The 72,089-nt window shown below is 39.8% G+C and overlaps 2 protein-coding genes and 2 pseudogenes across 2 annotated transcripts; 3 read left to right on the plus strand and 1 right to left on the minus strand.

Annotated features, from left to right (window-relative positions):
• The first annotated feature begins 5,239 nt into the window (after positions 1-5,239).
• LOC102126513 (olfactory receptor 2AP1) lies at positions 5,240-6,222 on the plus strand. Its single transcript, XM_005571115.4, has one exon. The coding sequence runs from the start codon at positions 5,293-5,295 to the stop codon at positions 6,220-6,222; it is 930 nt and encodes a 309-aa protein (XP_005571172.3). The 5' UTR covers positions 5,240-5,292.
• A 5,243-nt stretch (positions 6,223-11,465) lies between these two features.
• On the minus strand, positions 11,466-13,338 carry LOC102126765 (ATM interactor pseudogene; annotated as a pseudogene).
• A 15,839-nt stretch (positions 13,339-29,177) lies between these two features.
• LOC102127113 (olfactory receptor 6C4-like) lies at positions 29,178-30,129 on the plus strand (annotated as a pseudogene).
• A 14,160-nt stretch (positions 30,130-44,289) lies between these two features.
• Positions 44,290-45,540, plus strand: LOC123567527 (uncharacterized). The gene is given in 2 exon segments (XM_074007065.1): positions 44,290-44,498; positions 44,501-45,540. Coding segments are annotated over 2 exon segments (1,074 nt in total). The 5' UTR covers positions 44,290-44,374; the 3' UTR covers positions 45,451-45,540.
• Positions 45,541-72,089: the final 26,549 nt, after the last annotated feature.

Genomic DNA, 72,089 nt, shown 5'->3' on the forward strand with positions numbered 1-72,089 from the left:
GGGATTGTAGCCCCCACACAGAGTTCCCAGTGAGGCACTGCATCTGTGAGAAGGCTGCCACCATCCTCCAGATCCCAGAATGGTAGAGCCACCAACAACTTGCACCATGCACCTGAAAAACCCATAAGCACCCAACACCAACCCATGAAAACAGACACAGAGGTTGACCCCTACAAAGCCACAGGGGTGGAACTGTCCAAGGCCTTGGCAGCACACCCCTTGCATCAGTGTTTCCTGGATGTGTGACATGGAGTCAAAGGAAATTATTTTGGAGCTTTAAAATTTAATGACTGCCTTTCTGGGTTTCAGACTTTCATTGGAGCATGTAGCCCCTTTCTTTTGGCTGATTTCTCCCTTTTAGAATAGAAGTATTTACCCAATGCCCATATATCAGTTCATCTTGGAAGTGACTAACTTATTTTTTATTTTATAGGCTTATAAGTGGAAGAGACTAGCCTTGTCTCAGATGAGGTTTTGGCCTGTGGACTTTAGAGTTAATGCTGAAATGAGTTAAAACTTTGGGGGACTGTTGGGAAAACATGATTACATTTCAAAATGTGAGAATACATGAGATTTGGGCAGGGCCAGAGGAAGAATAATATGGTTTGGATATGTGCACCCACTTGAATCTCATGTTGAAATGTAATCCCCAGTGCTGGAGCAGGGTCCTTGTGGGAGATGATTGGATTATGCAGGTGGTTTCTCATGGTTTTACAACATTCCCCCTCAGTGCTGTCATCACAATAATGAGTTCTTGCAAATGTGATTATTTTAAAGTGTGTATCACCTCCCACTCCTCTCTCTCTTGCTCCTGTTCTGGTTATGTAAGACATGCCTGCTTCTTCTTCACCTTCCATCATGATTGTAAGTTCCCTGAGATCTCTCCAGAAGCAGAAGCCAGTGTGCTTCTGGTAGAGCCTATAGACCTGTAAACCAAGTAATTCTCTTTTCTTTATAAATTACCCAGTCTCAGGTATTTCTTTGTAGCAGTGTGAGAACACACTAATGCAGGAATATAAATTATTCTGCCATAAAGACACATGAATGTGTATGTTTGTATTAGTCCATTTTCATGGTGCTGACTGGGCAATTTACAAAAGAAACAGGTTTAATGGACTCACAGTTAATTAAATTTGTGATTTAATTTAATAAATTTAATAAATGTGTGAGGGGAGGCCTCACAATCATGGCAGAAGGTGAAAGTATGTCTCAAATAGCCACAGAAAAGAGAAGAGAATGAGAGCCAAGTGAAAGGGGTTTCCCCTTATAAAATCATTGGATCTTATGAGACTCATTCACTACAAGAATAGTACGGGAGAAACTGCTCCCATGATTCAATTATCTCCCACTGGGTTTCTCCCACAAAATGAGAGAATTATGAGAGCAACAATTCAAGATGAGATTTTGGTGGGGACACACCCAAACCACATCATTCTGTCCCTGGCCCCTCCCAAATCTCATGTCCTCACATTTCAAAACCAATCATGCCTTCCCAACAGTCCCCTAAAGTCTCATTTCAGCATTAACTCAAAAGTTCAACAATCCAAAGTCTCATCCAAGATAAGGCAAGTCCCTTCTGCCTATAAGCTGGTAAAATCAAAAGTAAGTTAGTTGCTTCCTAGATACAATGAGGATACAGGCACTGGTGAAAAACACTCATTCCAAATGGGAAAAATTGGCCAAAACAATGGAGCTACAGGCCCCATGTAAGTTTGAAATCCAGAGGGGCAGTCAAATCTTAAATCTCCAAAATGATCTCCTTTGACTCCATGTCTCACAGCAAGGTCATGCTGATGCAAAAGGTGGGTTCCCATGGTCTTGGGAAGCTCTGCCCCTGTGGCTTTGCAGGGTACAGCCTCCTTCCCAGCTGCTTTCGCAGTCTGGCATTGAATGTCTGTGATTTTTCCAGGTGAACAGTGCAAGTTGTTGGTGGATCTGCCATTCTGGGGTCTGGAGGACTGTGGCCCTCTTTTCATACCTATCAGATCTCATGAGACTTATTTACTACCATGAGAACAGTATGGGGTAAACCACCCCCTGATTCAATTATCTCCCATTGGGTTCCTCCCACAAAATGAGGGAACTATGGGAGCTACAATTCAAGATGAGATTTGGTAGAGACATAGCAAAACCATATCTATGTTCATTGCAGAACTAGTCACAATAGCAAAGACATAGAATCAACCTAAAAGTCCATCAACAGGAGACTGGATAAAGAAAATGTGGTACCTATTCACCATTGAATACTATGCAGCCATAAAAAAAGAGCAAGATCATGTCCTCTGCAGGAACATGAATGGAGCTGGAAGCCATTATACTTAACAAATTAATGTAGGAACAGAAAACCAAATACTGCATGTTCTCACTTATAAGTGTGAGCTAAATGAGAACAAATGGACACAAAGAGGAAAACAACAGACACTGTGGCCTATTTGAGGGAGGAGAGTAAGAGGAAGAAGATCAGAAAAAAATAACTATTGGGTACTATGCTTAGTAGCTGGGTGACAAAATAATATGTACACCAAACCTTCATGACACAAGTCTACCTATACAACAAACTTGCACATGTACCCCTGAACCTAATATAAAAGTTAAAAAAAGAAAGTGTGGCTTTTTAGGACCTCCAAATGGTTCCACCCAACCTGTTTGTCCATAGCCAAGTCCAGCTATGACCACCCACCTGAGAAAGAAAAATATAATGACTCCATACTCTTCTTCTCTGTGGCTAATGCTCTCTAGATGCCTCCCCCACCACCACCAATACATCTCCTAACTAGTCTCCCTGGACCCTCTTCTCTCAACTGTCTATTTAAAGTTTGTTCCCAAAGTTATTCACAAAGGACATTCATTAGCCTGTTCCAGATGAAGATCCCCCAGGGAACTTGTGTTTCTTTACTCAATTGATCCCCAGTGCATGCTCTCAATAGAGCATGTATAACCTGTGTCACTCTGGGTAAAGTTTAATCTGGGGTAGGACAAGGAGTTCATATTATGCCTTCTGAGATTATCAGCTTATTTATCCTACAACAGAAAAATTCAAGAGTACTCTGCTTCTCAAAGTCTTTGTTTTAGTGTCCTAGTTATTGGCTATGCTTTAAAAAGAGGATGTCCAAAAACTCTGATTCAGCTCCTGTTTAATTAGTTGAAGAACAGAGATAAGCAAATCCCCACTGAGATGATAAAAAACAGAAGCAGCAGACTACTTCTTACCAAGAGAAGTTTGGAAATTTGTGTACTTCTATGAAATGTAGTATAGAACTTGCTGGCAGAAAAGGTAAAAAAATATATATATGCAATAAATCTTATACTATTTTGTAATTATGTTGCCTTCTAATTTTAATTTACCACCAAGAACATTTAGGATTAAAATCTCGCAACAGTCATTTGGACAGTCAAGTCAGGAAGTATGTTAACTGTTCATAGCTTCATTTATTTTACTTCTCAGGAGTTGTAAAGCCTGAAACTGATACAGATGTGAATATTCAACCACTCCCTGAAGACTCCAGGTTAGTAACCAGGAGGGAAGGGCATCTGCAGCTGATGCTCTCTGGCTACCATCCTCAGCACCACCAACCCATCTCCAAGCTAACCTCTCTGGACCCTCTTCTCTCAGTTGCATATTTAAAGTTTGTTCCCTAAGTTATTTACATAACTTTTCTTGATCCCTGATTTCAACTGTTGACTGCAACCCAATAAGAGGTTATAAAATCAATTTAGTGGGCTGCAACCAGCATTTTAAAAATTAAATAGAAAATATCAGATTTTATCACATGGGCCAGGTACAGTGCCTCACATCTGTAATCTCAGCACTTTGGGAGGCCAAAGTGAGAGGATCATTTGAGCCCAGGAGTTCAAAACCAGCCTGGGCAACATAGTGAGACCCCATCTTCACAAAACATTAAAAAATAATAATAATTAGCTGGGGATGGTAGTGCATGCCTGTGGTCCCAGCTACTCAGGAAGCTGGGGTAGGAGGATCACTTGAGCCCAGGAGGTCAAGGCTGAAGTGAGTCATGATCATGCTACTTGCTCCAGCCTGGGTGACAGAGTAAGACTATGTCTCCAAAAAAAAAAAAAGATTATACCATATGTAGTAAGAAACGCTGTATAAAACTTTTAAGTGATATCTATATGTGTTTATTAAAATATACATAATTTAGAATGAATTTTAATCAAAAATGCTTTAAAGCTGCTGCCTTATAAACATTTATAAAAACATAACTAGAAAGAAATCTTGAATAAATCAATAAGCGCACTCCCAGATAATGTGACTCTTTACCTGCATGAGCTCACAAATAAGTAGAAACTTATTTGAAATGCCCATGAAGTACTCAAATATGGAATCTCCCAGAAAATCCTGTATCATAGTTTTATACATTTTCCCCATAAAATTCACATGCCCACATACACAAAATGTTTTACACATAATTTAATGGATTTACATACATAGTAAATCTAATCTAGGGATTAGTAGATCCCTGGTTTAAAAATTCTTGCTTTAAATATTCTTAAGATCCTAAAATTTCCTTGGAATGTAATAGAATCTCCCTACCCTTACAGGAAAGCAAAATTCTAGATCTAAAGATTCTGAATGTGTTTGAGGAAGTATTCTAATCTAATATTTACTGACCCCTAGAAAGTATGTAGAATGTTTCAAAGGATAGAATAGCATAACCCTAATACACAGATATTTGAATCTAACAGACAGACATAGGCTAAGAATTTGGAAGGCTCACTGGAAAGAAGTGGGAAGATGATACTTTTTTTGCATCAAGGGAACTAAGGAAACTGAACTTGAAGAAAAATGAGAAACTGCTATATTTATATGAAAAAAAGGTAGGGAAGAGTAAGAAAAACAATAATTCTGAGAAGAGTTAGGCACACAAAGGAAGTGGGGCAATGAATGGGGTCAATAAGAAATAAAGTTAATGTGGGGGGAAAGAAATAAATATTCTGGAAGGAGGTAGCAGCTGGAGGCATTATTTTATTAACTTATTTCACAATTCTTTGAACATCATCTATGAGGCAGACACTTGCCTCATGTGAGCACTAGGGAGAGTACAATGTGGGAAAATCAATGACAAGAACTTTCCTCCACAGGGCAAATGGGACTGGGAAGGATCCAACATCATTCAAATGGGCCACTGGTCTGGACCACGTCATCAGAGGAGTTCATGGTCCATTTCATTTTGTTCTTGTCAAACTTCATCTGTTCATTTCAGAGCACCTCTTCCTTTCTCACCTTTGGTTACTAGTCTCTTTTTCACTTTGAGACTCAAAATTTTTTCAACAATGAAAAATAAAACCGTGTTAACTGAGTTCATCCTTCTGGGTCTAACAGATATCCCTGAACTCCAGGTGGCAGTTTTCACCTTTCTTTTCCTTACGTATTTACTCAGCATCCTTGGAAATCTGATTATCCTCATCCTCACCTTACTGGACTCCCACCTTCAGACTCCCATGTATTTCTTTCTCCGGAACTTCTCCTTCTTGGAAATTTCCTTCACAAACATCTTCATTCCCAGGGTCCTGATTAGCATCACAACAGGGGACAAGAGTATCAGCTTTGCTGGCTGCTTCACTCAGTATTTCTTTGCCATATTCCTTGGGGCCACAGAGTTTTACCTTCTGGCTGCCATGTCCTATGACCGCTATGTGGCCATCTGCAAACCTCTGCATTACACCACCATCATGAGCAGCAGAGTCTGCACCCAGCTGATTTTCTGCTCTTGGCTGGGTGGGCTAATGGCTATTATACCACCAATCACCCTGATGAGTCAGCAGGACTTTTGTGCATCCAACAGGCTGAATCATTATTTCTGTGACTATGAGCCTCTTCTGGAACTCTCATGTTCAGACACAAGCCTCATAGAGAAGGTTGTCGTTCTTGTGGCATCTGTGACCCTGGTGGTCACTCTGGTGCTAGTGATTCTCTCCTATACATTCATTATCAAGACTATTCTGAAGCTCCCCTCTGCTCAGCAAAGGACAAAAGCCTTTTCCACTTGTTCTTCCCACATGATTGTCATCTCCCTCTCTTATGGAAGCTGCATGTTTATGTACATTAATCCCTCTGCAAAAGAAGGGGATGCATTCAACAAGGGAGTAGCCCTACTCATTACTTCAGTTGCTCCTTTGTTGAACCCCTTTATTTACACCCTAAGGAACCAACAGGTAAAACAAGCCTTCAAGGATATTGTCAAAAAGCTTGTGAATCTTTAACGAATTTAAGAATTATCTGTGGGACTAGGTATGAAAAAAAGAGAAAAGAAAAAAAGAATTTAAGAATTTAAGATTTCATTGATGAGTCGCTACTATGTACTAAGCTCTCTGATGGTTATTAAGTACTCAATAAAGAGTTAAACTTCAGTTCAGTGGGAAGGACTTGGAAATAAATTACAACCTGTTAAGTGTTAATAGTGAAATGAATATGGTTTTATTCTATTTAGTTACTTAATTGAATAACTCAACCTAAGTTAGAGAGAAAATAAATGTTTTCGGAGGGGGTAAAGAAAGAAATTTTGGTAGAAGAAATATTGTGAAATAGGAGCACAAAATTTCAATCCAAGGAGACTGAGTAAATGTTACCACTATTAGTTTCAGTCAAAACAAAACAAAAAGCTATGGAGATGATAAATTTAGTTTTGAATTAAGTTAAATTCTCTTTTAAAATAAGTTAAATGCCCATCTGAATTTGGAACCAGATCTATGAATTTCACAATCCTTAACATGTACATGGTAGTTAATGATGTGGGAATAAATGAGGTCATATATAAAAGCATGTATAGAAGAGATTTAAATATTAAATGCTAAGGATTGTCCCAAAATTTAAAGAGCAGAAGCAGCAGAGGGGTTAATAAGAAAAGCAATTGACCTATCGAATTTATGGGAAGAGATGTCTCAAGAAACATCTCAAGATGTCAATGTGAAATGCTGCAGAGAGCGATTAATAGGAAGAATGAAAGTGTGAGAACTGACAATTGGATTTCACATTTTCAGCAAATGTGAAAGTTGGGTAGGAAGTTGGGTTGGGTAGGAAGAAATCAGATTGTTGTGGGTTACTAGTGAATGGGAGCTGACAAGTTAGAGGATGATAAAATGGAATTTTGAGAATAGAGAAATGAAAAGAAGAATGAGCCCCAAGTTATATTTCTCCATGGTGTTCTGTGCTTTTTCACTGGTCATATCATAATAATGCTTATAGATGTAAATCCGCATTCACCTCTAGTCTGTAAGGCACAGGAGTGCAGGGATAATAACTTCTTAATCACAATTTCATCTGCAACGCCAAGCAATGGTAAGTGCTCAATACATAGTTCTTAAATGGACGAATGATGGATGGATGGATGGGTGGATGGATGGATGGATGGATGGATGGATGGATGGATGGATGGAAGGATGGGTGGGTGGGTGGACAAATGAATGAGGGGTCCCAGAACAGATTTTTTTAATGAAGGTTTGTGATCATTTGAGGGCTTATATACTTTGAGAAAGGAACTATCAAGACATGCTACATATGGACTTAGACCTGCCTGGAAATTCCACTCTGTTTTACATATGGGGAACTGAAGCTTCAATAAGTGAAATTACTTCTGCAAGGTCACACAGCTAAGTGCCTGCACTACAATCAGAAGCCAAATCTGTCTGGTGCCAGAGCCCACCTGCTTAACTACTGAGCCATACAGCCATTCTAACTAGTTTTGCCATTTCCTCTCCCCAACACTTCTAAGTATTTTAAGTGACCTTGATTTTTTACCTATCTCATTTTTCCAAGCTCTCAACAAGTTTTGTTAGAAGCCTTTGGGACATGATTCTCTTTAGGAAGTTGCAAGTATACACAAGCTCATATTATTCCACCCTATGGCTCTTGACTTCTCTCAAAATCCTTCTCCTTTCCACATCCATATCTCTCGTGAAGAATGTGGATCTCCTATTTATTTTCTCACTTTCAGAAGGAACATAAAGATCCCAAAGAGCATGGGAATTAACAAAACAGTATTTTGCTTCCATCTTCCCCCCAACACACACAATAAGAAGATTTCAATGAAGATTAAGTAATGAACCAGGAGACTCATATAAGCTGCTAACTGGACTCACTTCCTCCCTATTTATCTTCTTTCTGAGCCACAGGGGAATGGCCTTGGCTTCTAGACTTGAGGGCAGAAATGGTGGTCTACTACATATAACAGTGTCTACTACATAATAGGTACTCGATAAATGTTCAATTAGTAAAAGAACAAATGTACAAATGAAAAATGTCTTTATTACTCAAGGTTCGAGCAATTATCATAAGCTTTTCTACAAGCTACTTGTTTTTTAAAGGCTCTAATTTGACTAGGCATAGTGGCTCATGCCTGTAATCCCAGCATTTTGGAATGTCAATGCAGGTGGATTGCTTGAGTTTAGGTGTTCGAAACCAGCCTGGGCAACATGACGAAAACCTGTCTATACACAAAAATAAAAAAAGTAGCTGGGTGTGATGGCATGCACCTGTAGTCCCAGCTACTTGGGAGGCTGAAGTGGGAGGATCACTTGAGCCAAGGAGGTTGAGGCTGCAATGCACCAGGATCTCACCACTGCACTCCAGCCTGGGTGACAGACTGAGACCCTGTCTCTCTCTCTCTCTCTCTCTCTCTCTCTCTCTCACACACACACACACACACACACACACACACACACACACACGGGGTCAAAATCTTTGAAGACTTTTGAGCACATTTTATTTTGTTGATCTTTTGTATATTTTTAGTCTCAATCTCATTTATTTTTGCTCAGATCTTTATAATTTCTTTCCTTCTACTAATTTCGGCTTTTGTTTGTTCTTGCTTCTCTAGTTCCTTAAGATGCATCATTAGGTTATTTGAAATCTTTCTGGTTTTTTGATGTAGGCATTTATCTCTATAAGCTTGCCTCTTAATACTGCTTTTGCTGTGTCCCATGTTTTGGTATGTTGTATTTCTATTTTTATTTGTTTCAAGGAATTTTTTATTCTTAATTTCTTTCTTCACCCATTGGTTGTTCAGGAACACATTGTTTAATTTCCATGTATTTGCATAGTTTCAAATGTTCTTGTTATGCATTTCTAGTTTTATTCCATTGTGGTCAGGTAAAATACTTGATTTGATTTTAATTTTTAAAGTATTTTTGAGACTTGTGTGTGTCCTGACATATGGTCAGTCCTGGAATATATTCTTAGTGCTGATAAAAAGAATGTGTTTTCTGCAGCTGTTGAGTAAAATGTTCTGCAAATATCTTTTAGGTCCATTTGGTCAATGATGCAGTTTAAATCCAATGTTTCTTTGTTGATTTTCTTTCTAGAGAATCTGTCCAGTGCTGAGAGTGGGATGTTGAAGTCTCCAGGTATTATTGTATCAAAGCTTCTCTCTCCCTTTAGACCTAATAACATTTCCTTTAAATACCTGGGTACTGGCCGGGCGCGGTGGCTCAAGCCTGTAATCCCAGTACTTTGGGAGGCCGAGGTGGGTGGATCACGAAGTCAGGAGATCGAGACCATCCTGGCTAACATGGTGAAACCCCGTCTCTACTAAAAATACAAAAAACTAGCCGGGCGTGGTGGCGGGCGCCTGTAGTCCCAGCTACTCCGAGGCTGAGGCAGGAGAATGGCGTAAACCCGGGAGGCGGAGCTTGCAGTGAGCCGAGATCGCGCCACTGCACTCCAGCCTGGGTGACACAGCGAGACTCCGTCTCAAAAAAAAAAAAAAATACCTGGGTACCCTGGTGTTGGGTGCATATATATTTATATTGCTATATTCTCTTGCTAAATTGATCCCTTTATTATTTATGTAATGTCCTTCTTTGGTTTTTGTTTTGTTTTGTTTTGTTTTTTACGGCTTTTGACTTGAAGTCTGTTTTGCCTGATATAAGCATAGCTACTTCTGTTTACTTTTGATTTCCATTCATATGGAATATCTTTTTCCATCCCTTCACTTTCAGTCTAAAAATGCCTTTACAGGTGAGGTGAGTTTCTTATAGGCAACATATAGTTGAGTCATGTTTCTTTTAACCATAAAGTCAGTAAACATCTTTTTTTTTTTTTTTTTTTTTTTTTTTTTGAGATGGAATCTCACTCTGTTACCCGGACTGGAGTGCAGTGGTACGATCTCCGCTCACTGCAACCTCCACCTCCCAGGTTCAAGTGATTCTCATGCCTCAGCCTCCTGAGTAGCTGAAATTACAGGCATGTGCCACCAGGCCCAGCTAATCTTTGTGTTTTTAGTAGAAATGGTGTTTCGCCATGTTGACTAGGCTGGCCTCAAACTCCTGGCCTCAAGTGATCCAACCATGTCGGCCTCCCAAAGTATTGGGATTACAGACATGAGCCACTGTGCCTAACTAGTCAATATCCTTTAAATGGGCATTTAACTTGTTTACATTTAAGATTATTGTTGATAAGTGATGACTTACTCCTATTATTTTATTTGTTGTTTTCTGGTTGTTTTGTATATCCCTTGCTCCTTACTTCCTATCTTATTGTCTATTTTTGTGATTGGTAGTAATAAGATTTGATTCCTTTGTTTTTCCTTTTTCTATTGGCTCTACCAGTGAGTTTATAGTTTTGCATATTTTCATCATGGTGGTTATCATGTTTTCTCTTCCAGATGTACGACTCCCTTGAACATTTCTTGTAAGTCCAGTATGGTGACTATTAATTCCCTTCATTTTTGCTTGTCTGTCACATATTTTATTTCTCCTTCATTCCTGAAGGATGGATTTGCTGGGCATAATATTGTTGGCTAGCAGGGGTTTTTTTCTTTCAGTATTTTGAATACGTCATTCCATTCTCTCCTGGCCTGTAAGGCTTCTGCTGAGAAATCCACTGTTAGTGTAATGGGGATTCCCTTACATATGACTTAATGCCTTTCCCTGGCTTTTTTTTAGAGTTTTTTCTTTGTCTTTGGCTTCTGACAATTTGACTAAAATGTGTCTTGGAGAGGACATGTTTGGGTTGAATCTATTTGGGGTTTTTTTGAGATTCCTGTATTTGGATGTCCAGCCCTCTCTCAAGAATTGGAAAATTTTTACCTATTATTTTATTAAATATGCTTGCTATACATTTCCCTTATTTTCTCCTTCTAAAATACCCAGAATACAAATATTTGTTTGCTTAATGGTGTCCTGTAAATCCTATAGGCTTTGTTCACTTTTCTCTTTTGTTTTTCAGTCTGCCTGTGCTATTTCAAAAGACCTGTTTTCAACTTTAGAAATTATTTATTCTGCTTGGTCTAGTCTCATTAAAAAGTGAAAATCTTTATTGTCTAGGACCTTTTGCCACATTACTAAATTCAGTGGTGGATGTCTAATAGATATCTCAAACTCAAGCATTCTAACTAGGTGTCTAATCTACACCACCTCCCCATCTCACCTGACAATCTCTCCTTTCCTCCAGCCCCTGGCAAATTTGCTTTACCCACAGCCTTTCCCATCTCAATCCCATGGTTTTAGTCTTAAACAATCCTACTACTTTTGGTTTCTCTGAAGATCTCACCTGACTGGAAACAAGTGCCTATAAATGCATCACTCTGAGCAGTTATAGATGAAGTTAGCTTCAAGCTGGGCAAAAATGTCTGTGTGAACACTAATGGGAAGGGACACTTGAGAATCAAATGACAAATCGATTTGAGAACAAGAAGACACAGAAGAATCAAGGCTAGCCCACTGTGCAGAAGGTACAAAGTTTTGAGAGGCATAAGACATATCTGTCTGTACATTAATTGAAGAAATGCTATTCTTTGGGCATGTGCTCCCTATTTCTTGCAAAGGATTAGAGAGACTTTTACCCAGGTTCACTTGAACAACCATATTAATTGGCTCAACAACAACAGGATTTACAATTTTTTGAAAGAGGTAGGCTCTTCTTAAGAGAGCAAGCCTCTGAATCTAAGGCATGGATCAGGGTTCCTATTGACAAGGTAGTAGGTGCACAGACTCTGTGGCAGAAGCCTCATCAATACCTCACACCACAGGCTCAGCAGGGAGTCAGCTGCAGGCTAAATGACAAGCATAAGAGAAAACTGCATCACAGGTAACCAAAACCACTTTGGGATATGGTAAACGCAACTTCTGAGGCTATCTCAGAGGTGTTGTAAAAGTCTGCTTTCTGGCATTAGAGCTTCAAGATTATTCAAAAAAAAAAGCTACTAGTTTTATTTCTGAAGCTTCTGGTTCTTGAGTGTCTGTCTAGGAGTTGGCTGGTTGCTTAGTGATTCAACGGTCTTATTGGACAATCTCTAGCTTTATAGACAGTTCTACATTTTCCTTTTCTAACTAGGTAGATATCTGTGTTCTGCAGGGATCATGGCCAGTTTAGTAAATGTGAGACTGTAATACCATTCCACTGGCATAGGGACAGACACATGTGCACTCGAAAATCTTGCCACAGTCCTCCAAGTGTCTTTTCAAGTCTCATTACTACATTTATGTTCTCAGCACGCATTTTCATAAAGTGCTGCTTTATGAGAGAAAATTGAGAAAATGGTTTGTGAGAGCCCGCAGGCATCCTTCAACTGGACAGTAAAATTTCAGTACGGGTTTTCAAACCATTTCTTTTTCTTTTTTTTTTTAACTTTTAAGTTCAGAGATACAAGTGCAAGTCTGCAACATAGGTAAACTTGTGTCCTGGGAGTTTGTTGTACAGATTATTTCATCACCCAAGTATTAAGCCTGATACCCATTAGTTATTGTTTCTGATCCTCTCCCTCTCCCTCCTCCCCCTCCACCCTCCAGTAGGCCCCAGTGTATGTTGATCCTTTCTATGTGTCCAGGTGTTCGCCTCATTTAGCTTTTCCACCTGTAAGTGAGACCATGCAGTATTTGGTTTTCTGTTCCTGAGTAAATTTGCTAAATATAATGGCCTCCAGCTCCATCCATGTCCCTGCAAAAGACATGTTTTTTTCTTTTTTATGGCTGCATAGTATTCCATGGTATATATGTACCACATTTTCTTTATCCAGCCTATCACTGATGGGCATTTAGGTTGATTCCATGTCTTTCTTATTGTGAATAGTGCTACAATGAGCATACGCATGCATGTGTTTTTATAAGAGAATGATTTATATTGCTTTGGATATATACCCAGTAATGGGATTGCTGGGTTGAACAGCATTTCTGCCTTTAGGTCTTCCAGAATCACCCAACCATTTATCATTGTTGGATGTACTATTCCATCCTGCAGGCAGTGGCTGTTGACCAGGCGCATGCTGAGCATGGGGCTGCTGGGCAAGATCTTGCACAGCCAAACACTGTGTGCAGGTTGTTGGCCCACACTGCCTGGGACAGCTTGATCACCAACTGCTGGATCAGTTCCCAGGATGAGGGCATCAGGCTGCAGGCTGCTGTCCCTCAGTTGGGGTCCCAGAGGCCCCCACAGTCCTGAGGCAGCCTCGATTTCACTTAAGGCTGCCAGGGTGGCCAGGGGGCCAGCCGCCAGCACTGCTGTCAAGGTTCCCATACAGCCACAGAGCCTGATCATCTACACTACTCTCTGATCCGAACTATAATTCTCTGTGGGTGGATAAGTGAAAGAAATCAACAATACCTGCTATGCTATGTTCCTTTAATTTAGAAAAAGGCAGATATGAAAAACATGATAACCTCAATTCTGAGTGGGGTAAAGGCAAGAGTATAAAAATTTCTTTGTACATTTCTCTCATTTATTTTATTTTATTTAACACACAAGGAGACAACGTTTCTCTATTTTAAATATCTCAATAAAGAATCTTTACTTGGTGACCATTTTTATCAAATGTGTGGCATTTGATGAAATCATATATACTTCCTCCAAAATATTATGATATAGCCTCCTTTGTGACAAAGAAAACTCCACAGAACATAATATTCTTGGAAAATACTGTCTCTAGTTTGACATGCCATAGACACTAGGCATGTTAGGCCTGTGCCATAATTCAAGTATTCTCTGGGTGGAGCTGAACAATGAGGCAGCTATCTAATCCTAATAGCCATAATACTTTATTTCATGGTAAGTTCCCACACCATTGTAATGTTTGTCCTTTCCCAAAAATATAGAAAATCATAAAAACATCACTAGTAACAATTCAGACTGTCATAACACTTAGTTCTTCCTGCAAAATCAGAAAATCATCAAAATTTGAATAAAATTTCTAAGAACTTTAAAATAGGAAGAGTATCAACAACAGTTAAAATTCATGGAAATTCAGTGTCTACACCAGCAATTCCTTGTTTTGTTTTCTTTTCTAAAACTGTCAATAATAATTGCAAATAAATATCCAAAAAGAAGAGATTATATAGATTATAACCGGCTTATTAATGATTTAAATATTTATTGACTTGAACTGTGGGTGAACAATTCTTTGCATGAGAAAATGCAGGGAAATTCTAGAACTTTCACAGTTTTGCATAAAGTTATTTCTTCTTCATAGGAGCTTCCTTCATCTTTTCAGACCTTTTGGATATGGAGTCTCTGATACAGATCTAATTACTCGCAGAATATATACATGCTCACAATGTAACATCATCATAAATTTGATGGACCAAAACTGTGCCCATCTTGGTCATCCAACTCTAGACTGCCTAGTACCTGATTCATACTGCACATTTAGTACCAAAATGCCTCTGACTGGTCTGATCCTATATATGAAAAGGGTCTCATTATTATATAACAGAAGCTTGTACATCAAATGGTGATTCAGCATAAACTGTTACCCCTCCCCACTCTTGACCATATCGCTCACTCTTTATCCCACACACACTCTCCCTCTCAATGCCTTTGGCTTTGGCAATTTCTCACAAAGTAATGCGCTCCTGCAGTTCTTGCCTGATTCAATTAACTTCCTTGTATCAATAGCTGTATTTTTGTTAGTGTTAGCATCTCCCTTTCTTTGACAAATATTTCACCCTGCTCCAGTCTTGGATTTCTGACAGAACTGTCAATCCACTCATCTCTCCTTATTTGATGTCATTGATAAACATACAATCTGGCTCATTCAATTATGATACCACATTACCCTAGCTAAGAAATTGAGTCAGAGTTAAGCATATGAACCAAGATGGGCCTTATGACCTTTTTGATTTAGACTTGAAAGAAAAGAGAGATGGTGCCACGCTTTCTGGATCATAGATTTTAAGGACTATATATTGGAGACTGTCTACTGTCTTCCAAATGAAAAAATCTGTCTCAATAGAATAATTCCAACCTTAAAAGAAGAGAATGGGGACAGAGTAACTATGTTTGAGTCCCTGTATTCTAGATCTAGTAACACCTGAAACCGGTTACTGCTGGACTTATATGTTATGTGAATTATAAATTTTTGTCTTCACTTAAGATAGTTTGACTTGGGTCACTGTCATGTGAAATCAAAAGATTCCTGAGTATTCCCCCCCGATTTTATTTCTGTGATTTTAAACTAAGTTCTACTCTTCACCATAATACACAATTAGTACCCAACAAAAATGAAACTTAGGACACTCCAACTCTATTACTGGCCAAAGTTCTAGATTCTCCTGTGTTATTCTATATTTTTTCCTTACTTCTACTCCATTTCTGCATTTGACTGGATCCTGACATAGTGCCTAATGCTCCAAAATGCTTTATTTTTTCTGGGACACATCCATGATATAAGATTGTCAGTATCACAATCTCAATTCAGGAAACAGTCTTTCATATCTTGATAAGCCACACACTTTGTCATTCAAGAAAAAGAGGTATGAATCTCTACCATTTTATGATTGCAGAATAATGGTTTCTCTGTATTATCAGGGATTTAGAATTTAAAAATTGAAGGATTGGCTAACCTACTCCAGGAGGACTACAGTAGAAGAACACAGATGTACCTCTCATAATGTGACTAGAGTTGAGAATACTTGTATTCCATATAAATATGAGTACTCACCATAAGTCTTCTTCAACAAACAGACATACACATATATCTATTAAAAACTTGGTACACAATCGGACTTTTTCTGTGGATGAGAATCAATCTCATTCCCCACCACTTTAATGCTTGTTTAAAACAAAGAACATTAAAGCAGGACTGTAGAATTAAGCATGAGCCTTTCCTTACCAAGACTCATCCGGCTACTGTCATTTCTGTGTCCAATCTTCTAATAGCAGAAATCAAAGCCAAGCCTATTGCATGGCACCTGCTACTTCCATATGCAATCAACCACTTGCTAATTAGTTAATTGTAAAGGGCCCTTTCTATTATGGTGGGGCAGCAATTGTCTTCACTGAAACAGCCCTTCCTTTTGGTTATGGGTTTCTTCTGCCAGCTCAGCATTATCATTCATGGGCAAACTGAATGACTTATTTACTATCATTTTATCTCACAACATTTCTTATAAACAGGAAAAATATTATCATAATTAAATGTACACATATTTATTATATATCACCTTCTACCTTGATGACCCACAGTTTACCAACCCAGAATCTATAACTAACTGCAAATTCCCAAAAGAGAGAAGATAATTGGCTCCACTTGGCTCATGCCTACACTTACTTCATTCTCCTCTGGCCAAGTTCATTCTCTTCTAGTTTTCTCAACATGTGGTGTGGGCTGGAAGAGAAAATAAACAATGATCTATCTTATGTACTATAAAGTTATATCTTTGTCTTCCTCCTCAATCAAGAATTACCCACGAACACATGTTCCCATAAAGCTGTAGACTAGATTGAATTAATCCCTTCTGTAAATTATACTGTTCTTTTGTTACTCCCTCTTTGTTGCCTTTTCTCTAAACTCCTATTGTCCTGGTGTATATGTTATTGCTCTCCAGTAATCTCCCAGGACCATGTTTCTCTTTCCTAACAAATTCTGTATGCTATAATTCTCTATCACATTGGCATTCCCAAAAATCCATACTTGGCACACTCATCTATTAGGACTCTCTGTCTGAAGCCAAACTGGGATCAGAGGAGAGAGATTGTTCACAACTTAATCACAGATATCATCTAGGATCAACCTCAAATACAAACATTCCTCTCACCAAACATAAGCTGAGAATTAATCCTGTACATAGGGCTCTAGGGCAAAGCCAAACACTGATCCTTCCAAGACCATGTCCCTCTACTCCTCCCAATCTGAAATTCCTTTTGTTAGGGAGAGTCATTTAGTAGCTATTAGGAGTCACTTGACAATTATCATTTCCATGTAAACATTTAGAGACTGCAAGTGTGTAAACTTGGAAAAGTTTGAGCAGGAGTGTCAGGAACAAGTGGAAGAGCAGTTCTCAAGTCTAGAAGAAATAGAGGAAGAACAAGACCTCCTACCTCTCATCAGAGGACAGTTATCAGGGTACATGAGACTGAAAGAGAAAAGGAGTTTCTGGGAGGAAATACTAAACCCTACTCCATCTCTCACATTTCTTGACCACTATATGAGACCATCACAGCAACAGAAGGTAAATGCCCTAACTATCTCCCTCTTTAGGAGTCATATGGTGTTATGAACATTAAGAAAACAAGTTATATTGTCTAGCTTTATACATAAATATAATAATGGTATTTTATTTAACATTATGCCCAGGATACACTAGACTGCTCAAAAAAACATATCATTGCAAAATGGCAGTACTAAGTCCTTACCTAAAAATAATATCTTTGAATGTAAATGAACTAACATCTCCAATTAAAAGACAAAGAGGTCTGAATTAAATATATGCTGCCTACAACAAACTCAATTCATCCCTAAGGACACATATAGACTGAAAGTGAAGAGATGGAAAAAGATATTCCATTCAAATGGAAACCAGAGCAGCACTAGCTATACTTATATCCGATAAAATATACTCTAAGCCAAAAACTGTAAAAAGAGACAAAGGAGGTCATTATACAATAATAAAGGGATCAATTCAGCAAAATAATATAACATAGATGCAAAAATCTTTAACAAAATATTAGCTAACTGAATCCAACAGCATATCAAAAAGATAATCCAGCATGATCAAGTGGACTTCATACCAGGGATGCAGGGAAGGTTTAACATACACAAATCAGTAAGTGCGATATGCCACATAAACAGAATTAAAAACAAAAATCACATGATCATTTAAATAGATGCAGGAAAAACATTCCACAAAATCCAGCATCACTTTATTATTAAAACTCTCAGCAAAACTGGCATACAAGGAAGATACCTCAATGTAACAAAAGCCATCTATGACAAACCCACAGCCAACATAATAGTGAATGGGGAAAAGTTGAAAGCATTCCCTCTGAGAACGGGAACAAGACAAGGATGCCCACTCTCACCATTCCTCTTCAACATAGTACTGTAAGTTCTAGCCAGAGAAATCAGACAAGAGAAAGAAATAAATGGCATCAAAATTGGTAAAGAGGAAGTCAAATTGTCATTGTTTGCTGACGATATGATTGTTTACCTCAGAATCCCTAAAGACTCCTCCAGAAAGCCCCTAGAACTAATAAAAGAATTCAGCAAAGTTTCTGGATACAAGATTAATGTATGCAAATCAGTAGCTCTTCTATACACCACAGGGACCAAGCAGAGAATCAAATCAAGAACTCAACCCCTTTTACAATAGCTGCAAAAAACATAAAATACTTAAGAATATACCTAACCAAGGAGGCAAAAGAACTCTACAAGGAAAACTACAAAACACTGCTGAAAGAAATCATAGATGACACAAACAGAAACACATCCCATGTTTCATGGATGGGTAGAATCAATATTGTGAAAATGACCATAATGCCAAAAGCAATCTATAAATTCATTGCAATCCCTATCAAAATACCACCATCATTCTTCACAGAATTAGAAAAAAAAAATCTAAAATGCATATGGAACCAAAAAAGAGCTCACATAGCCAAATCAAGATTAAGCAAAAAGAACAAATCTGGAGGCATCACACTATCTGATTTCAAACTATACAGTAAGGCCACAGTCACCAAAACAGTGTGGTACTGGTATAAAAATAGGCACATAGACCAGTGGAACAGAGTAGAGAACCCAGAAATAAGCCCAAATACTTAAAACCAACTGATCTTCAACAAAGTAAACAAAAACATATAAAGTGGGGAAATGACATGATTTTCAAAAAATGGTGCTCATATATTTGGCTAGCCACATGTAGGAGAATGAAACTGGATCCTCATCTCTCACCTTATACAAAAATCAACTCAAGATGGATTAAGGACTTAAACTTAAGACCTGAAACTATAAAAATTCTAAAAGATAACATTGGAAAAACCCTTCTAGACTTTGGCTTAGGCAAGGGTTTCCTGACCAAGAACCCAAAAACAAATGCAATAAAAACAAAGATAAACAGTTGGGATCTAATGAAACTAAAGAGATTTTGCACAGCAAAAAGAACAGTCAGCAGAGTAAACAGACAATCCATAGAGTGGGAGAACATCTTTATAGTCTATACATCTGACAAGGACTAATATCCAGAATCGACAACAAACTCAAACAAATCAGTAAGAAAAAAACCAAACAATCCCATCAAAAAGTGGGCTAAGGATACAAATAGACAATTCTCAAAAGAAGATATACAAATGGCCAACAAACACATGAAAAAATGCTCAACATCACTAATGATCAGGGAAATGCAAATCAAAACCACAATGTGATTCCACCTTACTCCTGCAAGCATGGCCATAAACAAAAAATTTAAAAACAGTAGATGTTGGCGTAGATGTGGTGATCAGGGAATACTTCTACACTGCTGGTGGGAATATAAACTAGTACAGCCACTATGGAAAACAGTGTGGAGATTACTTAAAGAACTAAAAGTAGAACTACCATTTGATCCCATAATCCCACTACTGGTTATCTACCCAGAGGAAAAGAAGCCATGATACGAAAAGATACTTTCACATGCATGTTTATAGCAACACAATTCACAATTGCAAAATCATGGAACCAACCGAAATGCCCATCAATCAACAAGTGGATAAAGAAACTGTGGTGTGTGTATATATATATGTATATATGTGTGTGTGTGTGTGTGTGTATGTGTGTATATATATATATGATGGAATACCACTCAGCCATAAAAAGGAATGAATTAATGGCATTTGCAGTGACCTGGATGAGACTGGAGACTATTATTCTAAGTGAGGTAACTCAGGAATGGAAAACCAAACATTGTATGTTCTCACTGATATGTGAGAACTTAGCTATGAGAACACAAAGGCATAAGAATGATACGGTGGACTTTGGGGACTTGGGAGGAGGTTGGGAAGAGGGTTAAAGACTACAAATAGGGTCTGGTGTATGCTGCCCAGGTAATGGGTGCACCAAAATCTCACACATCACCACTAAAGAACTTATTCATGTAACCAAATACATCCTGTACCCCCAATAACCTACTGGGGGAGAAATAAATGAATAAATAAATAAATATAAAATGTGTTCTTCTAAAAAAAGAATTAATAAAGATCAAAGCAGAAATAAATAAAATTGAGACTAAAAAAATACAGAAGATCAACAAAACAAAAAGTTGATTTTTTGAAAAGATGAAATTGACAGACCTTTAGCTGGACAGAAAAATTAAGAGATAACACAAATAAGTAAAATCAGAAATGAAAAAGGAGACCTCACAACAGATACCACAGTAATACAAAGGGTCATTAGAGACTGCAATGAACAACTATATGCCAATGAATTCAAAAATCAAAAGGAAATGGATTTATAAATCCCTCAACACATACAACCTACTGAGATGGAGCCTAGAGGAAACTGAAAACCTGAACAGACATGAACAAGTAACAAGATTGAATCAGTAATAATAATAAAAAGTCTCCCAACAAAGAAAGGTCCAGAACTAGACGCCTTCACAACTGAATTCTACCAAACCTTTAAAGAAAAATTAATATCAATTATTCTCAAACTATTTCAAAATGTTGATGCAGAGAGAACTTTTCCCAACTCATTCCATGAGGCCCTGATTCCAAAATCAGAAACGGACACAGAAAAAAAAAAAAAAAACATGGGCCAATATTCCTGATGAACATATACACAAAAACCCTCAACAAAATACTAGCAAACAAAATCAAACAATATATCAAACACATAATACACCATGACTAAGTGGGATGTATCCCAGGAATGTAATGATGGTCCAACACATGCAAATCAACAAATGTGATTCATCACATAAAATAGAATGAAGGACAAAAAACACATGATCATCTCAATAGATGAAGAAAAGATACCTGATGAAATTCAATATCCCTTCATGATAAAAACTCTCAAAAAATTAAGTATGGAAAGAAAGTACCTCAACACAATAAAGGCCTTATATGACAAACCCATTATACTGAATCTGATGTCTAACATACTGAAATTAACATTATACTGAAAGCTTTTCTTCTAAGAACTGGAACAAGACAAGGAAATACACACTCACCACTCTTATTCCACATAATAATTGAAGTCCTAGTCAAAGCAATTAGGCAGGAGAAAGAAATGAAAGGCATTCAAATTGGAAAGGAGGAAATCAAGTTGTCCCTGTTTATATATAGAAAATCCTAAAGACTCAACCTAAAAACTCTTAGAACTGAAAAGTAAAGTCATAGGATACAAAAGCAGCATGCAAAAATCAGTAGCATTTCATACATGAACAACTAACTAGCTGAAAAAAGAAATCATTAAGGCAATCCTATTTACAATAGCTATTAAAAATAAAATAGCAAGGAATAAATTTAATCAAGGAAGTGAAAGACCTCTAGAAGGAAAACTACAAAACACTGATGAAAGAAACTAAAGAGGATACAAATGGAAAGATATCACATGCTTGTAGGTCAGAAGAATTAATATTGTTAAAATGACCATAATCCTAAAGCAATCTACAGATTCAATGCAATCCCTATTAAAACAATAACATTCTTCACAGAAATAGAAAAAACAATCTTGAAATGTGTATAGAACCACAAAACACTTCGAAAAGGCAAAGCAATCCTGGACAACAAGAACAAAGCTAAAAGAATCACATTGCCAGACTTCAAAATACACTACAAAGCTGTAGTAACAAAAACAGGGGGAGGGATTGCATTGGGAGTTATACCTGATGTAAATGACGAGTTGATGGGTGCTGACGAGTTGATGGTGCAGCACGCCAACATGACACAAGTATACAAGTATGCATATGTAATAAACCTGCACGTTATCCACATGTACCCTAGAACTTAAAGTATAATTTAAAAAAAGCATGATACCAGCATGAAAACAGACACATAGACCAATTGAATAGAATGGATAACCCAGATATTAATACACATATCTATAGCCAATTGATTTTGACAAAGGCACCAAGACACTCTTGGGGAAAGGACAGTCTCTTCAAGAAATGGTGCTGGGGAAACTGGATGTCCATATATAGAAGTATGAAACTAGACTCCCATCTCTCTCCCTACAAAAATCAACTCAAAATGGATGAAAGACCTAAATGTAAGACCCAAAACTATAAAACTTCTAGAAGAAAACAAAGGAGGAAATCTCCATAACATTGGTCTGGGTAATGATTTATTGGATATAACAACAAAAGCATAAGCAACAAATGTAAAAATATAGACAAACTAATTACATCAAATTTAAAAGCTTCTACACAGTGAAGGAAACAATCGACAGAGTGAGGAGACAATCTATAGAATGGAAGAAAATATTTGCAAACTATTTATCTCACAGGTGATTAATATCCAAAATATATAAGGAATTCAACAACTCAGTAGCAAGAAAACAAATAACCTAATTTAAAAACAGGCATAGAACCTAAATAGAAATTTCTCAAAGGAAGACATACAAATGACAACAGGTATATAAAAAAAAGTTCAACATCACTAATCATCAGAAAAATGCAAATCAAAACCACATGAGATAACACCTCACTCCTGTTGAAATGGTTATCATCATCTGGGTATGGTGGCTCATGCCTGAATCCTAGCACTTTGGGAGGCCACGGCAGGAGGATTACTTGAGCTCAGGAGTTTGAGACTAGCCCAGGGAATATAGTGGGACCTCGTCTCTACAAAAAATAAAAATAAAAATAAATAAATTAGCTGGGGCACCGTGGCATGCACCTATAGTCCCAGCTACTCTGGAGGGTGGGGTAGGGAGATCATTTGAGCCCAGGAGGTGGAGGTTACAATGAGCTGAGATTGTGCCGCTGCACTCCATGCTGGGCAACAGAGAGAGACTGTCTCAAAAAAAAAGAGAGGCGGCTATTATCAAAAAGACAAAAGATAACAAGTTTTGGAGAAAGGGGAATCCTTGCACACTGTTGGAAGTTCCCCAAAACTAAAAAATACAATTGTTCCCAAAAGAAAATAAAAATAGGAAAAAAAAAAAAAAAAAGGCCAAGTACTATGGCTCATACCTGTAATCCCAGCGCTCTGGAAGACCAAGTTGGGGCACATCCCTTGAGTTCAGGAGTTCAACAACCCAAGAACAGCCTGGGCAACATGGCAAAACCCCGTCTCTACAAAAAATACAAAAATTACCCAGGTGTGATGGCAAGTCCCTGCAGTCCTAGCTACTTGAGAGGCTGAGGTGGAAGGATTGCTTGAGCCCAGAAGGTTGAGGCTGCAGGAAGCCATGTTTGTGGCATTGCATTCCAGCCTGGGAGACAGAGATTCTGTCTCAAAAAAACAAAATAGAATTACAAAATGATTTAGCAATCCTATTAATGGGCATATATCCAAAGGAAATTATATCAGTATGCCAAAGAGAAGATATCTGCATTCCCATGTTTATTGCGGCACTATTCACAAGAGTCAAGATACAGAACTAACCTAAGGGTCCATCAATGGATGAATTAATGAATAAAGAAAATGTAGTACATATACACAATGGAATAATATTCAGCCATAAAAATTTAATCCTATCATTTGGGACAACACGGATGAACCTGGAGGATATTATGTTAAGTGAAATAAGCCAAGCACAGAAAGACAAATTCTGCATGATCTCACTTACATGTGAAATCTCAAAAACCTGATCTCACAGAACTAGAGAGTAGAATGGTGTTACCAAAGACTGGGACAGTTGTAGGGGGGAGGATTGGGGAGATATTGGTCAAAGGATACAAAATTACGGTTAGATAAAGAGGAATAAGTTCACGAGATATGTTGCATTGTGACTACAATTAATGTAAAATACATTGTATTCTTGAAAAATGCTGAGAATGGATGTTAAGTGTTCTAACCACAAAAATGATAGCTATGTGAACTAATGCATATGTTAATTAGCTAGATTTAACCATTCCAAAATGTTATATTCTTCAAAACATCATGATATACATGATAAATACATACAATTTAACTGTCAATTTAAATAAATAAATAAAGTTGAAAAAATACTGGTAATTGTTCTATTTCCCACAATTTGTTTTGTTTTGTTTTGTCGAAATAGGATTTCATTATGTTGCTGAGACTGGTCTCGAACTCCTGGGCTCAAGCAATTCACCTGCTTCAGGCTCCCAAAGTGCTGGGACTACAGACATAAGACACCATGCCCAGCCCATGATTATTTTTAACCATCATTATTTCTGCAGTTTTCATAAGGCTTTTGTAATATACTGATGTTCTCCTGTAAAATTATTTAGAGTCTCTTTAGACTTCTTCCCTAAACTCCTATTAAAAGTTCAATTCAAGAGTTCTCAAAAATTAGGGTTCATTAGTATGTTCTGCATGTGGGTCTCTTGAGATCTTTTATTTCTTTCCTCAAATGATTATGTTGAGGTCTCCTCAGAATAGAAATTTTAAAATGTGCTTCAGTCTGGTGTGAAATCAGAGAGGATGCACATATCTATGTTCAAATAAGGCAAAGTAGAGGAAATAAATATTTGAAGGGAGAGTGCTTCCTAGGGTTTTATTGCCACTAGTATAACTTTGCATAGCTTAAAATAAGTCACATCTCAAAGGATTAGTTACTGGCCAAGGTGCATTTAAATTAATGTGCAAATAGGAAGTAGCAAATGAGAACTAAACTGATATATAACCGGATGAGTAAGATTTTTCTTACTAAGTTTTCATAAGTTTGTGAACTTTGTGAATGATTACATCAACAAATCACGGTTGGAAAAGCAAACAAGTTGAATTTTATGCCACCTCTCATCCATATCTGACTTCTAAATTGTGATCCATTCCACAGACGTCTATGGTCAAAATCCTATAACATTTGTCCTGAAAGTCAAGTGTAAGTATATTCTCAGCTTATAGTTATATCTATGTTACCTTTTTGTAATTGTGGAACATGAAATCATGTAACTGTAATTTTTTTTTGTTTAATTAAAAAGTACCTTATGCTTGTAGCCCCTTTCCTGAAAGTAACTAGTCCATTCAGAGGCTTAGAGAATGTGTAGCATGGGCCCCAAATACAAATAAACACTTCTCCTTAAATGTCAGTGGGGAAGATTTAAAGAAACAGATAGCTCAGTGTCCTGAAAACGAAGGACAAGGAACAGTTCTGTGCCCAAACAAACCTTACACACATTGAGTCCTTTTTACAGTCAAACCACAATGTATATATATACTTTGAAACATAACATTGTACATGATAAATACAAATAATTTGATGTCAATTTAAAAAAAAATAACAAAACCCTGAAAAAAAAACAAAATTATTATATTCCTCTTACTCTCAATAACAAACAGAACAAATATAGATTTTTATTATTTGGTGATAGAAGAGCACCAACTATGAACAAGAAAATTTCAAGCGGGGGTGGAGGGAGGGAGAGCATCAGGAAGAATAGCTAATGGATGCTGGGCACCACCATGGCACACATTTACTTATGTAACAAACCTGCACATTCTGTACATGTACTTCTGACCTTAAAATAAAAGTTGAAGAAAAAAGAAAAATACGGTCTTACTGATAAAGGCCTGGCTCTCAGCTCTTGAAATCCCAGCAAAGATGAGGTAACACACATGACTCTCTGGCCATTCATCAGTGGAAAAAGAAAGGCAAAGGTAAAATCAAGTTACAGAACCAAGTAGCTTTATGTTAGGCTAGACTTTGAAAGTTTTAGTTTCTAGGCAAGAAATCTAGGGAAGAAAGTACAACTGTATCATAAATGGCCAAGGATAAATCGGCAAATGAAGAACAAAGTAAAGTGGCAGGGGCACTAACTTTTTTCATTTATTTAACGAGTATGTATTTTGCCCATACTGTGTGTTTTTGCTGTTGTTATTGGGAGATAAATGAATATCAGAAAAGAAGAAAAATATATTTATAAAGAGATCTAGCATAAACCAACACTATAATCATACAATAAGCCTTGATTCTCTTGTCCTTCACCTGCTCTTAAGGAACTTATAAACTAGTTTTGGAAAGATGACACACACATAAGATAGAAAAATGGTTGATGCCTGAACAGAATGCATCATTATGTTAATTCTTATCTTAGAATCAGACATTTCTCTGCATTTATTTTGTGTCCCAGATATTCAGATATTCATTTTGATTTTAAAATTCCACATAGAGTACAGTCACTATGGAAAACATATAGCATTTCCTCAAAAAAATTAAAAACAGAATTACCATACAATCCAACAATGTATATCTCTGGGCATATATCCAAAAGAATTGAAAGAACTTTTTAATGATTGCCATTCTAACTGGTGTGAGATGGTTTCTCATTGTGGTTTTGATTTGCATTTCTCTGATGGCCAGTGATGACCAGCATTTTTTCATGTGTTTGTTGGCTGTATGCATGTCTTCTTTTGAGAAGTGTCTGTTCATATCCTTTGCCCACTTTTTGATGGGGTTGTTTGTTTTTTCTTGTAAATTTGGTTGAGTTCTTTATAGGTTCTGGATATTAGCCCTTTGTGAGATGAGTAGATTGCAAAAATTTTCTCCCATTCTATAGGTTGCCTGTTCACTCTGATGGCAGTTTCTTTTGTTGTGCAGCAGCTCTTTAGTTTAATTAGATCCCATTTGTCAATTACGGCTTTTGCTGCTGTTGCTTTTGGCGTTTTAGACATGAAGTCCTTTCCCATGCCTATGTCCTGAATGGTATTACCTAGGTTTTCTTCTAGGGTTTTTATGGTTTTAGGTCTAACATTTAAGTCTCTAATCCATCTTGAATTAATTTTTGTATAAGGAGTAAGGAAAGGATCCAGTTTCAGCTTTCTACTTATGGCTAGCCAATTTTCCCAGCACCATTTATTAAATAGGGAATCCTTTCCCCATTTCTTGTTTTTCTCAGGTTCATCAAAGATCAGATGGCTGTAGATGTGTGGTATTATTTCTGAGGGCTCTGTTCTGTTCCATTGGTGTATATCTCTGTTTTGGTACCAGTACCATGCTGTTTTGGTTACTGTACCCTTGTAGTACAGTTTGAAGTCAGGTAGCGTGATGCCTCCAGCTTTGTTCTTTTGACTTAGGATTGTCTTGGCAATGCGGGGTCTTTTTTGGTTCCATATGAACTTTAAAGCAGTTTTTTCCAATTCTGTGAAGAAAGCCATTGGTAGCTTAATGGGGATGGCATTGAATGTTTAGATTACCTTGGGCAGTATGGCCATTTTCATGATATTGATTCTTCCTATCCATGAGCATGGTATGTTCTTCCATTTGTTTGTGTCCCCTTTTATTTCACTGAGCAGTGGTTTGTAGTTCTCCATGAAGAGGTCCTTTACATCCCTTGTAAGTTGGATTCCTAGGTATTTTATTCTCTTTGCTGGAAAGGATGTGGAGAAATAGGAACACTTTTATACCATTGGTGGGATTGTAAACTGGTTCAACCATTGTGGAAAACAGTATGGCGATTCCTCAAGGATCTAGAACTAGAAATACCATATGACCCAGCCATCCCATTACTGGGTATACACCCAAAGGATTATAAATCATGCTGCTATAAAGACACATGCACACATATGTTTATTGCAGCACTATTCACAATAGCAAAGACTTGGAATCAACCCAAATGTCCATCAGTGACAGACTGGATTAAGAAAATGTGGCACATATATACCATGGAATACTATGCAGCCATAAAAAAGGATGAGTTCGTGTCCTTTGTAGGGACATGGATGCAGCTGGAAACCATCATTCTCAGCAAACTATTGCAAGAACAGAAAACCAAACACCGCATATTCTCACTCACAGGTGGGAACTGAACAATGAGATCACTTGGACTCTGGAAGGGGAACATCACACTCTGAGGCCTATTATGGGGAGGGGGGAGGGGGGAGGGATGGCACTGGGAGTTATACCTGATGTAAATGATGAGTTGATGGGTGCTGACGAGTTGATGGGTGCAGCACACCAACATGGCACAAATATACATATGTAACAAACCTGCACGTTGTGCACATGTACCCTAGAACTTAAAGCATAATAAAAAATTTTAAAAAATTTAAAAATTAAACAAAAAAGAATTGAAAAGAGGCTCTCAAAGAGATATTTGCACATCTATGTTCATAGCAGCGCTATTCACAATAGCCAAGTAGAAGCAATCAAACTTCCATCAACAGATGAAGAAGTAAACAAAATGTGGTACGCACATACAATTGAGTATTATTCAACATTAAAAAGGAAAGAAATCTTGTCACATGCTACAACATGAATAAACCTTGAGCTCGGGCCTGAGGGAAAGCAGACACCAGCAGCAAATATTTAGAGACTGGTAATAGTTACAAGAGTCCACATATTCAAAAATCAAAGGGAAGCTGTGGAATCTTTGATTATCTTGTAATAGTTACAAGAGTCCACATATTCAAAAACCAAAGGGAAGCTGTGGAATCTTTGATTATCACAGTTTCAATGGTACTGCTGATTCCATCCCAAAGACTTTTCAACTGTGAGCTACCTTTTTTCTTTTTTCTTTTCCCTCTGAGACAAAGACAGTGATGAAAGAAACATCACTGCCAAATTAACAGATATAATGAAAGATCAAAAGTAGAGACATGTTCAAAGTGAAAATAAAAACTGGAAATGGAGAATTTAGGCATTCGTTTTGAAGGTAAGCTAGGAAAGTATATGAAAATTGTTAAGAGGAGTTTTAGAGAAAATCCTACATGAGAATTTAAGAAAATAGTTGTTGTAAAGAGCCAGCTCTTATCCAATAAAAAAAAAATTTGAGTAAGACTGTCAAAAAAAAAAAAAGACACTTAAACTAATCCTATGGGTAAAACTTGCCTCTCCAATATGTTCTTGAGCTCTTCTGTGTTCATCACTAAAATTTTTCCTCTATACATTCACAAGCAGCAAAAGTTAGAAATGAAAAACCAAACCTTTCTCACAGGATTCATTCTGCTTGGACTAACAGACAACCCAGAGCTTCGAATTATCATTTTTGTATTTCTCTTCCTCACCTACATATTCAGCATCATTGGAAATCTGATCATCATCATCCTTACACTACTTGACTCCCACCTCCAGACCCCCATGTATTTTTTCCTCCGGAACTTCTCCTTCTTATAAATTTTCTTTACAACCACTTTTACTCCCAGGCTACTGTTCAGCATCTCAACTGGGAATAAAGCCATCAGCTTTGCTGGATGCTTCACTCAATATGTTTTTGCCATATTCCTCAGGGCCACAGAGTTTTGTCTTCTGGCTGCCATGTCCTATGACCGTTATGTATCCATCTGCAAATTCCTGCATTACACCACCATTGTGAGCAGGAGGATCCACATTAAGCTGGTTCTCTGCTCTTGACTGAGTGGATTCTTGATCATCTTTGTCCCAATCATCTTCACCAGTCAGCTGGATTTCTGTGCCTCCAACAGAAATCATTATTATTGTGAATCATTATTATTGTGACTATGGACCCCTCATAGAAATAGCTTGCTCAGACACAAGTCTACTGGAACTGGTTGACTTTTTCTAAGCAGTTATGACCTTGATGATCACCCTGGTGCTAGTGATTCTCTCCTACACAAACATTATCAGGACTATTCTGAAGCTCCCCACTGCTCAGCAAAGAAAAAGGGCTTTTTCCACATGTTCTTCCCACGTGGTTGTCATCTCTCTTTCTTATGACAGCTGCATCTTCATGTACATAAAACCTTCAGCAAAAGAAGGTGTTGCCTTCAATAAAGGAGTAGCTGTGCTCAATATCTCAGTTGCCTCTTCACTGAACCCATTCATTTACACTCTAAGGAATAAACAAGTAAAACAAGCCTTCAAGGACATGGTCAGAAAAATTGTGAGTCTTTATTCAGTTTAATCATCCCGAAATAAATAGAACTTTTGAATGATATTCATGGAGCTCCTCCAGCTGATAACTTGAGCTTCAGATTTCTCCTTTTGTTAAAGTGATTTCTCAGAAAAATACAATGTGAGCATGTGTCTTCTTTTTTTTTTTTTCAAACTTGCTGACAAAAGTATTCAGAGAAGGCAAGTTCAAATTTTTTTCTGGTAGATATAGTTTAATAAAGGGAAAAATTAGGAAAATTATATTCTTAGACTTTGTACACAAAAACAACTACTTGGTTAAAAACTATTTTCTTATAAATCTGGTGATTAGCTGAATGATTAAGTCTTCCTTCTCATGAGGAGCTCTTAGTCTCATCAATAAAGAAAAAGTTGCAAACACATTGGGTCAGAAATGACTAGCTACTTCTCAAAGAAGGTTATCAATGATGTCCTACCAAAAAAAATTCTATTCCAGATCACCTTTTCTTAGGTTCTAAACAATTTTGATTCTGAAGCTTCTTCCTCTGACAACTCCAAAGATTATCTCTTTCTGGCATAAACCACAGAAATTATTTCCAGTTGTAAAGTACAGTACTGGCTTTCATGTGTGCTCCTAGAACATTGCTGACTGTCTGATTTGAGAGCTGAAATCAGAATGAAAACTCTTACCAGAGAACCATCTGGATTCCATTTAAAGGAAGACTCAGGTGAAGAAAACTCTTCGGCAAATTTGGCAATTATAAAAATCTATTAAGAGCTGTATTGTGACAAGGATGTGCCTAGCTTTTACAGGATATATTTAGAGATGAAACTGAGGAGGTTGGGAGTGTTAGGATACTATGCCGTGGTCTATTAACTATCTTAACAACTTTCTGCCATCAGAGTCCCTTGGATGCCCCTCTGACCTTGCCAACTATTGTGGTAATTCCAGCCCCCTGGCTTCCTGTGCTTAAGTGGAGTCACCTGGCATTTACTACTTCAGCCCTCATCATCTCAATGAACATCAAGCCCAGCTCCATGACTATCCCTCTTACCATCATCCCTGGTGAATAAGAGCCACCAGTGAACTTACTAATCATGCTGGTGCACCTCTCAGAAACACATTCCCTTATGCCTTGGTGAATGGTGTGTCCTGTAGGCCCTCCTATGAAGTAAATCATCTAGTGGGCCTTATGGTCTAATAGCATATATCCATCCTATCATGCCAATCTCCCTCAACCTCTTTATTTATTCCTTTACCACCTTTCAGAGCAACTCAGATATTTCCACAGTGTTGGACATCACAATTTTCAGGCTCGAAGATCCGCCCCAGCAGTGAAGTGAAATCCTCACTCCACATTCTATGAAAGTGCTCCCCAAGTCAATAAATTCTAGCTCAGCCAGTCTTACATGTTAGACCCCTGATCAAAATGCAATCCCAGGAGCATTCCTCTAACTCCTACCAGTACAAGATAGCCAATTCTTACAATTCTTTCAGTATGTAGGTTCTTTCCTCCCTATCAAGCCCAGCATGTCCTTAGCTGGATTATATTGGGTTTAACCCTAACAGATCAGCCTAGCATCTGGGAAAGGAATTGAATACAACTACTGAAGGAAGCATCAGGTGATCTCCTGAAACATCTTCCAGGTAACTCTTACTACGAAAGAGTGGGCCATCTCTGCAAATCAAAAGTGTTTGGAGGGAGTTGCAAAGTAAAAATAATTACAGGCATCTATCCAGATGTCCCTTTTCCATGTTTCCAGTCCCAGATTTCCCCATCAAGGTCCTTAGCTTTATAACAGACCTTCCTTGCTAATGATTCAAATATGTCTGAACCTCTATGTCATTAACAAGTAGATCAACACGCCAGTCAACCAAGTCTGTCCTTCCACTGCAAGATATAAGACCCTCTTTTTAAGCTACCACATAGGCCCTCTGGATCTCATAAGCCACTAACTGCTTGTTAAAAGCCCTTAGACTCTCATCACCTCTCTTCAGGACATCAATACAACTTAGCAGTAACTGTCAATTTCATTGTCTTTGTAGGCATTTATTCCCCTGTATTTTTCAAATACCTGCATCATTACATATGCCACTGCATTCTTCTTGACTAGGACATTTTTCCAAACAAACCAACTCAACTTTGAAGGATTTTGAAGACTGTAGTGCACTGAAGTTATTGATAGCAACATGAACAAAACTAAGCTAATCTCAGTTCTTTACTAGATGGATTCAATCCACCAACCATCAGCCTTACAGAATAAAATTCATGCCCATTTCTGGGTATAATACTATTTATTTCAGTCCTGCTTGTTTGTCTATACATACTGTTTAACATGAAATCAAAAATTACAAGACACACAAAAAAGTGAGAAAAAAACAGTAGCAAAACATAAAGCAATGAATAGAACTAGACTCAGAAATGACACCGATGTTGGAATTATTAGACAGTGACTATAAAGCGATTATGATTACCATGTTAAAGTATTTAGTGCCAATTGCTGGCAAGATGACCAAATAGGAACAGCTCCAGTCTGCAGTTCCCAGCAAGATCAACGCAGAAGGTGAGTGATTTCTGCATTTCTAACTGAGGTACATGGTTCATCTCACTGGGACTGGTTGGACAGTGGGTGCAGCCTACAGAGGGTGAGTCAAAGCAGAGTGGGGTGTCACCTCACCCAGGAAGCACAAGAGTTTGGGAAATTCCCTCCCCTACCCAAAGGAAGCCATGAGGGACAGTGCCATGAGATATGGTGCAGTCCAGCCCAGATACTGCACTTTTACCATGGCCTTTGCAAATGGAAGACCAGGAGATTAACTCCAGTGACTACACCACCAGTGCCCTGGGTTTCAAGCACAAAACTGGGTGGTCGTTTGGGCAGACACCAAGCTAGCTGCAGGAGGTTTTTTAGGGGTTTTTTTACCTTTTATTTTGTTTTGTTTTGTTTATTCATACCCCAGTGGTGCCTGGAATGCCAGCAAGACAGCACCATTCACTCCCCTGGAAAGGGGGCTGAAGCCAAGGAGCCAAGTAATCTAGCTCAGCCATGGAGCCCAGCCAGCTAATATCCACTGGCTTGAAATTCTCGCTGCCAGCACAGCAGTCTGAGGCCGATCAGAGATGCTCCAGCTTGCTAGAGGGAGGGGCATCCACCATTGCTTGGCTTGAGTAGATGATTTTACGCAAGTAGATGAGTAGAGTAGATGATTTTACCCAAACAGTGTAAAAAAAGCTGCCGGGAAGTTCAAACTAGGTGGAGCACACCACAGCTCTGAATAGACTAATAACAAGTTCTGAAATTGAGGCAGTAATTAATAGCCTACCAACCAAAAAAAGTCCAGGACCACACAGACTCACAGCTGAATTCTACCAGAGGTACAAATAGGAGCTGGTACCATTCCTTCTGAAACTACTCCAATCAATAGAAAAAGAGGAACTCCTCCCTAACTCATTTTATGAGTCCAGCATTATCCTGACACTAAAACCTGGCAGAGACACAACAAAAAAAGAAAATTTCAGGACAATATCCCTGATGAACATCTATGCAAAAATCCTCAATAAAATACTGGCAAACCAAATCCAGCAGCACATCAAAAAGCTTATCCACCATGATCAAGTCAGCTTGGCCCTGGGGATGCAAGGCTGGTTCAACATATGCAAATCAACCAATGAAATCCATCACATAAACAGAACCAATGACAAAAACCATGTGATTATCTCAATAGATGCAGAAAAGAACTTTGACAAAATTCAACAGCCCTTCATGCTAAAAAACACTCAATAAATTAGGTATTGATGGAACATATCTCAAAATACTAAGAGCTATTTAAGATAAATCCACAGCGAATATCATACTGAATGGGAAAAAACTAAGCATTCTCTTTGAAAATGCACAAGACAAGGATGCCCTCTCTCATCACTCCTATTCAACACAGTATTGGAAATTCTGGCCAGGGCAATCAGGAAAGAGAAAGAAATAAAGAGTATTCAAACAGAAAAAGAGAAAGTCAAATTCTCCCTGTTTGCATATGACATGGTTGTATATTTAGAAAACTCCATCGTCTCAGCGCAAAGTCTCCCTAAGCTAATAAGCAACTTCAGCAGTCTCAGGATACAAAATCAATGTGCAAAAGTCACAAGCATTCCTATACACCAAGAACAGACAAATAGAGAGCCAAATCATGAGTGAACCCCCATTCACAATTGCTACTAAGAGAATAAAATACCTAGGAATACAACTTACAAGAAATGTGAAGGACCTCTTCAAGGAGAACTACAAACCATGCCTCAATGAAATAAAAGAGGACACAAACAAATGGAAGAACATACCATGCTCATGGATAGGAAGAATCAATATCATGAAAATGGCCACACTGCCCAAAGTAATTTATAGATTCAATGCTATACTTATCAAGCTACCATTGATTTTCTTCACGGAATTGGAACAAACTACTTTAAATTTCACATGGAACCAAAAAAGAGCCTGAATAGCCAAGACAATCCTAAGCAAAAATAACAAAGCTGGAGGCATCATGCTACCTGACTTCAAACTGTACTACAAGGGTACAGTAACCAAAATAGCATGGTACTGGTACCAAAACAGATGTATAGACCAATGGAACAGAACACAGACCTCAGAAATAACACATCTACAACCACATGATCTTTGGCAAAGTTGACAAAAACAAGCAATGGGGAAAGGATTCCCTATTTAATAAATGGTGTTGGGAAAACTGGCTAGCCATATGCAGAAAGCTAAAGCTGGATTCTTTCTTTACACCTCATACAAAAAGTAACTCAATTTGGATTAAAGACTTAAATGTAAGGTCTAAAACCATAAAATCTCTAGAAGAAAGCCTAGGCAATACCATTGCGGACATAGGCATGGGCAAAGATTTCATGACTAAAACACCAAAAACAATGGCAATAAAAGCCAAAATAGGCAAATGGAATCTAATTAAACTAAAGAGCTTCTGCACAGCAAAAGAAACTATCATCAGAGTAAACAGGCAACCTACAGAATGGGAGAAAAATTTTGCAATCTATCCACCTGACAAAGGGCTAATATGCAGAATCTACAAGGAACTTAAACAAATTTACAAGAAAAAAGCAAACAGCCCCATCAAAAAATGGGCAAAGGATGTAAACAGACAATTCTCAAAAGAAGACATTTATGCAGCCAACAGACAAATGAAAAAAATGCTCATGATCACTGGTCATTAGAGAAATGCAAATCAAAGCCACAATGAGATACCATCTCACACCAGTTAGAATGGCAACCATTAAAATGTCAGGAAACAACAGATGCAAGAGAGGCTGCGGAGAAATAGGAACGCTTTTACACTGTTGGTGGGAGTGTAAATTAGTTCAACCATCGTGGAAGACAGTGTGGTGATTACTCAAGGATCTAGAACTAGAAATACCATTTGACCCAGGAATCACATTACTATACCCAAAAGATTATAAATCATTCTACAATAAAGGCACATGCACACATATGTTTATTGCGGCACTATTCACAATAGCAAAGACTTGGAACCAACTCAAATGTCCATCAAAGATAGACTGCATTAACAAAATGTGGCACATATACACAATGGAATACTACACAGCCATAACAAAGGATGAGTTCATGTCCTTTGCAGGGACATGGAGGAAGCTGGAAACCATCATTTTCGGTAAGCTATCACAAGATCAGAAAACCAAACATCGCATGTTCTCACTCGTAAGTGGGAGCTGAACAATGAGAACACATGGACACAGGGAGGGGAACATCACACACTGGGGCCTGTTGGGGGTGGGGGGGTAGGGGAGGAATAACATTAGGATAAATACCTAAAGTAGGTGATGGGTCGATGCATACAGCAAACCACCATGGCATGTGTATACCTATGTAACAAAACTGCACGTTCTGTACATGTAACCCAGAACTTAAAGTATAATAAAAAAAGAAAGCAATCCTATTTATAATAGCATTAAAAATACTTATGAATAAATTTAACCAAGGAGGAGAAAGATCTGTACACTACAAACTGCAATTAATTGAAATTGAAAAAGGCACAAATAAATGGAAAGATATCCTGTATTATTAGATAGTAAGAATTAATAGTGCTAAGATGTCCATAGTACCCAAAGTAATCTACAGATTCAATGCAATCTCCATCGACATTCCAACGACATCTTTCACAGAAATAGAAAAAAAATCCTAAAATTTGTATGGAACCAAAAAAGAACTCAAATAGGCAAAAAATAAATTAGCAAAAAGAACAAAGATGGAAAGATTACACTTCCTGATTTCAAACTCTATTACGAAGCTATGGTAATCAAAACAATATAGTACTGGCATCAAAGCAGGCATTTAGACCAATTAAAGAGAATAAGGAACCTAGAAATAAATCCACACATATATATATGGTCAATGAAACTTCCACGAAGCTGCCAAGAATACAGAAAGGAGGAAAACATAGTTTCCTTAATAAATTGTTTAGGAAAAATGAATATCTACATGCAAAAAAATAAAGTTAAATTATTATCTTCCACCATACACAAAAATCAACTCAAAATGTGTTACAGATTTAAACGGTAAGATGTGAAACCATAAAACTCTTAAAAGAACACATAGGGAAAGGTACCATGACATTGGTCTTGGCAATGAATTTTTAGATACGACATCAATAACACAGGCAACAAAAGCAAAAGTAAACAAGTGGGACTACATCAAACTAAAATGTTTCTGTACAACAAAGGAAACAGTCAACAAAATAAAAAGGCAACCTATAAAATCAGAAAAAAAATATTTGCACATCATATATTTAATAAAGGGTTAATATCTAAAATTTATAAGGAACTAATACACCTCAATAGCAAAAAAAGAAACAAATAACAAAGAGCCCATTTTTGGTGGGAATGTAAATTAGTATAGCCATTTATTAGTATTTCCATTATGGAAAATTATATAGCAATTTCTCAAAAAATAAAAATTGTGAAATGCAGGGATTCAGCTTCAATCTTCTGCATTTGGCTAGCCAGTTTTCCCAGCACCATTTATTGAATAGGGAATACTTTCCTCATTGCTTGTTTCTGTCAGTCTTGTTGAAGATTAGATTATTATAGGTATGTAGCTTTATTTCTGAGTTTTCTATTGTGTTTCATTGGTCTATGTGTCTGTTTTTGTGCCAGTACCATGCTGTTTTGGTTATGGTAGCCTTGTGTAGTTTGTCGTGTTATGCCTCTGGCTTTGTTCTTTTTGTTTAAAATTGTTTTGGCTATTCAGGCTCTTTTTGGGTTCCATATGAATTTTATAATTGATTTTTCTAATTCTGTGAAGAATGGCATTGGTAAATAAGAATGGTGCTGAATCTGTAAATTGTTTTGGGCAGTATGGCCATTTTAACAATATTGATTTTACTAAGCTTTCAGCATGGAATGTTTTTCCATTTATTTGTGTCATCTCTGATTTCTTTCAGCAGTGTTTGCAGTTCTCCTTGTAGAGATCTTTTGCCTCCTTGGTTAGCTGTATTTCCAGGTATTTAATTTTCTTTGTGGCTATTGTAAATGAGATTGTGTTCTTGATTTGACTCTCAGCATGGGTGTTAATGGTGTATAGAAATAAAATGGGGGGGCCGGGCGCGGTGGCTCAAGCCTGTAATCCCAGCACTTTGGGAGGCCGAGATGGGTGGATCACAAGGTCAGGAGATCGAGACCATGCTGGCTAACACGGTGAAACCCCGTCTCTACTAAAAAATACAAAAAATTAGCCGGGCATGGTGGCGGGCGCCTGTAGTCCCAGCTACTTGGGAGGCTGAGGCAAGAGAATGGCATGAACCCGGGAGGCGGAGCTTGCAGTGAGCTGAGATCCAGCCACTGCACTCCATCCTGGGTGACAGAGCGAGACTCCGTTTCAAAAAAAAAAAAAAAAAAAAAGGGAAAGGACATGAACAAACACTTCTCAAAAAAGACATTCATGCAACCAGCAAACATGAAATAATCATCAGAGAAATGCAAACCAAAACCACAATGAGATACCATCTCACACCAGTCAGAATGGCTATAATTAAAATGTCGAAAGATAACAGTTGCTAGCAAGGCTGCAGAGAAAGGGGAATGCTTATACACTTTTGGTGGAATGTAAATTAATTCAGCCACTGTGGAAAGTAGTTTGGAGATTTCTCAAAAAACTGAGAACTACCATTTGACCCAGCTGTACCATTACTGATATACATCCAAAGGAAAATAGAGTATTATACCAAAAAGATACATACATGCATATGTTCATTGCTTTGCTATTCACAAAAGCAAAGACAGAGAATCAACTTAGGTGCCCATCATGGGTGGACTGAATAAAGAGAATGTGGGAAGGGAGTGGCCAAGGTGGCCAACTAGAAGCAGCTAGTGTGTGTGGCTCTCATGGAGAGGAACAGAAGGGGCAAGTAAATACAACTCCTTCAACTGAAATATCCTGGTACTCATATCAGGACTAATCAAGAAAACAACTTGTCCCACAGAAAATGAAGAAAAGCAAGACAAGAAAACAGCCCACCTGGGAGCAACATGGAGCCTGGGGAACCCTCTCCTGCCCAGGGAAGCAGTGAATGAATGAGCAACCCCAGGAAATTACTCTTCTCCCACATATATTTGCAACCCTTAGGTCAAGAGATCTCCTTGTGAACCCACTGCACCAGGGCCTTCGGTCTTCAGTCTGACAAACAGAGCTATGTGGAGTCTTAGCAGAGCAGCCACTGAGGCATGGAGGGAGACCCTGGAGCATTAAATATTCAGGCTTTTTGGCAAAAGTAGCTGTAGCTCCAGCAAAGTGGGAGGTTAGGTTCCTGTACATACCCCTAGGAAAGAGGCTGAATCCAGGATACTGAGCAGCAACAGCCCAGGGAGGTACAGACCTGTTACCAGCCCAAAGACACCTGTAGGAAGTGACTGGAGACCCCAGCTGGGAGGTCCTGCCCAGTGAGGAGCAATGGGATTGGGACTTGCTTAAAAAAGCAGTCTGGCCATGTTTTGGTAGAGCAGCTGTATTGTGCTGAGGGTCCACTTCAGGCCCCACTGACCTCAGACACTCTGAGGCCCAAAGGCTGGAAAGGCTAATTCGCCCAAACAGCTGTTCCATAACAACCTGCAAGGCCCCACTTCCATAACAACTCACAAGATAAGACCCACTGGCTTGCGATTCCAGCCAGCTACCAGGAGTGGCACTGCACCTCCCTAAGACAGCTCCCACAGGGAGAGGCAGGCCACCATCTTTGCTCTTTGAGCACCTTAGCCATTCTAGCTTTCAAGCTTTGGAGGGTCTGAGTTGACATGGGGGAGAAGGGATCCCCCAACACAGCACAGCTGCTCTACCAAAACACAGCCAGACTGCTGCTTTAACCAGGTGTCCACTCCCATTCCTCCTCACTGGGCAGGACTTCCCAACTGGTGCCTCCAGCCACCCCCACCTGAGCTCTTCAGCCAACAAAAATCTGAAATCCCCCCCAGGATGGCACTCTCAAAGGGAGGGGCAGGCTACCATATTTGCTTTTTGAGCGAGTTAGCCTTTCCAGCCTTTGGGCTCAGTGTGTCTGAGGTCAATGGGGCCTGAAGTGGACCCTCCGCACAGTACAGCTGCTCTACCAAAACATGGCCAGACTGCTTTTTCAAGCAAGTCCCAATCCCATTCCTCCTCACTGGGCAGGACCTCCCAGCTCGGCTCTCCAGCCACTTCCTTCAGGTGCCTTTGGGCTGGCAACAGGTCTGTACCTCCCTGGGACAAAGCTCTCAGAGGAAGGGATAGGCTGTCATCTTTGCTGTTTCACACCCTTCACTGGTGATACCTCCAGGTTCTGGAAAATCTGAGAACACAAGGAACCGAAGTGGCTCCAAGCATACCACAGCAGCCATATGGAAAAGTGGCCAGACTGTTCCCATATCGCCTCACTAGGAAGGTCCCCCAGGCCTGGACTTCCAGCCACCCCACTACTAGAGCTATTGAGCCAGTACCAACTCAGCAACTCCCTGGACAGAGCCTCCCAGGTCAGCTGAAAGCCTTTCTGCCACTGCCTCTGCAATGAAACTGCCCTTGCCACCCTCAGACTAACAAGGGAGCAAAGACCCTAAGTGCCTTATTCACACATCCAACAAGCTGCAGTCAACTCAAGGAGAGGAGATGAGTCCATCTCCCCCAGGTCCCACACCACCCTCATGGTTCATTACCAGACAGGGAACCCCTTGCTTGGGCCCATAGCACAAATCCTTCATCTTGGGCTGACTGCACTGAGCAATTGCTGACCTGCATCTCTCTGAGATGGAACCCTCAGGAGTCAAGCAAACAAACCCTTGGCCACGACCACTACTAAGATCTCTTCCTCTGCTGCCTCTAAGCTGGGGAAAGAGCATAAACACTGAGATCACTCCAGAGCTGCAGTGGGCAGCCCAGGAGTGCCAAGTTGTGAACTACAGCCAGCACTCAAGGGAGAGAGGAAACCATATGTTAAGTGCACTGAGAGGGAACATGGCTGCAACTCGAGGAAACATAGGGGAGTCACACCCAAGCGGTGAGTCTATCAACTTACCAATAAGCCTAAGTGTCACCTGCTGGATCACACTCCAAAGCTTCAATGCCAAAATACCTCACTAACATACCCCACTCTGAAACCAGAGACAAGAAGTCAGCTTCAAATAAAGACCCTACACAAGATTTTAGCCTGGTGAAAACATCCAGAAAAGAAGTCTCTTGATTGTACTCAATCTACACTGCAGTTAAAGGAACACCCACACACAGAGATGAGAAAGAACCAATGCAAGTACTCTGGTAACTCAAATAGCTAGAGTGTCATATGTCCTCCAAACGACCACACCAGTTCTCTAACAAGAGTTTCTAACCAGGCCAAACTAGCTGGAATTACAGAAATAGAATTCAGAATATGGATAGGAATAAACATCACTGGGATTCAGGAGGATGGCAAAACCCAATCCAAGAAAATAATAATCACAATAAAGTGATACGGGAGCTGAAGGACAAAATATCTGCTATAAGAAAGAACCTAAGAGGTCTGACAGAGCTGAATAACACAATACAAGAATTTCACAATGCAATCACAAGTATTAACAGCAGAATAAACCAAGCTGAAGAAAGAATCTCAGAACTTGAAGACTGGTTCTCTGAAATAAGATAGTCAGACAAAAATAAAGAAAAAAGAATAAAAAAGAATGAACAAAACCTCCAAGAAGTGTGGAATTACGTAAAGAGGTCAAATCTACAAATCATTGGCATCCCTGAAAGGAAAGGGGAGAAAGTACACAACCTGGAAAATATATTTTAGGATATTGTCCATGAAACTGTCCATCTTACTGGAGGCCAACAGTCAAACTCAGGAAATACAGAGAACTCCTGCAAGATTCTATGCAAGAAGATCATCCCCAAGATACATAATCATCAGATTTTTTAAAGTAAAACTGAAAGAAAAAATATTAAAGTCATCTATAGAGAAAGGACACGTCACTTACAAAGAAATCCCCATAAGGCTAACAGTAGAACTCCGAGCTCAAACCCTAAAAGCCAAATAAGAGTGAGGACCTGGGAAACCCTTCCGGATCCACTTCCACCATGTGGAAGCTTTACTTTCACTTTCACTTTACTTTCCCTTTCACTTTAATAAATCCTGCCGCCTCACACTGTGTGGGTCCACCTTTTTCTCTAATTGAGCTGTAACACTCGCCACTGCCATCCACGGCTTCATTCCTTGAAGCCTGTGAGACCATTAACCTTTCAATGGAGAAAATACCTTTGATAGGGGAAGACTTCTCCTCTCATTTCTGGGGGCCCGTCTGGGATTTCTCCAAAGTGGTGAGTAACATCAGACCCCTTTCACTTGCTATTCTGTTCTATCTTCTCTGGCTAGAGGTGGAAAACCCTCATCCCGAACTCCCAGCACTGACCCAGTGGAGATCATGGCACCGCGACAAGCCTCTACTCTGCAATCGCCCATGTGTGAGTTCCCTGCCCTTTCTGATCCATGCCTCCTGGGTCCTAACGTCCTCAGAGAAGACTTTCTTGAGGCCCTATCCTCTAGGATCTTTCCTACCCATGAGTCTAAGAATCTTTTGGCTAGGAGCCTAAGTCGAGTGTGGTGGCAATCCAAAGACCCTTGCCTATGGTGCCCCCAGGCTTATTCTTATGCAAATGGGTATCAATATACTTATACGGAACCTGTCCCTCATAACCTGTACCCAAGGCATTATCCAGGACATCAAAAGGCAGGTCAGCGGCTGATAGAAGACCCAGGACACTTTTCCTTTTGTTGCCCTCAACTTACTCCAGATTGTAGAGGCTACTTTAATTACCACCTTTCCTGTCTGGGATCAGCGATTAGAACTGTAGAGCTTCTCCACTTGAAGCAGTCAGACGTATGGGCCAAAAACAATATAGCAGACAATAGGTCCCCGATTCAAGTCCAAAGGTCAATGAATATTCTTATGAGGGCAAATAGGGGACAGAAAATTTGGGTATGAAAAAAACTGTTGCAACCTTGGTCATCCAATTTGCCACTGCCTACCCTAAAACTGTTGTGCTTCAGTGCCATTTTCAAGGAATTTATCTTGCTGGAACAGCTCCAAGCCCAGAAATATGCTACCTGGTGCCTGGTCTCTGAACTCAAAATACACCCTGAACCTAAGACCCACTCATAGATGCAAAGGAAATTGTGGGCATGCTGGTAAGGAGCCACTAAAATCCAGCAGCCCCAGCCCCCTTTTTTTGTGACTAAAAAAGGGCAGGAAATGAGTCTGGGCAAAACTTCTAAGTCAGTAAGCTCAATTAAATCCAATAAGAAAGGTTCCATGGGTGACTGCGCACCCTGGAAAGAGAAGGACACTAGGACCATAGGGGATACCCTAGGGTTTGTGCTCAGTAGGGGATGACTAGGGCTCCTCCTTTCAGACGGGAGATGTTCCCTCAAAAGCGAAGCCACCCCGAGGTGTATCCTGAATAATTGGGACCAATTTGACCCTCAAACGCTGAAGAAGAAGCGACTTATATTTTTCTGCAGCACCACCTGGCCACAATATCCTCTTCCCAGAGGACAGACATGGCCATCCAAGGGAAGTATAAACTATAATAGCATCCTACAGCTAGATCTCTTTTGTAAAAGAGAGGGCAAATGGAGTGAAGTGCCATATGTACAGGTTTTTTTCTCACTAAGGGATAACCCACAATTATGTAAAAAGTGTAATTTACATCATACCGGGGGTCCTCAAAGCGTACCCCCATACCCAGGTCTCCCCACAGCTCCCCCTCCCACTAGTAAGGACTATCCTTTGACCCTAACAGCCCAAAAGGAACCAGACAAAAAGATAGTCAAGGAACCGAAAGGCGCCCATGGCCCTCAATTGTGTCCTCTCCAAGGAGGGGGAGGAGACTTTGGCCCGGCGTGAGTACCTGTCTGTTTTTCCCTCTCAGATTTAAAACAAATCAAACCTGAACTAGGAAAATTCTTAGATAATCCTGATGGATACATAGACGTCTTACAGGGATTGGAACAACCTTTTGACTTAGCGTGGAGAGATATTATGTTGTTATTAGGTCACACATTATCTCCCAGTGAAAAAAGACTGCCTTAGCTGCAGCCCGGGAGTTTGGGGATCTCTGGTACCTAAGCCAGGTAAATGATAAATTGACATCAGAAGAAAGGGAACAATTCCCCACAGGCCAACAGTAGGTTCCCAGTGTGGATCCTTATTGGGACCTCGATTTGGAGCGTGGAGACTGGAGTCACAGGCATTTACTGACTTGTATACTAGAGGGATTAAGAAAGACCAGAAAAAAAAAGCCAATGAATTACTCAATGATGTCCACTATAACACAGGGAAAGGAAGAAAACACGATGGCATTTTTAGAGAGGCTAAAGGAGGCATTCAGAAAGCATACCTCCTTGTCACCTGACTCTATTAAAGACCAACTAATCTTAAAGAATCTTACTCAGTCAGATGCAGACATTTAAAAAAAAACTTCAGAAGTCTGCCCTCAGCCCCAATCAAAATTTGAAAACTCTGCTGAATTTGGCAACTTTGGTGTTTTATAATGGGGATAAGGAGGAGCAGGCTGAATGAAACAGATGAGACAAAAAAGGGCCACCGCCTTAGTCATGGCCCTCAGGCAGATGAACTTCCATGGCTCTAAAAGAAAGAAGGGCAGCTACTTCTTGACTCTGCGAGGCCCAGGTGGCTCTGCAGCAGCCTCTGCCACCCTGTGACCTGCGGGTATTGGGACATCCCTAGCTGACACCAGGTCACCCGGGAAGCCGAGGAATGGACTCCGTGGCATTTGAGGATGTGGCTGTGAACTTTACCCAGGAGGAATGGGCTTTGCTAGATTCTTCTCAGAAGAATATCTACAGAGAAGTGATGCAGGAAACCTGCAGGAACCTGGCTTCTGTAGAAATCATATGGTACAGAGACTATGTGAAAGCAAAGAAGGTAGTCAGTATGGACAAGTTGTCAGCCAAATTCCAAATCTTGATCTGAATGAGAACATTTCTACTGGATTAAAACAATGGGAATGCAGTATTTGTGGAAAAGTCTTTGTACGTCATTCCCTCCTTAATAGGCACATCCTAGCTCACTCAGGATACAAACCATATGGAGAGAAGCAATATAAATGTGAACAGTGTGGGAAATTCTTCATTTCTGTTCCAGGTGCTAGAAGACACATGATAATGCACAGTGGAAATCCAGCTTATAAATGTACAATATGTGGGAAAGCTTTTTATTTTCTCAATTCAGTTGAAAGACATCAGAGAACTCACACAGTAGAAAAACCCTATAAATGTAAACAATTTGGTAAAGTGTTCACTGTTTCAGGTTCTTGTCTAACACATGAACGAACTCACACTGGAGAGAAACCCTACAAATGTAAGGAATGTGGGAAAACATTCAGATTTTCTTGTTCTTTTAAGACGCATGAAAGGACTCACACTGGAGAAAGACCCTATAAATGTACCAAATGTGATAAAGCCTTCAACTCTTCCACTTCCCTTCGTTACCATGGAAGCATTCATACTGGAGAGAGACCCTATGAATGTAAACAATGTGGCAAAGCCTTTAGTCGTTTGAGTCCCCTTTGTAACCACAGAAGTACTCATACTGGAGAGAAACCCCATCAATGTAAACAATGTGACCAAGCCTTCAGTCACCTCAGTTCCCTTCACCTCCACGAAAGAATTCATACTGGAGAAAAACCCTATGAATGTAAGAGATGCGGTAAAGCCTACACTCGTTCCAGTCACCTTACTTGCCATGAAAGAAGTCATGATATAGAGGCTGGGTGTGGTGACTCAGCCTGTGGTCCCAGCACTTTGGGAGGCCAAGGTGTGTGTATTGCTTGAGCCCAGGAGTTCATAGCCAGCCTGGATTAAAACAATGTGAAACAACCTGGGCAACATGGTGAAACCCTGTCTCTACAAAAAATAAAATAATGCTGGGTGCGGTGGCTCACACTGGCTGCTCAGGAGGCTGAGGCAGGAGAATGGCATGAACCCAGGAGGCAGAGCTTGCGGTGAGCCGAGATCGCACCACCGCACTCCAGCCTGGGCGACAGAGCGAGACTCCGTCTCAAAAAAAATAAATAAATAAAAAATAATTAGCTGGGCATGGTGGCACATTTCAGTTGTCTTAGTTCTTTTTCAAGGACATAAAAAGCCATGGGGGGTTGGGAGGAAGCCCTGTGCATGCGGATCACGAAGTCAGGAGATTGAGACCATCCTGGCCAACTTGGTGAAACCTCGTCTCTACTAAAAATACAAAAATTAGCTGGGTGTGGTAGTATATGCTTGTAGTCCCGGTTACTCAGGAGGCTGAGGCAGGAGAATCGCTTGAGTCCAGGAGGCGGAGGTTGCAGTGAGCCGAGATTGTGCCACTGCACTCCAGCCTGGCGACAGAGTGAAACTCCATCTTCAAAAATAAATAAATAAATAAAGCTCCTTGAATGTAAGAAATGTGGTAAAACATTTACTGTTTCCCATTCCCTCATAAACATGAAAGAGCTCACACTGTAGAGAAACCTTAAGAATGCAGGAAATGTGGTCAAGCCTTCAGATTTTCCTGTTTTTGAAGATTTGGGAGGACTCAGAGTGGAGAAAAGCCTTTTGAATTTAAATTTGTGGTAAGGCCTTCAGTTGTGTTAGTTCCATTTGAAGACATCAGCTCATTCCTGAGAAAAACCCTATGAATGTCCAGAATGTGGGAATGTTTCATTTCTCTCATACCCTCTCAAGGACATATGAAAATGCACACTGTAGCTGGCTGGACCTTGTAAATACAAGAATGTACACAGGATTAAAACTCTAATAGTTTAGAAACTGCAAGAATATTGTCAGTTTTAACATTTACTTGAAAAGTCAAGTGAAAACTCCCACTGGAAAGAAGTTCTATAAGTGAAGCTTTTCTAATTTGGAAAGCCTCATGCAAATTAATTATTGTGCAGTGCTTGAAAAAATGTATGAAATGTTACACAAATTACAAGTATATAGTTTTTATCAGTGGCTCATTCTTAAAGAGTCGTGAGTGTGCATTTCACCTTGTTTTGCCAGGGAAACCTTGAGGTGAGAGTTCTGTAAATGTTCTTTAAGCAGTAGTACTTGAATTTCATAGATAATGATGTTTTCTTAAGTTTGTTGGTAGAATTTTTGTCTAGTCATTTGATAATGTGCTGGATTCATGGTTGAATTTTGATGTTTTTCTAATATGTAGGTAAGTTTAATTTTTTTATTTCATTTTTTTTTTTTTTAGATGGAATCTCACCCTGTTGCCCAGACTGGAGTGCAGTGGTGCAGTCTGGGCTCACTGCAACCTCCGCCTCCTGGGTTTGGGTGGTTCTCCTGCCTCAGCCTCCTGAGTGGCTGGGACTACAGGTGCCTGCCACTACGTCCAGCTAATTCTTTGTATTTTTAGTAAAGACAGGGTTTTGCCATGTTGGCTAGGCTGGTCTTGAACTCCTGACCTCATGATTTGCCCGCCTTGGCCTCCCAAAGTGCTGGGATTACAGGCATGAGCCACCGTGCCCAGCCAGGTAAGTTTCATTTGTATGTATTGTCCTGTGATTAATGGACCAGTGAATAATGATTGTGAATTGTTGGGATTGTCTTACTAGCCTCATTTGGCAAATTTTGATTATCCCTTGTCCATTATACACATTCCACCTTTTTTTATTAAAGGAAAAACTACTCTTGATGTAAAGATGTTTATTTTTTGCTAATAATGAGTTGGTATTAATTCCTAAGTACATAAAGTTTACCATAGAGTTAAAAAAAAAAAAAAAAAAAAGAAAGAAAGAAGTGCTGTACAGGCAACCCACCTAACAGCTTGTTATCAGTGCAGCTTACAGGGGCACTTCAAAAAGGACTGCACAAACAAAAGTAAGCCATTCCCTCATCCATGTCCCTTGTGCTAGGGGGATCACTGGAAGGCACACTGCCCCTGAGGGTGAAGGTCCTCTGGGCCTGAGGCCACTAACCAGATGGTCTAACAACATGACTGAAGGTGCCTGGGGCAGGTGCCGGCCCCTGCCATCACCCCCACAGAGCCCTGGCTAAGCTTAAGCATTGAAAGCCAGGAAACTAACTTCCTCCTGGACACTGGCATGGCCTTCTGGGTTTTACTCTTCTGTCCTCCAGGTCTATCACCATCAAAGGGGTCCTAGAACAGCCAGTCACTAGGTGTTTCTCTCAGCCCCTAAGTTGTGACAGGAGAACCTTATTTTTCTCACATGCCTTTCTTATTATGCCTAAAAGCCCTACTCCTTTACTATGAAGGGACATATTAGCTAAAGCAGGGGCCATTATATACTAGAATATAGGAAAAGAAATTTCTTTTCTCTTTCCTCTACTCGAGGAGGGAGGAGTTAATCCTGAAGTCTGGGCAGAGGAAGGACAATACAAATGAGCAAAAAAGTTTGTCCAGTTCAAGTTAAATTAAAGTATCCTACCTCCTTTACCTATCAAAGGCAATACCTCAAACCAGAAGCCCAAAAAGGGTTACAAAAGATTGTCAAAGACCTAAAAGCACAGGAATTATTAAAGTCATGCAACAGTCCATGCAACACTCCTATTCTAGGCATACAAAAACCCAACAGACAACGGAGGTTAGTGCAAGACCTCAGAATTATCAATGAGGCAGTTGTTCCACTGTATCCAGTTGTACCTAATCCTTATACTCTACTCTCCCAGATACCAGAGGAAGCAGAATGGCTTACAGTTCTAAATCTTAAGGACACTTTCTTCTTCATCCCTCTGCATCCTGACTCTCAATTTTTATTTGCCTTTAAAGATCTGTCAAACCCAGCATCTCAACTTACCTGGACTGTCCTGCCATTCATTATTGGGGCTGGGATACTAGGAGGACTAGAAACCAGCACTGGAGGCGTTACCACCTCCACCCAATTCTATTACAAATTATCACAAGAGTTAAATGATAACATGGTATGAGTTGTAAATTCACTGGTCACCTTACAAAGTCAGCTTAACTCTTTAGCAGCACTAGCCCTTCAAAATCGGGGAGCCTTAAATTTATTAACAGCTGAAAGAGGCAGAACCTGTATTTTTCTAGAAGAGTGCTGTTATTTCACTAATCAATCCATGAGATTAAAGAGCTTCCAGACCAGATACAGTGCCAGACACAAAAGATCCAAAACACAGGACCTTGGAGTATTGTCAACCAATGGATACCCTGGCTTCTCCCCTTCTTGGGACCCTTGGTAGCTATTGTGGTGTTTCTTATCTTTGGACCCTGCATTTTTAACCTTGTAACATTTGTCTTTTCCACAATAGAATCTATGAAACTTTAAATGGTTCTACAAATGGAGCCCCAAGTGACCACCACTAGCACCTACTATCAAGGACCCCTAGACCGACCCGCCAACCCGTTCTCACACCACAACGCTGAAGACTCCCCTCCCAAGGAAACCTCAACTCCAGAGCCCCTTCTACACCCTAGTTCAGCAGGAAGTAGCTAGAATGATCATCGCCCAACTTCCCAACAGCACGGGCTTTCCTGTTGAGAGGGGGTACTGAGGGACTAAGTGGCTAAGTTGGCTGGACTTCCTGGTTCAATAGGAACTTCCCTAAGGGGACTTTCCCCTAAGCCAAAATAAGTCACAGCTGCAAGCTAAGGGATTGAAACTTCAACTAAACTAAAGAAGTTTTAAGGGATTAAACTTCCATTTAACATAGTACTGGAAGTCCTGATCAGGGCAATGAAGCAAGAGAAAGAAATAAAGCGCATCCAAATAGGAAGAGAGGAAGTCAAACTATCTCTGTTTGCAGATGACATGATCCTATATCTAGAAAACCCCATCATCTCAGCCCAAAAGCTCCTTAAGCTGATAAACAACTTCAGCAAAGTCTCAGGATACAAAATCAATGTACAAAAACCACTAGCATATCTGTACACCAATAACAGCCAAGCCAAGAGTGAAATCAGAAATGAAATCCTCTAGTTCTAGATCCTTGAGGAATCGCCATACCCACCCAGCCATCCCATTACTGGGTATATACCCAAAGGATTATAAATCATGCTGCTATAAAGACACATGCACACGTATGTTTATTGCGGCACTATTCACAATAGCAAAGACTTGGAATCAACCCAAATGTCCATCAGTGACAGATTGGATTAAGAAAATGTGGCACATATACACCATGGAATACTATGCAGCCATCAAAAAGGATGAGTTTGTGTCCTTTGTAGGGACATGGATGCAGCTGGAAACCATCATTCTTAGCAAACTATCACAAGAACAGAAAACCAAACACCGCATGTTCTCACTCATACGTGGGAACTGAACAATGAGATCACTTGGACTCAGGAAGGGAAACATCACACACCGGGGCCTATCATGGGGAGGGGTGGGAGGGGGGAGGGATTGCATTGGGAGTTATACCTGATGTAAATGACGAGTTGATGGGTGCAGCACACCAACAAGGCACAAGTATACATATGTAACAAACCTGCACGTTATTCACATGTACCCTACAACTTAAAGTATAATAATAATAAATAAATTTAAAAAAAAAAAAAAAAGAAATGAAATCCTATTCACAATTGCCACAAAATAAACAAAATACCTAGGAACACAGCTAATCAGGAAGGTGAAAGACCTCTAAAAGGAGCACTATAAAACACTGCTGATGGCCAGGCATGGTGGCTCAAACTTGTAATCCCAGCACTTTGGGAGGCCGAGGCAGGCAGATCATGAGGTCGGGAGATCGAGACCATCCTGGCTAACATGGTGAAACCCCATCTCTACTAAAAATACAAAAACAAAATTAGCCTGGCATGGTCATGGGCGCCTGTAGTCCCAGTTACTCAGGAGGTTGAGGTGGAAGAATGGCATGAACCCAGGAGACGGAGGTTGCAGTAAGCCAAGATCACGCCACTGCACTCCAGCCTGGGCAACAGAGCAAGAGCAAGATTCCATCTCAAAAAAAAAAAAAAAAACACTGCTGACAAAAATCAGAAATGACACAAATAAATGGAAAAAACATTCCACACTCACAAACAGGAGAATCAATATCTTTAAAATGGCCATGCTGCCCAAAGCAATTTATAAATTCAATGCTATTCCTATTAAACTATCATTGTTGTTCTTCACAGAACTAGAAAAAAACTATTTTAAAATTCATAAGGAACCAAAAAAGACATCGAATATCCAAGGCAATCCTAAGCATAAAGAACAAAGCTGGAGGTATCACACCACCTGACTTCAAACTATACTATAGGGCTACAGTAACCAAAACAGCATGACACTGGTACAAAAACAGACACATAGACCACTAGAACATAATAGAGAGCCCAGAAATAAGGCCACACACCTACAACCATCTAATCTTTGACAAAGCTGAAAAAAACAAGCACTGGGGAAAAGACTCCCTATTCAATAAATGGTACTGGGGGAAATAGCTAGCCATATGCAGAAGATTGAAACTAGAGCCTTTCCTTACACCATATACAAAAATAAACTCACGATGGATTAAAGACTTAAATATAAAACCCAAAACTATAAAAACATTGGAAGACAACTTAGGCAATACCATTCTGGACCTAGGAACAAGCAAAGATTTCATGACAAAGACACCAAAAGCAATTGCAACGAAAGCAAAAATTGACAAAGGGGATCTATTTAAACTAAAGAACAGCAAAGAAAACTGCCAACAGAGTGGACGGACAACCTACAGAATGGGAGAAAATTTTTGCAAACTATGCATCTTACAAAGGTCTAATATCACATACCTATAAGGAACTTAAACAAATTTACAAGAAAAAAAAAAAAAAACCTCAAGTGGGAAAAGGACATGAATAGACACATTTCAAAAGAAGGCATGGCATACATGCAGCCAACAATCATATGAAAAAAGCTCAACATCACTGATCATTAGATAAATGCAAATGAAAACCACAATGAGATATCATCTCCCACCAGTCAGAATGGCTATGATTATTAAGTCAAAAAATAATGAATGCTGGCAAGGTTGCAGAGAAAACGAAACACTTATACACTGTTGATGGGAGGGTAAATTAGCCCATCCATTGTGGAAGACAGTGTGGCAATTCCTCGAAGATCTAAAAGCAGAGCTACCATTCGACCCAGTAATCCCACTACAGGGTGTATACCCAAAGGATTATAAATCATTCTATTATAAAGACACATGCACGTGAATGTTCACTGCAGCACTATTCACTATAGCAAAGACATGGAATCAACCTAAATGCCCATCAATGGCAGACTAGATAAAGAAAATGTGATACACATTCACAATGAGATACTATGCAGCCATAAAAAAAGAACAAGATCATGTATTTTGTGGGAACATGATTGGAACGGGAGGCTATCATCCTTAGCAAACTAATTCAGAAACAGAAAACTAAATATTAATGTTCTCACTTATAAGTGGGAGTCTAATGATAGCACATGGACACATAGAAGGGAATGACACACACTGGGGCCTGTCAGAGGGTGGAGGGTGGGAGGAGGAAGAGAATCAGGAAAAATAACTAATGGGTACTAGACTTAATACCTGGGTGACAAAACAATATGTACAACAAACCCTCATGACACAAGTTTACCTGTACAACAGACCTGCACGGGTACCCCTGAACTTAAAATAAAAGTTAAATTTAAAAAAGAGAAACTGGAACTATGACATGAACATACATAATCCTTATTCTATTGTTATATACCTAAATAGAATTCATTACATTAAATTGATATAGTGATGGTAATTATAATAAATATTTTCCAAGTAAAAACATAACAAATATTGGCAAGGCTGTGGAAAAAAAGAACTGCTTATACTCTGTTGGTGGGAATGTAAATCAGTTCAACCATTGTGGACAGCAGTTTGGAGATTTCTCTAAGAACTAAAAATAGAACTACCATTCAACCCAATACCCATTACTGAGTATATATATATCCAAAGGAAAATAAATTGTTCTACCAAGAAGACATGCACTCATATGTTCATCACAGCACCATTCACAATAGCAAAGATATGTAATCAACCTAGGTGCCCGTCAATGGAGGACTGGATAAGGAAAACATGGTACATACATACCATGAAATACGATACAGCCATAGAAAAGGACAACATCGTGTCCTTTGCAGCAACGTAACTGCAGCAGGAGGCTATTATCCTAAACGAATTAATGCAGAAACAGAAAATCAGATACTGCATGTTCTCACGTATGAGTTAAACATTGGGTATACATGGACATAAAGATGGGAACAATAAACAGAGGACTACACAAGGAAGGAGGAATGGAGACAGGCAAGAGTTGAAAAACTACCTATCAGGTACTATACTCACTACCTGGGTGATTGGTTCAATCGTACCCTAAACCTCAGCATCATGCAATATACCCATATAACAAACCTGTATATGTACCCTCTGAATCCAAAATAAATGTTGGATTTTTTAATTAATTAAAAGCAAAAGATGGAAAAAAGCTTTCATTCTGTCTTCCCCATAATCATATCTCAGCATCTTCAACAGTGTCATGCCGAACATATAGCAGAAACTCCACAAATATTTGCTAAATGAATTACTGAACATGTGAATGGTTCAGTATTACACATCCACCAGTTTTGTTTCTCTTTCATTATGAAATCTGTATGCACTTTTCCAGTAATTCTTAAATAGTTCTGCTTCGGTATTCCTTGGGTTGTATTGAGTTTGTTCATTTTTAAATACTTTTCATGAGTGTTTTATAACACTGTATATATTGTATTATCTGTATATATCTGCAATAGTAATATTGCTACACCATCTCCTCTTCTAGTTGTTTTATCTGAAGAAAAACACGTTAGAAAAAATTCAGAGAAAGACATTGTGGGATGGTTTCTATCATGGCACATAGAAATGATTAGGAGTCTTCAGGGAAAGCAGGCAAAAAGGGAGAATGGATTTCAGGTGAGATCAGGAAGGGCATGGAAAAAGTAAGCAGAAACCTCTTCACTCCAGAATACAAGAAGTTTAAGGAAAGGCTCTTGAAGCTTAAAAACATTGAAATTAAGACAAACAAAAAGACATCCTGGTTCACACCATGCCATTATTAGCTATAAGGTGCTATTAGAAGCTGAAAAATTAAGACTCAGGAAAGGAAAAAGAGTTGTGCAAGATCCCTGTGTCAGCAGCAGAACTACAGCTAGAATTTAAGTTGTCTGACTTCTGATGTAGCGTACTACATGCGCACTGTGCAGAGCTACCCACGTGCCGTGCAAAAGCTGAGTGTATTTTAGCAATAAAATTTCAATGCAAATTAAAATTGCTAAACAGGCTGGACACTTATAGATGACTGGGGCTGGACTAACCAAAATTGTGCCAAAGTTGTCTTTGATGCCTTCCCCTCCACTTATCAGCCCTCAAAAATATTCACCCAAGTGATGTTACCTAATTACATTATTAACAACTGACAGTGACACAAATATTTATTTAGGAGTAAATTCTTAGGCAAATATTTTGTCATCTTCTCTGAAGATTTTTTGCAAATTGTTTTGCTTACAAGGCCAGAGCAGCCATATTCTAAGTTCATTAGTGAATTCTGAGAGCAGATTCCCCTGAGCACCGTTTGTTTCCCCCACCCCCCACCCCGCCCTCCCGCCTTCTGAATTGATCCCCTGGGTCTATATTAAAAGAGTCTATAAAGCAAGTGTCCCTTTCCATTGGATGGAACCTGTGCAGAAGCCTCTTACATGACCCAAAACTTCAGAACCTTAGATTCCCAGCAGAAATAATGTGCCATGATAAAAAGGGGAAGAGGCTTCCAGCCTCAATCCAGACTCTAACCCTCTGCTGTGTGGTTTGGATATTGACTGAGCAACAGAATTGTGTCTACAGATAGCTATGTTTTTGGATCGTTGCTGCTGAAGGGACAGGTAGGTTGGAGAAGGCCAGAGAGAAATGAAGACAGTCAATAATAAATTTCTATGGAAACTTAATTCCGAGATTATTTCTACAGAATTGCCTCCACATTTTGCTGCCAGGCTGAGCTGTTTTCATGAAACCACACAGGCCATTTGGGCTGTTAAACTCTCTGCTCCCTCTTTAGGAAATCATTAGAGACCTGAAGAGCTTGTGTTGTCCCTAGGCTGGTGAATCTCTGAGGCTGCTTCCCAGGTAACAAGTCGTTGTACAGAAAGGAAGGGAGCTGCATGTCACAGCTTGCCTTGCCAGACCACAGAAGTCACCCAAGACCAAGGTTTCCAAATCATTCAGCAAATTCCCTATGGCCTGGTGGGAGCTCTCTCTTTTTAAGCTGAAAAAAAACTGAACCTGAAGAACTGCTTCTCCTCCTCAGAAATGGGCCTTTTTGCAAACACTGGCTGGTTGTAGGTGGGAAGACAGGCAGCAAATCCCTAGGCAAGAATTCTCCAAAGTTTTTAAATTAATATATCCCATCAGTAAAAATAAAATCGGGAAAATATCCCCAATATACGGGTATGTTTATTAATGTTTAAGTTATTTGCACCACTACTATGTAAATGTATAGTTTGTGTTTTAAAATATACACAAAAACAGACTTTTGTAAGCTACAGAGCTTTGGAGGCTGGTGGGTTTTTTTGGGGTTTTTTTCATAGGTTATTGGGGAACAGGTGGTGTTTGTTTACATGAATAAGTTCTTTAGTGATGATTTGTGAGATTTTGGTGCACTCGTCACCCAAACAGTATACACTGAATCCAATTTGTAGTCTTTTATCCCTCACCCTCCCAACTCTTTCCCTATGAGTCCCTAAAGTCCATTGTGTCATTCTTATGCCTTTGCATCCTCATAGCTCAGCTACCACTTATTAGTGAGAATATATAATATTTGGTTTTCCATTCCTGAGTTACTTCACTTAGAATAACAGTCTCCAGTCTCATCCAGGTTGCTGCAAATGCCATTAACTCCTTCCTTTTTATGGCTGAGTAGTATTCCATTGTGTGTGTGTGTGTGTGTGTGTGTGTGTGTGTGTGTGTGTGTGTGTATGTGTATATAAACATACAACTTTGCAATTGCAAATTGTGCTGCCATAAACATGCATGTGCAAGTATCTTTTTCAAATAATGACTTCTTTCCTCTGGGGAGATACCCAGTAGTGGGATTGCTAGATCAAATGGTAGTTCTACTTTTAGCTCTTTGAGGAATCTCCACACTGTTTACCATAGTGGCTGTACTAGTTTACATTCCCACCAACAGTGGAGGAGTGTTCCCTGTTCACCACATCCATGCCAACATCTACTGTTTTTTTATTTTTTGATTATGGCCACTCTTGCTGGAGTAAGGTGGTATCGCATTGTGGTTTTGATTTGCATTTCCTTGATCATTAGTGATGCCGAGCATTTTTTCATGTATTTGTTGTAAATCTTCTTTTGAGAATTGTCTATTCATGTCCTTAGCCCACTTTTTGATGGGATTGTTTTTTCTTACTGATTTGCTTGAGTTTGTCATAGATTCTGGATATTAGTCCTTTGTCAGATGTGTAGATTGTGAATATTTTCTCCCACTGTGTGGGTTGTCTGTTTACTCTGCTGACTGTTCCTTTTGCCTTGCAAAAGCTCTTTAGTTTAATTAAGTTCCAACTATTTATCTTCGTTTTTATTGCATTTGCTTTTGGGTTCTTGGTCAGGAAATCCTTGCTTAAGCCAAAGTCTAAAGGCTTTTTCCAATGTTATCTTCTAGAATCTTTATAGTTTCAGGTCTTAGATTTAAGTCCTTAATCCATCTTTAGTTGATTTCTGTGTAAGGTGAGAGATGAGAATCCAGTTGCATTCTCCTACATGTGGTTTGCAAATCATCACAGCACCATGTGTTGAATAGGATGTCCTTTCTCCACTTTATGTTTTTGTTTGCTTTGTTGAAGATCAGTTGGATATAAGTATTTGGGCTTATTTCTGGGTTCTCTATTCTGTTCCATTGGCCTGTGTGCCTATTTTTATACCAGTATCATGCTAAAAACAGACGTTTTAATGAGCTAAAGATAAATGCCATAGTTCATTAACTTCAAGACACCCACTTTAACATCTCTGAGATTGAGATTATCTTACAATCAATGGTATCTTAGCATAATGCCATAGTCTTCTTGGCAGTCTTTTTTCTTTCTTAATGGCACATAAAAGAATACTGTATTTCATATTAGACTGTATCCTAGATTTTATGAAATATCATATAACTTGAAGGATCTCATATCTCCTTCTCATACCCCAGTGGATCGTGTGGCATATCCCGTGATGTGAGCAGCCTCCCCATTTAAAGACCAGTGGCAGAGGCCATGGAGTTCCTGGGCCATCAGTCTCAAACAAAAAAAAAGAGAGTGAATCACTCTTTAGATTTTTACAGATTTTTCCAGGGGGGAAAAGTCCCTTTTCTACTCAGTAAAATAACAAGCCTGAGAGCCTCAGTGAATCTGATCATGGCAAGAAAATATTCAAGTGGCTCCGAGATAAGTTTTAGAATCTCACTGTACCTTAGACCAATAGTTAATTTCTCTGGATTTTACCTTCCTAATCAAAAGATGAGTGTAATAAGCCTCACAGGGTTTCATTTCTGTAGATGACTATCAAATGCCAGGCCCCAAGAATGAATATGAGAGAGGGGAGTGAACAAGGATGAGTAAGATATTCACTATCTTCAAATCTCTTACAGTTCAGATGCAAATGTCAGGCAGTTTTTAATGAAGATCTAGTGTAAGCAAATAGCAGGGTAAGTGAAAATGCCTTCTTCTTCCAAAACTACATGCTACATATGCAAGCAATACTTTACAAACTAGGAAGCTTTGTTGTGAATGCAGATCTGAGAAGGCCAGTGCCTCTACTAGAAAGGGGGAGGTAAGTGCTAAGATACTCAGATGAACAAAAAGTCTGTGAGCTCAAAGTGTTGGTGGTTTAGCACATAAGACAGGCTCTAGCCTATATAGCTGACTGTGGAAAAACTATGTTATGGGAGCCATGAGGAAGCAGCTAATTCAGCCTAGGACTTACAGAAAAGTCTTCATAGAAGAGGTCACACTTGAGCTGGATCTTGAAAGATGAGTGAGTGAGTGACAGTTCTAAAGAGGACTGAGAAGAGCAGCAGTGAATTCTTTCTAGGCTTTCTCAGAGGCAAACAAAAGAAAAAAAGGAAGCAATAAAAGAAAAAAACAGGGAGGAAAAAAGGGAGGGAGACAGGAAAGTCACTGTCATTCAATAATTCCTCAGATTCTGAAAAAGGCAACTTTTCTTCCTAGGGAAGAACTTCCAGAAGCTTCTGCTCTGCTTTCCTGAATCCATGGGGAAGTGGCAGGGAGGGGGAAAAAAAGATGCATTTCAGGAGAAATTTTTCCCTTTTCATCCTAATTTCTGATGGTCCTATCTGCCCAGAATTGCACATTTCTAGAAAGGGCTTGAGGTCCACAATGGCCAATCAGACTGTGGTGACTGAGTTCTTCCTCCAAGGCCTGATGGACACCAAAGAGCTTCAGGTGGCCGTTTTTCTGCTCCTGCTGCTTGCCTACCTTGTGACTGTGTCTGGGAACCTGACCATCATCAGCCTGACCTTGCTGGACACGCGCCTGCAGACGCCTATGTACTTATTTCTCCGGAATCTGTCCTGCTTAGAAATTTGGTTCCAGACAGTCATCGTCCCCAAGATGCTGCTCAACATTGCCACGGGGACCAAGACCATTAGCTTTGCTGGGTGCATTACCCAGGACTTTTTCCACATCTTCCTGGGGGCCACAGAGTTCTTCCTCCTCACAGCCATGGCCTATGACCGGTACATTGCCATCTGCAAGCCCCTCCACTACCCTGTGCTCATAAGCAGTAGAGTCTGCACAGAGCTTATCCTCACCTGCTGGCTACTAGGGTTCTCCTTCATCATAGTGCCTGTCATCCTGACCAGTCAGCTTCCATTCTGTGATACCCACATGAACCACTTCTTCTGTGACTACACGCCTCTAATGGAGGTCGTCTGCAGTGGGCCAAAGGTGCTGGAGATGGTGGATTTTACCCTGGCCTTAGTAGCACTGCTCGGCACCTTGGTACTGATCACCCTGTCCTATGTCCAGATCGTCCGGACGATTGTCAGAATCCCCTCTGTCCAGGAGAGGAAGAAGGCTTTCTCTACCTGTTCCTCTCATGTCATTGTGGTTACCATGTGTTATGGCAGCTGCTTCTTTATGTATGTCAAGCCCTCTCCAGGAAAGGGGGTTGATGTCAACAAGGGAGTGTCTCTAATCAATACAATTATTGCCCCCCTGTTAAATCCCTTCATCTATACTCTGAGGAACCAACAAGTCAAGCAGGTAGTGAAAGACCTTGTCCGAAAAATGACTTGGTTCCAAGATAAATAAGGGCCCCAAAAGGCATCTTCTGGGGAAAAATGGGTGCCTTCCCCAGAGTAAGTCCAAATGATGTCAGGCCAAGAGGCAGGAGTCAGGGGCTTAGGCCCCTATTGCACCCCCAGTAAGGTGCAGGTTTTCCCACAGGCCATAAGGAAAATGTCCTGTTATCACATGAAGTGTCTTATTACCTAGCCTCGGTCTTAGGTTTGCACCTTCTTTTAGCACTCTGTCAGCCAAAGAAATGAGAAAGGGCTAGCCTATGTCCCCAGGTGCCCTCACCTAGACTCCAGTAACAGCTGACATTCATCAGCAGGACAGTTTCATTTCTAACACCTATAATGTTTGTAGAGCGATTCACAGTTTCAAAAGCATTTTCTCAACACTAACCTCACTTAATCTTCACAATAACCCTATGAAGTAGATGGAAAAATTATTATTCACATTTTACATAAAGATGTTGATATACTCAAACAGTTTAAGTGTATTGCCAAAGATCACACAGGGCACCAGGGTTCAAACCCACAACTTCTGGATCTAAATGCAATACCACATTTCCTACAGATGTGAGACATCTGGCTTTAATAGTCATCTTTTGCTGCACTAGGGAAGGATTAACTTCTGAGTTGTTCACTCCAGTTGCTGTTAGCAGGCCCTAATTCCTCAGTGCTTATTGCCAAGTGGACACTCCATAAGGAAGCTCATAACATGGCAGCTGGCTTTCTTTAGAGCAAACAAATGAAAGAATGGCCAAAAGTATTTTATAACTTAATGTTAGAAGTGACATCACATTACTTTTATCATATGCTATTTGTTAGAAGCAAGTCGCCAAGTCCAGCCCATATTAAAGAGGAGGAGAGCACACAAAGACATGAATATCAGGAGGCAGGGATGATTTGGGAAACATTACAGGCAGCCTATTACAGTCCACCCTCTGGCACATGTCCCTCCCATATGCAATATATATTCCACCCTTCTCGAAGTCATCAAAGGTCTCATTTGTTATAGTTTCCAATCAAAATCCACAATCTCATCATCTAAATCAGGTCCAGGTGTAGATGAAGTTCCTTGGGTATAGTTCCTCAGGTACATACAGCCCCCTAACTACTGTTCTCAATCTGTAGACCTGTGAAACTAAAAAAGACAAGTTAACATCCCCACACACACCCAACATACAATGACAGGGTAGGCATAGAATAACCACATAACTATTACCACTCAAAAATAGGAAATGCAAAGGAATTACTGGTCCAGAAAAATTATGAAATCCAGCTGAAAATGATGGAAACTCCTTGATTCATTCAAAACTTGGGAATAATTCATTATTGCTCTTGGGTCCTTGGTCCTGCCCTCTGAGTCATTTTTCCTTTTTCATGAAAAGTAGCACACAATTGTAGCTGAATAGTTTTCTCAGCCTTCTTCCTTCTAATAGAATTACAGTGACCCAAATGCCTTTTTTTATTTTGTACTGTCTTCTTTTCAATCCAAGACGACAGAGTTTCTGCTGATGTAACTCATTTGGGAATTTTATGGATCTCCAATGTATCTTCTTGATACTTGTTTCATTAGATAAAATCCACAGCTAAGGCCTGAAAGATCTTTAAAGGTTCTAGTATCCCTATTATTTGATTGAAAGGACCTCTGAAACACATTCTTAACTTCTTGAAAAGGTCTTCTTTTGTGCTTGGTACTCAGGCACAACCTTGATATTTCTGAGGTCTTAAAGTATTACAGTCACACTCTTGATATCACCTCTGGACTGGTTTTCCTGACAGTGCCCTGATTTGGACCCTTACTTAGAAACCATTTCTTAATTTTAGCATAATTTATCATTAGAAGAGAATTTCAAAAACTATCAAGTCCTGGATATCTCCTGTTTAACAGTGTTTACTTCAACCTTCCTCTCTCCTCTTACTATAACCATCAAGAAGAAATCAGGTGGCACATCCGACACTTTGCTTAGAAATCTCCTTAGCTAGATTACCCAGTTCACTAGGCACATTTTCCATTTTCCACTTAACTGCAGGAGACAGTGTTGCTAAGCTTTTGTCACTACATAACAAAGGTCCTTCCCCAGTTTCCAGTAAGATTTTCTTCAGTTTCCTGAAAGCCCTCATCCATAGCATCCTTAAGGTCCAAAATTCTACAAAAAGTATTTTCAAAGTCAAGCTTTCATCAGTAGTCTTCTAAAATCCCTAAAGGTTTTTCAGCTTCTACCCACTACCTAGCCCCAAAGACATTCCTACATTTTAGGTAGTTGTTATGACAGTACCCCACTTCAAAAGGTGTATTTTCTATCTGTCGCTGCTTAACAAATTACTTCCAAAACCTAGTGGCTTAAATAGCAAGCATCTATTATCTCACAGTTTCATTGGTCCAGGAATCTAAGTGTTGATTAGCTGAATGACTCTGGCTCAAGATCTCTCATGAGATTGCAGTTAACCTGTCAACCAGGTCTATGGTCTCATCTGAAGGCATGACTGAGGGAGGATCTCCTTCCAAGCTCACTTCTATGGTTGCTAGCTAAATTTAAATCCTCATTAACTGTTGTACTCCCTCAATTTCTTGCCATGCAGGCCTCTCCAAGAGATAGTTTATAACATGGCCACTGGATTCCATCAAGTTAAGTGAGCAAGAAAGTACCCAAGATAAAAGCCAGTCCTTTTGTAACCTAATCTAAGAAACATCATCCTATCATTTTTGCCATATTTTATTTGTTAGAAGTAATTCACTACATCAACCCTATACTCAAAGGGTGGGGATTACACAAGTGAAAAAAACAAGAGGTAAAGACTGTTGGGGGCCACCTTAAAGGCTGCCTATCCTGTGGGCTTAGCCTCTTTATTTTACAAATGAGGAAATAGAGGCCAAGAACTCAAGGCCCTCCACTAGGGAGTTGTTCAATGTAAAGAGTCATTATACCCATTTCAATTAACAGTATAAAAAATTGTGTTCAATTTTTAACAAACAAAAATGAGTGACTCTACATATAATTAATACTCAAAGATGATTTCTTAAGAGAGATTACTTTCAAGGACAACAAGGAATGGAAGTTTACCAAGAGTTTCTTCTCTCTACTGTTGCCAATAAACCAGGAAAAGTCAATGGGTGACAAGAATTCCAAATATGGGACTAATACATTAATAGAGAAATGAATGAGATGTTTGGAAAGATAGGAAAATGTGTTCCATGTGATGAGAGGTGACTTCTCACTTTCCTGCCTGATGCTAACATCTCCTCTAGCTCCCCCACCAAGTTTATATCTACACCTAGCCCCAGAAGAATGAGCTGCTTCCAGACTCCAACTCAGTAAGAAAAAGTTCCAAGTTTATATGCCAGCAGGTCAGCAGGACCTCTCTTCCTACTACCTATCCCACAAATAACCAAGTCCTTACCACTCCTCAGCTCCCAGGGCCCTGTGGGTTTTCTGTAGGAAAATAAACCTAAAAGACAGTGTTGTCTTCAAACTTTCTCTTGCCTCTTCCCCACTTTTTCCTCCAAGTCTTGTATCTCATTTCAGTGCTCTACTTCTCTGCAAACCACATCCAATATTCCTTCTATACTTCACCTTTATTTGAAACAGAATCGTCCCTATTAATAGAGGCATGAGGCAGACAAATGCCTAGGTAGATAGGGGCGGGTCCCCAGTGAAACCCCACCTACAAGCCAAAGACAGTTTAAAGCCTGAAAGTCAAGCTACAAGTGAAATCCACAGACCAGATTGAGAACCTGCCTTCCTGCTTGGCGCACTTTCCTCTGATTGATCTCCACCCTTCACCTATTTTACATATGCCTGCCTACCCTTCCCTAATTGCTTTTTATAACACTATCATGCCCACCTTTGAGTGATGCCTTTTTTTTTTTTTACTTTTTTTCATGCTCACAAACCAATCAGCATGCACTCCCCTATTCTGAGCCCATAAAAGCCCTGTACTTAGGCACATTGGGAGACAACTCAACTTCAGATGAGACAGCATCTTCCCTCTCCGCAGAGAGCTGTTTTGTTACTCAATAAAATTCTCCGCCCTCATCACCCTTCAATGGTAGGCATATCCTCATTCTTCTTGGGCATGGGATAAGAATTCAGGAACTGCCAAACATGGGTATGAGCTATAACACAGGTGGGCAGGGGCACACCTGGCCCAGCCACAGGCTGAGCCAGTGCTCAAGCCAAGCATGTCCCTGGCAGGCCAAGTGGGTGGGCTCTCTTCTGCAGCAGGTAGTGTGGCTGAGGAAGGCCCGGGCAGGGGTATCGCCAGTTGGAGGGCCCCAGCTTGTTGCAAAGTGACCAAGAAAAATCCTGTGTCACTATTTCCCCTATTACCTTTCATCCCTAGCCCCTCACCATGTTGCCTCTTTTGAGGTAACAGAGATGCAGAGATATCACCTTCTCTGAGAGTTTTTCCGAACACTCCAAATCATCCCCATTTACATCCATGGCACCATTAACCTTTCACTCTTTGAGACTAACCACTTTGAAGTCATCCCTAACTCTTCCCTACTATCTGTCACCCATTCCTGTTGTCTCTTCCTTTAGAATCCCTCTTGGATTCACTCTACTCCTGTATTTCAATAGCCCTCACATAGTCCACATGTCAAATGTGACCAACTGTCAGAGACTGCAAGAAATGGTCACACATTCTTTGCCTCCCTTACAGCCACCCTCTTTAGTAGTGCCCTTCTACACTGACTCTGGAATTGGCCATGTGGCTTGCCTTGGACAATGTCACACTAGCAAACATAATGCAATGTGCATAATGCAATGCACAAAAAGCATATCCTCCGACTACCATGTGAACAAGCCTGGGCTAGTTTACTAGATGATAAAAGACACATAATCCATTTGCCCCCAACATCCCACCTGACAATCATCTCACATACACACACACCCCTTGGCAGAACTGCCCAGCTGGCCACTGAGGAGGCATGGGCGAGCCTATCAAAGACCAACAGAAGAACTACCCAAATAAGCCTACACTAAATTGCCAACCCACAAAATCGTAAACTAAATAAATGATGTTGTATAAGCCATTAAGTATTAGGGTGATTTATGAATCAATGAAAATTAGCCAATACACTAACAAAAAGTAAATATATATGGCAAACACATGGTGACCCTTGATTAAGGATCTAGGATTAAGAAGTCGAGATAAGAGAGTGTTTTCCCATGTAAGTTGAAGTTGATTTGATAAAATCAGGAAATTTAACTTGGTCTCTTCTCATGTATGGTCGCAGGCTATAGGAAGTTATCAAGGAAATAAGCTCTAAACAGAAGGCCAACTGAGGCAGAACTATTTCTTTTTCTTCTGGAGCATTCAATGCTCTCCACACTGGGCAACTGGCCTCTGAGGTGAGACTCAGATGGGGATACTGACCTGGTGGATTTTGAAATTCTAGTCCCAAGGAGCCTGACTTGAATGCATATTCTATGTGAAATAAGATTGTAAAGTCTCCAGAAAAGCTCAAAAGTCATTTGTGGCCTGAAGTCCCACACTCTCGTCAGGAGCGTTTCTGGGCCACCCGTCTTCAAGGACTCTGTCCCCTGAGAATCAAATTCTCAGATGGTCTACAAGAGAGGTGCCCAGAGGTGCCCAGTCTGAGTATGTATTTCTCAAAATGTACAGAAAATGGGCAGGAGAGCTGGGTGCAGTGGTTCGTGTCTGTAGTGCCAGTATTGGGAGGCTGAGGTGGGTGGATTGCTTGAGTGCAGGAGTTTGAGACCAGCTTGGGCAACATGGTGAAACCCCATCGCTACTAAAAATACAAAAAAAAAAAAAAAAAAATAGCTGACCGGGCACAGTGGCTCACACCTGTAATCCCAGCACTTTGGGAGGCCGAGGCAGGCAGATCACCTGAAGTCAGGAGTTCAAGACCAGCCTGGCCAACATGGTGAAACCCTGTCTCTACTAAAAGTACAAAAATTAGCCAGATGTGGCGGCAGGTGTCTGTAATCCCAGCTACTCAGGAGGTTATGGCAGGAGAATCACCTGAAGCCGGGAGGCGGAGGTTGCAGTAAGCCAAGATCTTGCCACTGCACTCCAACCTGGGTGACAAGAGTGAGATTCCGTCTCAAAAAAAAAAAAAAAAAAAAAAAAAAAAATTAGCCGGGTGTGTTGGTGCATGCCTGTAATCCCAGGTACTTCAGAGGTTGAGGCAGAAGAATCACTTGAACCTGGGAGGCAGAGGTTGCTGTGAGCCAAGACCATGTCATTGCACTCCAGCCTGGGATACAAGAACGAAACTCCATTTCAAAAAAATAAAATAAAATAAAATTAGCAGGGCATGGTGGCTAAGCTACTGTGGTCCCAGCTACTGAGGAGGTTGAGGTGGGAGGATTGCTTGAGCCCAGAAGGTGGAGGCTGCAGTGAGCCAAGATGGCACCACTGCACTCCAACCTGGGTGACAGAGTGAGACCCTGTCACAAAAAAAAAAGAAGAAGAAGAAGAGGAAAAGAAAATAGGCAGGAGGAGGATGTACCCATCTGCTTACTTCCCAACCTGAGTTAGTCTTAATTGAATGTTTGAGTGTCCAAACCCCATAGACACACAATGTATGAGCCAGGTTAAGGTAAACAAATACTGTATGTGCCAACAATAGGCAGTCTCACATTGAGCACTAGTACACTGCATTAGTAGCTTGCAATTTTATCCCATCTTCCATTTCAAGGTTATTATGATGTGCAAATAATTCCTGTATAAGGCCCCCATGGGAACTATGCAATGGGAGGTGGAGGCTGAGGACCTAGGACATTGCTTTTAGCATGTCTATGTGTAGAAGGGACCAAATTATCAGGTCATGGACGCACTATTCCAGAGATTATCTGGATAAATGGCTCCCTCTAGTGGGACATATTATTTTTACAGCGTCTCACACACACCACGTGTTCAGAAATTCTTGAAAGGACTTAAATTCTCACAGGGTGGAATCACTGTCCAGGAATGAGCTAAGCAAACACTTCCCTCTAGTGGAGATTTTTTCTTTAGAAAATGTCAAACACTGAAGGGGAGTACTCACAGATTAATAAACTAAATACAATTGCCTAAATACAATTGCCAAGTAGGCGACTTAAGGGCACTCAATAAAAATTAAAATATCACCAGGTGTGGTTGGCTCACACCTGTAATCTCAACACTTAAAGAGACAGAGGCGGGCAGCTCACTCGAGGTCAGGAGTTTGAGACCAGCCTGGCCAACATGGTGAAAACTTGTCTTTATTTTTTTTAGTTTTAAGGAAAATTTTAAAAATCAAATATGAAAATAAAATTATCAAAGAAAATCATTAAAATTGACCATACATCTGCTCTTTCCACATCATACCTCAAGTAGGGAAAACAATAACGGAGTTTTCTTTTCCTCTCTTTGTAATAATATGTGCCAAGGTCTTCTATGAGGAGGAGGGGGACAATGGAGCTCAGAACTGCTGTAAGTTTGCAATGCTATTTTAATATGTGTAAAGTAATAAAGTTTTTATCCTCAAAAGGCAACATCTTCTGGGGGGTGGGGATATGGATGAAGGAAGAAGAAAGGGGGGAAATAAAGGCTAAAGAAGAATTGAAGAGGGAAAGAAAGGAAAGCAACAAAAAAAATGGGAAGGCGAGAAGGAAGAAGGTGGGAGGGAGAGGAAATTAGGAGCCCCGTAACCTCGAGGCTGCCATTTACAAATAGATTTTAAGGTGTTTTCTAAGGAAGAGTTCTCACAAATTACTCTGTACTTGGAAATTTCCTTGTAAGTACAAGATTTTTAAATACGTTATTGAAATATGAAACTTGATTTGTGAAGACACAAACCTTTTTTTAACTTCTATTTAAAGGTTGAACATATGGATATGACCTGGCCAGATAGGTTGGATGCTTGGAACATATCTAATGAGTAAAGATATATTTCTAGATTTCAGTATTTCTCAGACCATCCATGGTTTCTAGATATAAGAATTGAGGCCAGGCGCAGTGGCTCACGCCAGTAATCCCCACACTTTGGGAAGCCAAGGTAATTGGATCACTGGAGGTCAGGAATTCGAGACCAGCCTGGTCAACATGGTGAAACTCCATCTCTACTAAAAATAAAAAATAAAACTTAGCTGGGCGTGGTGGCACATGCCTGTAATCCCACCTGCTCAGGAGGCTGAGGCAGGAGAATCGCTTGAATCTGGGAGGCGGAGGTTGCAGTGAGCTGAGATCGTGCCACTGCACTGTAGGCAACAGAGAAAGACTCCACCTCAAAAAACAAAAAACAGAAAAAGTGTTATCAAAATCCCAAAATAGCAGAACTTGAGTAATTGGCATATGAGGATTCATTATAATCTTCTCTATTTTGCCTGTCTATAAAAAATGTTTAACTTTTTTAATGTGTAAACATAAAATGGGTGGTGCTCAAATCAAATCACTATCTTTTTTGGTCTCAAGTTTGATATACTTTCTAAATAAAAAGAGAAACAGAGACAGACTTCAGCAGCCCTGATAGGGTAAAGCAATCACAGATCAAAGTCGGAAACATTTAAATAGCCACAGGCCAACAATCAGTAGCCATTAGGCTTGGTTTTAGTTCTGTTTTAGAGAAAGGTTTAAAGCCTTAAAGCAAATGTGGCTTGAGTTCTTGGCCATTCTATTCATTATATCTTGAAATCATGGTGGTCTAAGAAACACTAAAATCTACAGATACATTTGCTCATCAGATTTGTCCCAAGCATCCAAACTGTCTGGCCAGATCACATCTATATATATATATTCATCTTTTAAGTAGGCATTTCAAAAGAAAAATTTTGCATCTTTACAAATGAGCTTTTATGTCTCAATAAAATGTTTTAACAATTTATACTCAGAAGGGAATTTCCAAATAGAAAGCAATTTCTGGGAACCAATGCTCTGAACTCCTTTAAATCAATTTGTACACAACAGTTTCAAGATTAGAGTCTCTCTCTCTCTCTACCCCACCCCCTAAAAGAATTTCCAACATCTTTCTAAGCTGAAAAGGGACAAGAAACTCCTTTTTGTTTCTGATAAAAGCAATTTTAAGGTGATTAAAGTAGCATGTTCACAATATTTTTAAATGTGCATCATTCTCGGCTGGTGTTTATGTAAGAAAACTTCATGTTTCATTCCAAAAACTCCAGACATTTCAATAAAAGCATTGTGTAGTCCTGGGTTGCATACTAAATACACAGAGAAATCATTTGAAATCGGCGTCCTGAGAAAGAATGTGCATATTGAATGTTGCTGGCTAGAAGACAGGCTATGTTGTTACATACAACGCAACTGTTTGTTAACAACCATGTTAATTGATGATCAGGTGTGATATTTTAAGCATTTTTCTCTCCAAACATAATAGTCTGTTATTTGTGATAATATGTTACTTTATCATGTTTTAGGCAATTGGCTGAAGATTTAGGGTAGACACGTATCACATAATATTTTTTCCCACTCAAAATGATGAGAAATAGGTTCCCAGTTAGCATATTTACACAGAACATCTGATTTTCATGAACAGATTATTTTTATTAAACAGGAGATGGCTGTGTAAGGATTCAGATAACTCAACACAGCATTGGAAGCCTGAAGACAACAAAACAATACCTTAGAAATTCTAAAGAAACATTAATTTCATCTAGACTACTATACCCAGCCAACTCTCAATCAAGTACAAAAATAGAATATTTTTTCAGATGTGCAGAGTCTCAAAAATTGTATTCCACTATCCAATAGCACATGGAGCTACTGAAGCTTACAAAAGTAAGCTAAGAAAGAGAAAGACATTGGGTCCAAGAAACAGGAGCTCTGATTAAAAGAGAGATGAAAGGCCGGGCGCGATGATTCGAGCCTGTAATCCCAGCACTTTGGGAGGCCAAGACGGGCGGATCACGAGGTCAGGAGATCGAGACCATCCTGGCTAACACGGTGAAACCCTGTCTCTACTAAAAAATACAAAAAAAACTAGCCGGGCGAGGTGGCGGGCGCCTGTAGTCCCGGTTACTCAGGAGGCTGAGGCAGGAGAACGGCGTAAACCCGGGAGGCCGAGCTTGCAGTGAGCTGAGATCGGGCCACTGCACGGCAGCCTGGGCAACAGAGCGAGACTCCATCTCAAAAAAAAAAAGAGAGAGAGAGAGAGAGATGAAAGATATCTCCAGACACCCCCAGAGAAAAGCTATGCCAAAGGCTGGCGAAAAATCAGTCCAGAGGGCTACCTGTTGACACCCACCTTCCACATACTACCATCCACCAAATACACCACAAACATCCATAGGCCCATCACACTCAAACTATGCACAATTCACACCTCACTCACGGCATACACACTACACACAGGCTACAGGCTTGGTCCCCAGAGTCTGTGACTAATGGAAATATTGGACATTCTCAGGTCCCAAGGTTAAGAAAATACTGTCTTTCTCCGTTCCAAAATCAAAACAGACTTCTGATGACCTTCCAAGCCAGAGGTCCCCTCCTTCAGTGGGGCAACCCCTCAAGAGCCTCTTTCTACTTCACACACACTCTGAGAGTGTCACCTCCCACTTTCAGGGGTCACCTAGCCCTTCAGTCATTCAGCCAAGCATCCACATCTCCACCTATACATCCTCTGTTCATCTGGCCAATTGCCCATCTACTTATGTGCCTATATGTCCACCAATCAATCAAGTTGACCACCTACCCTGGACTCGTCAGGGTAGTTTTCAGACCCACAAAGAGCCTTAACACAAACTGCTTTCTAGAGAGCTGCTATTCCACCTTCATTTCATATCTCTGTGAATGAAGCAGGAGAGCTACCCCAGGAGCAGGAAGCCTGGCCCACTTTCTCTGTCCTCAGGCCCAGGGGCCTGAATTTTTTCCCAGAATGTTTTCAATCCAAGGTTGGATGAATCCACAGATATGGAATCCATGGATATGGAGGGTTGACTGCATACATATGCACACAGTCATCCCTCGGTATCCATGGGGGAATGGGTCCAGGACTCCCTACAAATACCAAAATCCAAGGATGCCAAGTCCCTTACATAAAATGGTGTAGGATTTCCATATAACCTATGCACATCCCCATATATACTTTAAATCATCTCTAGATTACTTATAATACGTAATACAACGTAAATACTATGTAAACAGTTGTTATGCTCTACCGTTTTTTTCATTTGTATTATTTTTTACTGTTGTCTTGCTATTTTTCTTTTTCTTCCAAATATTTCTAATCTGCTTCTGGTTGAATCTACAGATGCAGAGCCCGTGGATACTGAGGGCTGACGACATCTATATACAGCCATGCACTGCATAAGCACATTTGGCCAATGCTGGTTCATATACAGTGGTGGTCCCATAAGATTGTAATACCACATTTTTACTGTACTTTTTCTCTATATAGATACACAAATACTTACATTGTATTACAATTGTCTACAGTAATCAGTACAGTGACATGCTGTACAGGTTTGTAGCCTGGGAGCAATAGGCTGTACTATATAGCCTAGTTGTGTAGTAGGCTATACCATCTAGGTTTGTGGAATTACACTCTGTGATGTTCACACAATGATGAAACCACCTAATGAGTCATTCTCAGAATGCACTCCATCATTAAGTGATGCGTAATGGTATTATTCATGACAGGATTGTCTTACCTGATGGGGAAAACCAAATTATTCACTCCTAAAGAATATGAGTCTTTGGTGGTCTTACTCTACTGGTTTTCCCATGCAACCAGCACACCAGACAATCCCCTGGGGGTTGGTTTGGCTTGGTTGGTTTGGGGTTTGGTTAGGATCACTATGCTTTCCCTCTTGGGTTTTAAAGTGAGCACCTTCCTGCTCACATTGTGTGACAACCCTATATCAATAAGATAATCACCATCAATCACCCTATCCAACATGAGATTCTTCTCTTTTTTGCTTATGTGCACAGTGTCATGAGAAGCCTTAAATGGACAGAAATAAGTCTGAACTTCTAATTCTATGAAACCATTCTTTTGTCCCTGGTAGTGGCATTCCTGCTATGTTGGTTAAGGTACAGGTTAATTGCTATAACAAAGAAACTCAATAGCACAGTGGATTAAATAAGATTAAAATTCCTTTTTCTGTAATGAAACTGAGATATGCTGTCCGAAGGTGAGAGGTCCAGACCTGCCAGTGTGGATCTGCTATGTGAAGTGATGCCAAGATCCAGCTCCCTCCAATATCCTTGCACCTGCCATCTCCTCAACTCATACACAGGAGTATGAGGGTATGTGTTACCTCCATACCCTCATACTAACCCAAGGGAAGGAACAAAGAAATTCTGTGTAGGCAGCTTGAACACTAAGGAGATCACTGTCTTAGTATATTTTCTGCTGCTGTAAGAGAATATCACCTGGGTAATTTACAAACAATAGGCATTTACTTGGGTCATGGTTCTGGAGGCTGCTGGGAAGTCCAGAGAATGGTGCTGGCGTCTAGTGAGGGCCTCTGTGCTGCAGAAGGTGGCAGCCAGAATAGCAAAAGAGCGTGCATGGGAGAGAGAGTCCATATAACAAAGCTGCCCGCACAATAACCCACTCTCGAGAAAACAGCATTCATTAATCCACTCATGAAAGTGGAGCCCCCATGAGCTAATCCCTCCTTTAAAAACCCACCTCCCAACATTGTTGCATTGGGGATTAAGTCTCCGACACATAAATTTTGGAAAATGCATTCAAACCATAACAGTAACCCAGAAGTTTCCCACATGAATTCTACTCACATCATTGACCCAAATCTAGTGATTTGATCACATTTTAAAACAAGAAAGCTTAATAACGGTGGGTTCTTGCTTGACAACCAAGTGCCCAGCTAAAAATAGGGGAGTTTTACTTCCAAAAAGTTAAGAGTAAAATGGATAATGAAAGGCCATTTATACCTCCTTAATGTAATAATATCTCTAAATCAACAAAGCCCAGATTCACAAGGACAGGAAGCAAACATTTTGCAAGTAAGTCGTTAGGTTTAGTGGCAAGCGGTGCCACTCCTACTTCAGCCACTTGGTTACCAATGTATTTTGTATTTGTATTTTGTATTTGTAATTTGACTATTGTATTTTGGCTGTGGGAGAATACCACATATTGGTCTCGAGTTCACAGCCTATGTCTCACCTATAAGAGATCACTCAAACTTTTCAAGGTTTTTTTCTCCCAACTGGTGCTGTATTTGAGTTTTTAGTTGGCCATTCTATAGTTCAAAGAAGGCCAGGT

Source organism: Macaca fascicularis, chromosome 11 (assembly GCF_037993035.2).
Source record: "Macaca fascicularis isolate 582-1 chromosome 11, T2T-MFA8v1.1".
Classification (NCBI taxonomy): domain Eukaryota; kingdom Metazoa; phylum Chordata; class Mammalia; order Primates; family Cercopithecidae; genus Macaca; species Macaca fascicularis.

Bases quoted from the DNA above. Each gene is read 5' to 3' on its own strand.
- LOC102126513 (XM_005571115.4), top strand. From the start codon at position 5,293: ATGAAAAATAAAACCGTGTTAACTGAGTTCATCCTTCTGGGTCTAACA.